Raw genomic sequence first — 52,716 nt, forward strand, 5'->3', positions numbered from 1 at the left:
CTTGTTTTGATCTTCTTCCACCCTTAAAAAAGAAGATAGAGCAATGGAAAGTCTATAACTTACATAATTTTCAACCTAACCAAATCTTTGTTGTTCAAGAAATTTCAAGGGCAGATTTGTTCTTTGAATATAGTTGTATTACTATGTATCTCTCTAACTATTGCATTAATCTTAAGTATTCAATTAGCAATATTTTTACTAATTATTTTAGCTAAATCTGGGTTAATGATGTGATTTCATGATTTGCAGTGGATACATGGCGCCCGAATATGCAATACGGGGTTATCTGACTGATAAAGCATATGTCTATAGTTTTGGTACTCTCGTATTGGAAATTGTTAGCGGGAGAAACAACACAACTTACTGGAAAAAGGAAGAAAGCTTTTATCTTCTTGATTGGGTAACATGAATCCACTACTTCCTAATTTAACTTCAAATTTTCTTAATATACCTTATATATGTGAAAGTACATTTGAATCGGTGAAGTTTAAACCAAAGACAGAATTTATATTGCTTTTGTTACATCCATTTTTTGTAGGCACGACTTCTAAAAGAGCAAGGGAATTTGATGGACCTAGTTGATCCAAGGTTGGAATCAGACTTTAACAAAGACGAGATGACTGTTGCAATCAATGTGGCTCTCCTTTGTTGCAATGTTACTTCGACAGCTAGGCCTACCATGTCTTTGATTGTGAGCATGCTCGAAGGAAAGGCTGTTGTTCAGGAGTTGGTCTCGGATCCAAATGCTGAGAGTATTGAGATCGATGCAATGAGGAAACATTTTCAATCTAGTTTTGGAAGGGGCATGGGCGAGAAACAGATAGAAACAGAGTCAATTGAAGGGCCATGAACTGCTTCGTCTGCGTCTGCTCACGATCTTTATCTCGTCAATCCTGATTCAAATTACTGGGGGAACAGAAGCGAGAGAACTTGAGCTGCACGGTTATCAGTTCGACTTAACCTTAGCACACTCAAAACATATCAGCTAATAAATCATCTGTATTTCCTCTATAACTATTTTCTTTTTTTTGTTTGATAATATAGTAGAAAGCATAATTGAAGAAGTTTCTACAGCATGGTAATTGTAAAATCAGTTCTTTTCAGTATTTTGTAGTATGATAAAATGATTTTCTTTTCGAATAATCGAATAGAGTAAGTTGGTTGAACACTATACTATTTTGGCTATGTGGTGGTTTGTGAAGAGAGGAGATAATGTACACCAAATTCGAAAAGGATGGGAATAGAGTAAGTTGATTAAGAGAAGGAACTTAAATTTAGTAAAATCGGAAATCATTTGTGGAGGATTTTTCTATATCAATATATTGTTAATATACAAGGTAAAGCAAGATTCAGAGGATATGCATGAAAAGAAAAATGATACCTGACGTAAATCATTGCCAAAAAGATAAACAAATTGCCAAGTTTTCTTAAATTTAGTTTTGGAAGTTCTGAAATTTACTTCAATTGCATTGATTTTGATTGTACTAGAATACAGGTATATATAAATACAAGAATTCCTACTACATAGGTAATTGGTACAAACTAAGTAATCAGCCTGTGATGCTTTACCTTATTAAGAACGCCCAACTTGCCTAATAGAGATTTAAAATGTTCATTCCCCAAAGCTTTAGTGAAAATGTCGGCAAGCTGTGACATGTTGACAACTTTTCATTCCATGATTTTATTTCCGACAAAGTAACAATCAATCTCAATACGTTCATGAAATACTGAATTTGCGGCAATGTGAAGAGCAGCGTGATTATCACAAAACAAAGTTGCAGCCCCCTTGTTGCCAAGTTATAGACCACGAAATAGATTTTGTAACCAAGCCAACTCGCAATAGGCTGCTGCCATGGATCTATACTCTGCTTCGGCAGAGGACAAAGAAATTGTCTTTTGACGTTTGTTGTTCCACGAAACAAGAGAGTCTCCAAGAAAAACTCAAGAATCAGTGGCGGGTCGCAGAGTGGTTGGCCATCCTATCCTATCCAAGTCACAATATGCATTCAACTTCAAATCATTTTCTGAAGAAAACATAATACCTCGTCCGGGTGTCCGTTTTAAGTATCTCAAAATCCATAATGCAGCCTCATATCATGGCTTCCGAGGTGCTTACATGAATCTACTCAACAAGTGGACCAAGTACATGATATTTGGCTAGGTAATAGTGAGATAAATTGGACGACCAATCAATCTCCTATATTTAACATGATCATTGAGAATTTCACCCTCATTAGGAGAAATTTTTCATTGTAACGAGAACACACGTGGTAAACCACGTGTCATTGTGTAAGTGGTGGAAAATTTTATTTTTTAAGCTATTACCTTTTTAACACACATATGATATATCCTACCATTTATACAGTAACACGTGGTGTACCACTTCGTATGCCGGTCACTCTGAAAAATCTCTCCCTCATCAGAAAGCAATTTGAGATTTTGCTCCATAGAGAAAGTGCAAGGTTGTGATCCTAAAAGACCCACATCATTGAGAATATCCAACAAGCATTTCCTTTGTGACATAAAAATCCCCCTTTTTTAACACGCCATTTCTATGCCCAAAAAGTATTTTAAATTACTAAGATCTTTGCTATAGAACTTGGTATTTAAAAAATGTTTTAGACTATTAATTGCAGTTGAATCATTTTCTATAATCAAAATGTCGTCAACATAAATAAGGGGTGAAGTAAATGACTTGCCTTTGTGTTTAGTGAAAAGCGAATAATTTGCTTTTGATTGAACATAACCGGCGAACCGAATGGCTTGCGAAAACTTGAAAAATCATTGTCGAGAGACTTGCTTCAAACCATAAAGTGATTTATTGAGGCAACATATCAGTTTCTCCCCCTATCGGCGAAGATTGAAAGGTGGGACCATGTATATTTCCTCCATGAGATCACCATGAAAGAAGGCATTATGAACATCCTATTGATGTAAAGACCATGAATAGGCGGTGGCAAGAGCAATAAGGCAGCGGAATGTGACCAGTTTGACAGTAGGGGAAAGATATCATGATAATCAATACCCTTTGAGTGTACCTCTTAGCGACCAAATGAGCTTTGTAACACTTAATACCATTGGATTAGTACTTGACTTTGTAGACCCATTTGCAACCAATGAGTGATACTCCATATGTTGTTAGCCTTGAGAGCTTGGATTTTGTCATCCATGACTTGATTCCATTTAGGATATGTGCAAGCTTCTGCTTATGTGGTTGGCTCCATATGGTAGAAATACTAGCAAGAAAGGTAGAATATAGGGGCAACAAGTGGATACCTGGTACTGGAACTGGAAGACGAGGGCGTAATGGGGCAATGTAAGAGAGGGACAAACATAGTCACTGAGCTTCGCAGGTGGAGTTATGAGGCGATTACATCCTCGTAAAGGGATATCAGAGAGCTAGTCATCAGGCTGCATGGTAGGGAGCTGATCATCAGGCTGCGTGTCAGGGAACTAATCATCAAGCTTCGTGATAGGGGCAAGGTGCTCATCAGGTGACTACATGTTAGAAAGCTGATCATCAGGAGCAATATCAACAGATGTCTCGACATTTTGTAGGGCATTGGTGGGGTCATGCAGTTTATGAGATAGTGAGCAAGGCTCAATGCATGGATTGAATATAGGTGTCTGATAGCTATTTGTAAGGGGATTTAATTCTTTTTGGCCATGATAGGGAAACAAATCCTCGTAAAAAACATCTCGACTCGTAAAAATATGTTTGGATTGAAGATCATATAATTTGTATATTTTTGTCCTAAAAGGTACCCAATGAAAATTCAGGAGGGTGCCATCAGATAAGCCCACGGTAGGCAATGGTGGTTTAAATGTTGCTTGGGCCAATGGAAGACCTGAAACGTGGTATGTTGCACCACTGTCTAATACCGACTCGTTAGAAACCCTACCTGCAGCGGTGACTGCGTGGGCTTTGCTTTCCAGGCCTACCTTATGGCTCATCAGCGATAAAAGTTACTGGAACTGCTTTTGAATAAGGTTGGGCATCATGTCAGCACACCCTGTGGATTAAATGTTGTTGACCAATGAAACCCCCCTCTGGAACTGTTACCTTTAGTTTTCTTTTTGTGATCGCCATCACAGGTTTCTCTGGATTTTCCATGAAGACAATGACTAGGCAGATAATCGTGAAGTATTTCCAGCAGGTGTCAAAGGTGTGATGGTCATGGTCACAGTACAAACAGTGGAAAGGTTTACGTTCTATCGATCGTTCCTTGCCATTATTGGATGAAGACTGCACCGCCATGGCTGCGGGTTCAATCAAGGCTTGCACAATGGTTATGCCTCATTGCTTCTCTTCCTGATAAAAGAGAGAATAGATCTTGCAAATGAACAGAAGGGTTGCATTGTTGAATATCTCACTTCTAACTCATCATTGCTAGCTCATCAAAACAGTTGTAAATGATTGGATGATGTAATAGTTAGTTGAAAAAGTTAGTTAGAGTTTGTTGCTCAAAGCTTATGAGCTAGGTCCTATAGGCTATATAGTCAACTATATATAGCTGTCGTAAACATGATCTTTTGTCATGATCTTATCAAACATGAAGCACGTGATTCTGTCTCAGGTTTCTTTTGGGTAAATGATATGGCAGGGTCTTGAAGCTTGATTCAATTGTGGGAGGCAAGTTATGGAAAAATATTGATGTGCTCATCTTTAACACTTGGCATTGGTAGAATCGTAGATGACCCTCTCAATCGTGAACATATCTTCAATTTGGAGAAACAGTAATGTGTTGGCAACCAGCAACATCTTCAGTTTGGATAAACAGCACTGGAGCTGTAGAATCAGCCGATCGAGGATCACCTTCAGTTTGGATAAATAACATTGTTTTGAGACCAACTGGTTATCTATCCAAGTTTTGGCCATCAAAGATTTCCGAATCTTTGTTGGAAGATGTCATCTCATTAGCCTTCTAGGTAAAGTGAGGTGTTACAAGGTTACGACATTCGGCACACTGAAAGTCAAATACTTATTGAACTTCGCAGAACTAGTAGCCTTGTCTTCAGACTCCAGAACCCAAAGGTCAATATGTGTTCCATCCTCGACTGCAGTCACAAGATTCAGAAGTCATTAGCGCGCCTAACACCACATTAACATTCATTCACTCCCCGGCCAAGCTCGGCCAACGAGTTGGCACGCCTTACATTCAACTAAAGGATGTAGTTAGCTTATTAGCTATTCGGCCTATACACCACGTAGGCTAAGTAGTTTTTAAGGTGAACACCATGGCATCAATCAAATTAATAGTCTCTTATTTTCTCTTTTTTTTTTTAATTTTAATTTTAGTGGCAGTGAGTGGCATGAACCAAGGGCAAGAAGATGTGTAGGGCAGAATGAGCCTTTGCTTAGGTCGACCTATCCAGGAGCTTTGCCACCAGCTCTGGGTGCGCTGAGGAATGTGTTAAGCACAATAAAAAAGCTCGTGACATTGCAAGATATAACAAGCCTCTCACTCATGCGTAAAGATGGACATCCTTCAATCTATGGACTGGGAGGCCAATAACTGCAAGCAAGGAATGGATGACAATGGTAGCAATAGCTGCAACAGGCCAACATATAAAAATAGGATATTACTAGAGAAACTAAATTTTTTAAATTAAATTTCAAACCAAATGATTTGTCAACAATAAGAAACAAGTACGTTAATAGACACTTAATTAATAATCCAATCATCTACAACCACATCATTTAGTTTGCAAATTTGGTTTTAAAAAATTTAGTTTTCCTAGCATTACTCTATCCATAAAGATAACATCTAGGGAAACCCAATCGGTGAAGTATAGCAAACAACTATTCACTAAGGAATGAGGATCCTCTTCGAATCCATTTTGTGAGGATCTCAAGAATCATTCAATCACGTCTGTTCATCGTACATCGTGTGGTAACAATTATTGTAAATTTTTTTATTTAAAATTAAATATAAATAATACCTGATGAAAACTGGTAATGTACAATGAACAGACATGATTTGAGGATTGCCGAGATTCTCACAAAAATTATCCGGAAAGGACCCCCATTCTTCACTAAGGAATAAACTAGAAATTATAATATTAAAATGCATAATGGTTACCAAGCAAGCAAATTTATTGGGACTTGGATTGTTTGCCTCCCCATCCCATACCCTCCATATGCCCTTATATTTCTATGGTCATGGTTAAACCACGTTAACATTTTATATTTGCATTGCTTTTTGTTTTATTATTTTTATAAAAAAAATTAATATAAAATATTGACGTGATTTAACCGTGACCACAAAATATAGGAGGGCATGAGAAATGTATAGAATGGGGGAGGACAGACAATCCAAGTCCAATTTATTGGCCTTGAAGTACCCATGCCTGCAGAAGACAGAACCCAAAGTAACTCGGGAACTCAAACGTGGCCAATTCATCCAAGCAAAACAATTAAAGCATCCAAGGAGCCGAAACGACATCCCATTACAACCATTAAACATCAAGGAGAATGGAAAACATATGAACTTTTTTTATGATGCTTTATGAATGATGAATTGAAATATAAACGGCTCATACCTTTGAAAAAAAAGAATTACAAAATGAAAACCACAAAAATTGTGTTAAAATGTGTGTCAAATATATGAGGATGTGTATATATATGCACACCCACATATACACACACACACTTAAACGTGTAGCACTGGGTATAGGTAGCAAAAGGCCACTTGTGATGAGTGCTTGATTCTAAAATGTAGTATTTCTCTCAAACATTTGACTATTACTTTAGTCATGGAATGCTGATCAAAATGCAATTAAATAGTATCACTTAGAATCATAACTCTTGGCTTATAGTATGAAAAAATAACAGAACATTTGTATATTGCTTGCAAGTAATTAGCTTCAGTTAGTCAACTCCAGCAACTTGATTAAGAAAGCATGTACATAGAGCTGCGCAATTACCATGTCCACATTTCCTGATCAGGAAATTTCCCATGCTTGGCTTAGTTGAAAATAGCAGATAAGTCAAGAGTGTATTTTAAATTACTGTTACTTAATTATTCTAAAGTTCATAATCAATATTAATTACTAGCAGCTTATTATATACTGTTGTCAAAATCGTGAGTTGGACTGTTGGTAAGGGTTTTTAATTAGGGAACTTTAACGAAAAGCACCCGGTACTGTTCATTTTAACGAAAAACCACATTTTTACACTAAAAAGTCAATTTTGGTACTATTCACTTTACCTTTTATTTTGTCCTTATCATTAAAACTCAAAGTTTTCAAGCTCTTTTCATTAGTTTTCCTTTTTAATTAAGCTGACTTTGGGCCCCAAATAATAAAGTGTCGACATAATACCTGTTACTTCAACAACAACGAAATATGAAAAAAAAAAAACCCTTGATTGTCAGTTGCTTGTTGTAAATATAATTTTTTATGTAATCTTTCGTTTTCTTCCTGCTTACGTCCATTGTCAGCTAAACATCAGCTCTTTGTTTTTGTTGTTAAAAAACGGCTTTCTAATATTATAGAATTCCCACTTGATCTAACAATTGGGATAATTATTCGAAAGAAAAAAATACAATTGAGATAATTATAACAAATCATCTCAACTATTTGCAGTTTTACTTTAAAAAAAAAAAAATCTCACATACGTCTCAATCATCCATAATGATCAGATGACTAAAATTTCACATCCGTCTCGAACAACCATTTATGTTAAAATTGACTAAAATGCAAAATTCTCATATATTAGAGTCTTTAAATTGGATCCTCACTACAGAATGTCACTTGGTTGTGTATGCGTATCTTTAGCTGAATCTGGCCGGCCACAGGTATCGGTCAAAAAAACAGGTTTTCAAAATCTGTTTTTTATGATATTGTTCTACTAGAATTTGTCTTTGATTAGTATTGTCCATAGACTATGTTCGAGAGAGCTCCCAAACTTGACCTCGGGAGGCGTTCAGTGTTTCGTGATACAATAATATAGTCCATACAAATTTTCTTGCTGATTATATTCCACAGTATGATCCAATACTTTTTGGTAATTTAGGTCATGATTATCAATTCAATAACTCCCACCTTATACCTTTAAAGCCAAAAGTAACATAAGGGGCAGATCCGTGTTATCACATTTTTACACAACTTTTTATTCTTATTTTTCGTGAGAATCATTCTGTAATGTATTTCAATAATCCGAACGTCTATCTTTTAGGTTTTTCTTCAAATATCATGTATACCAAGAATCACCTAAATATGAAATCATATGACTGTTGAATGTCTTCACAGTTTTATATTTGTCTAATTTTTTACAAGAATCATCCATGAATGATTTTCTAAAAAAATAGACGTTCAAATCGTTAAAAGTACATTACAAATTTGACCCCACAAAACCTGTGTAAAAAATTATGTAAAAAAAATAGTGCCACGGATTCGCTATATATATATATATATATATATCCATACATTTTTTTTACTTCTCACATACCTCTTATTAATTTCTGTCCTTTGATATATATATAAAAAAAATCTTCTTCAATTCATCCAATCCGATGGCCGAAAATTAAAAGTGTGTGAGAAGTAAAAAGAAGTGTGTAAATAGCACACATCATCTAAAAAACCATTAACGAACGGGCCTGTAATTCCAAATTTACAAGTTTTTACTCCCAAAAGAGACAGAGCTTATTAATTTTGAATTTTTTTAATTTTCTGATTGACTTGGGGTTGGGGTAAGTACGGAATATAGCGCTTGATCTGTTGAAATGTCCCACATCGACCGTATCAATGAAAAAAGAAGAGTTTAAATACCCTAATCTCACTTTAACTAATACCGAGGTCTTCTGTAATAAAACCACATATCTGACGGATTGTGCATATGGTAATTACCAAGTTGGGGACAATATCGGTGTTGTTGGAAGTGGGCCGTGTGGTTCGTCTCTTTGATAATTCTACATGGTATCAAAGCCAAGAAGCTGGCATGTACCGTACTGCCACGTGATTGGTGGGTCCCCTTGGCCCCGCGCGATGATGGTGGGTCCCTTGGTCCCGCGTGTAGAGTGAGTCCTCTTGACTCCACGTGGTTGTCGATGTGTGGATCTCCCACGTGTGACCTGGTAATTGGGTCCCACATGAGGGGGGTGTTGAAATGTCCCACATCGACCGTATCAATGACAAAAGAAGAGTTTAAATATCATAATCTCACTTCAACTAATACCGAAGCCTTTTGTGATAAAACCCCACATCTGACGGATTGTGCAGGTAGTAATTACTAAATTGAGGACAATATCGGTGTTGTTGGAAGTGGGTCGTGTGGCCCATCTCTCTAATAATTCTACATGATCACGGCTGAATAGTCAATTGGGTCCCACGTGAGGGGAGTGTTGAAATGTCCCACATCGACCGTATCAATGACAAAAGAAAAGTTTAAATATCATAATCTCACTCCAACTAATACCGAAGCTTTTTGTGATAAAACTTCATACCTGACAGATTATGCAGGTAGTAATTACTAAATTGAGAACATTATCGATGTTGTTGAAAGTGAGCCGTATGGTCCATCTCTCTAATAATTCTACATGATCACGGCTGAATAGTCAATTGATCGTATTCATATACCAACGAACCTTTGCTTTTGATTGAGTAGTTGTGAAGAAGTCAAGGTCGTGTAAGATTAATTTTCAAACTACAATTATTTAGCCTTCTATCATTCTGTGCCATTCATTTGTTTTAGCTAAATGTAGACATGCACTTAATTTCATGCCCGACTTTTAAAAATGAATATGACTTTTCTCTTTAATTTGTCGTGTCACCGGTTTAAAAGCTCCGATCTTCACAGTGTAGCTTAGATTATTAATAATAACATCGATTGTAATAAAAATATATATATATTCTCAAAACACAAAAAGGGTTATTAATAAAAATATATATATTCTCAAAACACAAAAAGGGTTATTTTTTTCATTTTCAGATTATGTTGGACACGGAATAGGATCCTCTGGATTTGTGGGGATCTGAAAGATCAATTAAATCGGTGTATTGAGCAAATAATACTAGTTACTTCAACAAAAAAAAAAAAACAGTTACAACTAATTATTTTTGATCGTCAGTTGCTAGTTACAAATATAGCTAATGTCCTGTGACCTCGTAATATTTTTATGAAAATTTTCATTTTCTTTGTCAACTAAAAAAATACTCTTTATTTTTGTTGTTAAAAAACAACTTTCCAATATTATAGAATTCCCACTTGATCTAACAAACGCATCAAAATGATACCTGAAATTGAAAATTGATCAATGTCGTCTATGAATATGGAGATTGTTGTCGGTGGCTAAGTTCAAAGAAGAAGGAGAAGATGAGGATTATTAGTTTGTTGTTTTTCTTCTTTTTACCTTTTAAATTTTTTGAAACACTTTATTTAATCCATATGTTATCATATTATTGGAGTGCAGAGTCTTATGTGTGTCACATAAACACATAATAGATTTTTTTAACAGAAATAAGACAGAAGACGACATTGATTTGCAACACCCATATTCAGGGACGATATTATTCAATTTTCAGCTTCAGATATCATCTTGATGTGATGGGTCAATTTCAGAAACCACTTATAACAAAAATGTAATATAATATAATAACGTAAGTTTAACAAGTCACTACCTGTGAAACCAGTCTTTTTAACATGTTACTAAGGAGCCTATCTATTGTCAAACGATAAGATAATTATATTAAATTTAACTAAATTACGGCAAGTGGAATTCAAACTTGGTGCATAATAAAACACAGTGATGTAACTAGCTTGGCTAAACTAAAATCTTCTATTTTAAATTAATTCTTTTACAAGTAATTTATGTAAATGTATCTTTAATTATATAAATAATTAAATAAAAATAAATAGAGTAAGTGGTTGGGAACAAGGTCTAAAATATCGATATTATCCCGATATTTCCATCGAAATTTTCATGTTTTTGGACTATCGATATTTTCGATATCATCAATATTTTAGACCTTGATAGGAACTCTATGTGGTACTAAGTCACTCATGTATCTTACCATGCAATGTATAAAGTGTAAAATATTGTACTAATTCATTATATATAAATGATTATGGTGTGTTTAAACTTCTTTCATTAATTACTACATATTTTTACACTCACAATGTTTGCCAGCTCGCTATATAATTAACTTAAATCAGTTAAATCCATCATGCAATGCATTTCTTTCCAATTTTTTGTGATAAACTAATAGATAATTGACTAAATAAACATCCTGCAAAGTTTTAATAAAAATTTCCAAGTTTTTCTTATAATTTCCGTGGTTTTTATTCAATTTTTATCGATATCGATAATATCCCGATATTTCCATCGAAATTTCCGTGTTTTTGGACTACCGATATTTCCGATTTCATCGATATTTTAGACCCTTCTTGGGAATAATATATATTTTTTCCTTTCTTGTTTGGTCTTTGGTTTTAAGGAAAATTAATGAAAATGACTTGAAAACTTTGAGTTTTAACAATAATGACAAACTAAAGGGTAAAGTGAATAGTATCATGATTGACTTTTTAGTATAAAAATATGATTTTTCGTTAAAATGAACAGTACCACAAGCTTTTCGTTAAAATTCCCTTAGTTTTAAGGGCAAGGTAACACAAGTCATTGACTTCCGTTTGTGTCCTTCGAGGTCCACTCCTTCCCTCCCCTCAAGGGAATAAAAACCTGTAATTCAGACTCATTCTCCTCACAAATCCTTCTTTCTTCGCTACTCTAAAAAAATTTCATACATACAATCCAACAAATTCCAAAACCTCTCAACATATTCCATCCAGCTAGCTGCACAAACTGATCCTTTTGTCTCTGGTTTTGTCTTCAAATGTGAAAGACTTTGCCTAGAAAAATGATGAATATGTTCTTCCCTCGACTTCTTCCTCATTCTCTTTTCTTTGTAGCTTGCTTTGTAACTTTTGCCTTTGGAGCTGCTCGATTGCCAAATGATGAAGGTACGAGTAATTCACCTCAATATCTCTATGTCAAATATCTTCCTTAGTTTCCTCTGTTTCATTCTATAAATGATAGTTTTAAGTTCGTTTGATAATTTTTTAATTTTCAATTCTTTTTGAGTTCTCAAATTTTGGTTTGGTTTTTCCGAGAAGTGAAAACAGTTACCAATGAACTAAAAATTAAAATGGTTATCAAATGAACCTTAGGTAAACAGATATTTGTGTGAACTTAGTAGAAATTTTCAATCATATAAGGTGCACTCTGTAGTTCTTGTCTATGCATCAATTTTTTTTTTTTACTATTTTGTTGAGCACGATGTTAATTTGTTGCCTTTTATTTTGCGTATATGCAGTGCAAATTTTGAAAGACATAGCAAAGACACTGGGGAAGACGGACTGGGATTTCAGTGGAGATGCAGATCCATGCAGCGGCCAACTTCCATGGGCTGATCCAAGCGCACCCAAAGGATTAGAGAATGCCATCAGCTGTAATTGCTCCTACGAAAACTCCACCGTCTGCTATATTACCAGCATGTAAACCTCTCTCACTCTCTCTCTCTCTCTCTCTCTCTCTCTCTCTCAAAAATAAACATGGCCGGCTCAGAACTCAGTGAGATTTTTCAATGTGATGGTATATCACGTGACACGATATAAATGGTGAGTAACTTGTATTAAAAAATTAACACAATTTGAAACATAAAACTTTTTTCACTTATATAACAACACGTAGTGTATCTTCCGAATATAATGAAAAATTTGTTTTCATCTCACAAGCTAATACCAAATAATCTTATCGGAATTTTGTGATTTAAATTGATGGGCATTTATTGGTCCACCCCCCGGGGCCCAATCTAGGGATATTTTGATATTGCCGCCTCATTTTTTATTTCTTTTAAGAATTTGATTAAACATTTTTTTATACAATTTTATTAGAGGCACGTTTGGTTTTATTAGTACATTTGATTTTATGGACATTTTGTTTTCTGGTACATTTGGAATTTAAACGTAACAAAAGTTGGTATGTTTGTTTTTAAGTGTACCATAACTTTTAAATACATTTTCTATATAACTAGTTATACGTAAAATTTTAATAAGATTAAAGAAGTTTTTTTATGAAAATATTAATGAATTTTTTTAATGAAAGAAGAGACTAATTAAATATAATAAAAAAAATAAAAAGTTATTTTTTTTATAATGATAATGAGGAATTACTGAAATTAATATTTTAATGAAGCCATGAATTTAAAATTCCTAGATTGTAGGAAATAGTTGTTAGATAGTTTAAGTGAATATATATATATATATATATATTAAATAAATAAATAAATAAATGTTGAGTTGGAAATTAATCAAAACATCTTAATCAAATTTTGTAAAAGAACATATGTTTAGTCTAAACAAGTTGAAAAAAATGGAGGGAATTCTTAATTCTTTGTCTTCAATTTATTTGACACATAATATGCACATGAGATTATTGCGTTAGTAAACACCAATTTAAGTACTTAATGTGATAAAGAGACATAAGTTGGAAAATAAACGTTTGGTTATATAGAATTGTGAATGATTAACTTATTTCTTAAGCGATAAAAAATTGCTCATTATATTTTTCTTTTCTGGATAAACAGTTTGTTCGTTGTGTTTTGAACGAGTTCCATCTCATGCAATATATAGAAATATTACGAGAAAAATAAAGAAAAATTTGAGAAAAGAATTAGCCAATTAGGTGCTTCATTAGTCGAATAACTTGACTAAGCAAAAACAATGTACAGATTAGGCGCCTTTTGTTGTGAAAGGTTGAGAATGATAAGATCAAAGTTTTTCAGTCTTTGTTATATCAATCATATTAGAGAAGAAAAAAAAAATATAAGAAAGGTCTACGTCCACGTACCATCCAGTCGACATTATATAATATCTACATGAAGACTTTGCATTTTAGGTCAATGAATCTGAATGAGCAGAAATTTCTGTAAGTACTCGGTATTCAAGCGAGTAATTTAAGTGTTATAAATGAGCGAAGAAATACAAAAAAAAAATATTATTATTTGTATTAAGATATGTGGTGTACTCTTTGAAAAAATCTATTCTCAATGAGCACTTTCTAATACTTTGTTAGGTTAGATGTTAAATTAGCTAGTGGCATGATTTGAACTCATGTCGTCATACAAAGCCTCAACACTTTTTCACCACTATGGTAAAGAGTTACGAGTCACTTGCATCCTACAGGGAAAATTAACTAGCATGTAGACTACTATGCGAAAAATAAGGGTTAATCTCAGTTTACTACCTTGAAGTTTCGTGATTTTCAACATTTGATACATGAAGTTTTTTTCATCACAGAGTCATATCTCAAGTATTAATTTTGGAACAGTATCATACATTCATTAAGTTGGCTGTTAAGTCACAGAGTCATATCTCAAGTATTAATTTTGAAACAATATCATACATTCGTTAAGTTGGTTGTTAAGTCAGCCGTTAACTGATGACGTGACATCCATATAGATAATAACTAAGCTCCACGTGTAAATATAGGCCATATAAATATTTAAAAAATTAAAAAACTAAACAAATAAAAATATGGCCTATGGATGCGGGCCTTCCCTTTCCTCCACCCGCACCAACTCTTTATCTTCTTCTCTTCGACAGCCACCAGAGCTGATCTGAAAATCAGCACAACCTCGAAATTTAAGCCCTAATTCAACCTAAATTTCAGATAGAAGGGCTGGATTAGTCCATTAATCTAAGCGTACGATCCAAAATCCAGTTCCCAATTGTGTTCCTTTCCTCAATAAACAGCCAGAGGGCTCAACGAAATGAAGAAATTACAAAGAGATGTATAGAAAACGCACCGTTTTGGAGGTAGGGGCCGTACTCGGTGGCAGAGAGGTGCATCTTGATATAGTCGAGGGTCTCGCACTGGCAAAAGTTGTTGTAATCAGCGGCGAGCGGTGACCCTGCACTATGGCCTCCAAGTACCCGCCGTGAATGTTGAAGATCATCGCTTCGAATCCGTACACTTTCGCTGAAATTTTGAAAATTTACGCGATCTGCCACTGCATGATCCGAAAAATTGAACGTCTCGCGGGAGAGAGAGAGGAAGGGGACGATCGGGGAACCAGAAACCCCCTTCTGCAGCGAAATCAATGGAAACCCTAGCGATTTGCAGACGGAAGCTGAAATCTGGAAATTAACCGCGTGGGCGCCAATGGAAACCCTATGGGCTATGGCTTTCTACTCTGGTTTGAAATCTCCGCGATGAATGCCTCGTTGTTGTTGTCGACGGAGAAGAAAGAGAGAGAACCCAGGCCGTGGTGGTGCAGATTTTCAGATCAGCTTTGGTGGCTGTCGAAGAGAAGAATAAACAAAACTTCATAATAATAAACTGAGATCGTTCCGAAAAATAAAGAAAAAGTTGAGAAAATAGCTTGACTAAGCAAAAGCAACGTACAGCTTAGGCGCCTTTTGTTGTGAAAGGTTGGGAAGGACAGGATCAAAGTTTTTCAGTCTTTGTTATACGAATCACCTTGTATAATATCTACGTGAAGACTTTTTTAGGTACTCGGTATTCAAGTGAATAATTGAAGTGTTATAAATGAGTGAAGAAATATAAAAAAAAATGTTAATTTTCCATTATATTATGATATGTGATGTGTTGCTTGAAAAAAAAAAGAGTAATGTTATTCATACTATATTTTTGTACCATATTTTCATACCATCTTAGGTGGTATTTGATGTGGACAACCATATCATTTGAATTAATCTGATTTTTAAATTTAGTTCATTATTTAATAAACTAATAATTAAGAAAAACTAATTAATTAAATAATAATTGTGGTATACGAGGAGTTTTTCTCCTTCATTTTCTTGGGTTTTGCAAATTTTTCAAATGATGTGGCTGTCCACATCAAATGCCACATAAGGTGATATAGAAATGTGGTATAAAAATATGGTATGAATAACATTACTTGAAAAAAAAATCTCTTCTTAATAAGCGCTTTCTCCTATAGAGAATAGATTTTGTTAGGTTAGGTGTTAAATTAGCCAGCGATCGGGTTTGAACCCACGTCGTTATGTAAGAACTTAACTTTTCACCATTGTAGTAAATAACCACTTGCCTCCTACAGAGAAAATTAACTAGGCATGTAGACTAAGTGAGAATAATAACTAGGGCTGGTTCGGTATGGGATACCGAACCGAAAATGACATACCAAATCCCGAACCGAAAATTTTCGGGACTGGAATAAGAGGACCGATACCAAACCGAAACTTCGGGATTCCCAAATTTCGGTATTCCCAAAAAAATTTCGGTATTTCGGGATTTCCCGAAACCGAACTTGCATTGAAATCCAAATCAACTAATTGAAATCGAAAACATTCGAACCTGCATGAAAACCCCAAAATGAAATCAGAGAAGTGACAGTGAATCAGTGAAGATTGATGGGAGATAGAGAGACAGAGTGAAGAGATAGTTCGTCCTCCTCCTGACCCGAGCCCCTAATTCGAAACCCTAATCCCCAATTCGAAACCCTAAGCCCCAATTCGAAACCCTAATTTGAAACCCCACATAGAGAATCAATGGAGAGAATCGGAGGTGGGGATGAAGCCGTGATGTGTAGTGGTGGCCGGAGGGGAGAGAGTTCATCGGAGTGAGACTGTGAGAGGGTGGTGGCTGCTAGGCTTCGAATTCGAGAAGGAGAGACAGAGAGAATCTGAGACTAAGTGAAGGGCCAAAGATGAGAAATGAGAGAGAGTAAGTATGGATGTGTCGGCTTGGGTTTGAATTGAGTTGAAGGAATGTTTTGGTGGCTTCGCCTTTCTGGGTTGCAAAGCAGATGGAGATAATGAGAGAGAGAGAGAGAGCGAGAGCAGCAGACAGCACCCATGTGCTTTGATAAAACTTCAAACGCCAGGCACACAATCATATCCTTATCCCCACACTTAAGTTATTTTAATAATATAAATAGGCCATATACATATATTCCAACATATATATAACAATAGGGTTTAAAGTTCGGTTCGGGATGGGAATACCGAACAATTTTAAGTGTGAGACCGAATCCCATACCGAAAAATTCGGGATCGGTTTGGTTTTGGTACCAAAATTTTCGGGATTTTCGGTATGGTTTCGGTATGATTTGGGATTTTCGGTATTTTTTTCCACCCCTAATAATAACTTACATTGAACGAGTTAAATATCATAAAATTTTACACTTAAAATTTAGTTCATTATTTAATAAACTAATAATTAAGAAAAACTAGTTAATTAAATGATAATTGTAGTATACGAGGAATTTTTCTTCTTCCTTTTCTTGGGTTTTGCAAAATTTTCAAATGATGTGGCTGTCCACATCAAATGCCACCTAAGGTGGTATAGAAATATGGTATAAAAACATGGTATGAATAACATTACTAGAAAAAAAATCTCTTCTTAATGAGCGCTTTCTCATACAGAGAATAGATTTTGTTAGGTTAGGTGTTAAATTACCCAGCGATCGGGTTTGAACCCACGTCGTTATGTAAGAGCTTAACTTTTCACCACTGTAGTAAATAACCACTTGCCTCCTACAGAGAAAATTAACTAAGTGAGAATAATAACTTACATTGAACGAGTTAAATATCATAAAATTTTACGTTTAATCATATTTTAATACGTGTAAATTTTTGTTAGCATGATATATAATATTATAACAAAAATATTAAAAATAATAAATTTGTTCGATGTAAACTGATCACAAGTGTGTGAGGAGAGATGTTTTTCTTTCAAAAAAAAAGATTAGCTGATAGTTTCGTCATGACAGGAGTCGAAAAAACTAGTAGAGATAGCGAGGAGAGATGTTGATTAGATGGTTGGAATTCGGTTTTGTGGACCCCATGTCTATTCGATATATGTATCAATCAATTTTTCTTTTTCTTTTTTTTTTCTGTTAAAAAGTATCAATCAATTTTTCATTACATATCCCCTAACCTAACCCCATGCCCATGAAACCTCCAAAATAAAGTAGGAATTATAAGGCTTAGTGTGGGCCTCATCGAGTTGCCTATTGGCAACTTGGCACGTCGTATTCACTCATTCAACCTTATGTCGAGCAAGGTAGCTAGGCCGATTGATTTCAATTGGATTTGAGAGTTGTTAGTTTAATAGCAAAGTCGAGCTCGTTTGTTTCTTTGTGATTTTCTCACGCCCCGACCGTAGTTTTGGAGAGATTTTTTAGTGTGCTAGGAGTACGATCCGGTATATCAAGTATTATAATACAAGTAGTTATATACTTGAAATTTTTTTCCAACTGCTTATATTATGACACTTAGTGAACCAGATTTGTTTCCCCCGCACACAAAATTTCTCCTACCTTTGGGGCGTAAAAATTTTAAAGCTCTTATTGTGTATGTAAAACAAGTAAATGTTGCTACCGTTTAGAGCTATGAAAAGTGACTACCACTCGTCTTTTTCTCTTCATGCACACTATTGATTTCTGGCCTTTGACGAATCAAGGGGCATGAATAAAACCAAATTATGCAATAATCATTTTCATAAAGCTATAAGTTATTCTTGGCATGCAAGTTGGATTGAAAATTTCGATTTTAACCAATTCTGTTCTTGTCGGTTTACGAACAAAAAATATGAAGCAAATTGGAACGCATCTTAAAATTAGGCCGCCTTTGCCATTGTTACACAGTTACTAATTTGTGATCCATCATTGGGTATAAAGTCAATATAATTCTGATATATCTAGACACTAGTGGGGTTTCCATTTTCCCAAATCCTTTACCCTCTAGATTTTTAATTTTTCTTCAACCGGCAACCAATTGGAAGTTTTTCTTGGTCTAATAAGACCTTGTTGTGCCTTGACATTCAAGAAATGCAGAAAGACTAATCCATTTCTTTTATTGAATGACCAATGAAACATCAATTACAACCTACCATGGACCGCAATTCAAGTTAAGCTTATCTGCAAAATCGAGTTCATGGGATGTGACAAATTTGCTCAATTATGATAGCAATGTGTTTTTGAGCTGGCCATGAGCCAGCATAGATGTTCTGTGGCATGCTGAGTTGTTAGGACTTGGTATTACAGCTGTGCTGTATTTAGGCTTGATTCTTGCATACTTGATCAACGTATAAAATTTCGCAGTCACCATGATTGTTGCGTACTTCTTATACACGAACAACTTTGTATCGGCCTAGTTATTAGTTACAAAGTCGATGAAAGAATGATTCACAATATGCTTGTAACAAATACACACTTACCGTTTGTGTAATTCTTCAAGTTCTATTCTTTGTAAAGAACATTGGACATTTTCCTTCGGTTTTAAAGAAAACCAGTTCCTTCTTCCTATTTAATTCCCTGATCAAAAGTAAGTATTTTCTGTGATAAATTAGTGTTTTACCTGTTTGGTCCTATTTGTGTGGCAGCTTTTCCTTTTAGTCACAGTATAGATGTGTAATAGATATCTGTTAATTTACAACTAATCTTTGAAACCCTGTTTTCCGATGAAACACAGAATTCTAAAATCCCAAGATTTGCAAGGAACACTCCCACCAGAGCTGGTACATCTCACCTATCTTCAAGAAATGTAAGCACATTTTTACCCCTCCAAGTTTACAATATTTAAAGTAAAAAGAAAATAACTATGTGTCGTGTAAATGGTTTATTCTAATTTCATATATAGCTTACCTTTATTTCTGTTGTCAATGAGACAATAACTGGTTTCCTTCTTTCTCCTTTAGCGACCTCACCCGCAACTACCTGAGTGGTACCATCCCTCCAGAATGGAGCTCTCTTCCACTAGTGAACATGTACTATCTTCTCTCACACTGCATACATTTTTGTGTTTGATGCTCATGTCATGTTCTTGTTACTTTATTTGGTCACTCCAATGTTCTTCAGCCATTTCTTTCTTAAACTATGAATCTAATACATTGGGTTTTGTTCATGATAATGAGCTTCCGTGGTCATGAGGTGTTTGAATCATAAATATTGAATCGAACACATGGGGTTCATTGCCTTCGTATTGATGAACATGTTAATGTTATTGAGTCTCTTGCTTGATAAAAGTGATCTTAAGATTATAGTTTTTGATGCAGATCCCTTCTTGGAAATCGTTTGACGGGTTCTATCCCCAAAGAGCTTGGAGACATCACCACCCTGAAGAGTTTGTGAGTGTTGATTGAGCATTTGTTTCTTGCTTACCTCATTTGATTATGTGGAGATCCTTAATGATGTTTTTTAATCAATGGAATTGAATTTGTTTGTATAGGGACATCAGTTTCAATAATTTTTCTGGACCTCTCCCTCAGGAGCTTGGATCTTGGGCCAACATAGAAAGAATGTAAGAGTCCTATTCAAATTTTACCGTGTTAAAAAGTACTTGGTTTATTTGGAATTTTCTTTCTTATAGACAAATTCTGGATGTTTTCACCAATAAATCATCTACTTCTTTATCATTGATATATTGTTATATCTGTTTCATACTTAGGCTGCTTTCCTCAAACAACTTTAGTGGGGAGTTGCCAGAAACATTTGCAATGCTTACCAAAATAAAGGACTTGTAAGCTTCTGTGGTTCTTTCTTCTTAAAGGTTTCCTGAGCACTTATACATTTTTTACTGCTTTCTGATACTAATTCGTAGTATTTTCCCTTTTCCAATCATTATGCAGTCGGGTTAGTGACAGTCACTTTTCCGAGCGGATACCTGATTTTATTGAGAACTGGATAAATCTTGAAAAACTGTGAGTGTTTTTCTTTTGTGTGTCATATTTCTGCTATATGATTCTGAATATTATCTCTAATTCATATGCTATGACTCGTTGAAACAGAGTGATTCAAGCTAGCGGTTTGACAGGGCCAATTCCTTCTGGCATTTCTCTTTTGACAAGCTTAACTGACTTGTTAGTATATCCCGTCTATATTTTTAAATACAAAACGATTAGCAAAATGTGTAGTTTATGTTCATGGCTCAATTTTAACATGCAGGAGAATCACTGACTTGAGTGGACCTGAATCACCAATTCCTTCACTTAATAAGATGAAAAACATGAGGACACTGTGAGTTAATGGTTCCATGACACACAATTTTTGTCTGTACCAGAAGTCTTCTGTAAACTCAAAGCTTTGGTGTCTGTTGCAGGATGTTGAGGAGTTGCAACCTTATTGGAAAGCTACCTCCATATCTTGCACAAATGAACAAATTGAAAACTTTGTAAGTTCAAATGTCTTAGTCCCTATTTTTTCCGTCTTCAAATAAAAAAAATTCTTCTAGATGTGATTCTACTAATTCAAGATTTATTGAAGTGACTTAGACGATGTTGGGTGGACTTTATGTTTCTGTATTTATTAAGAGAACTTCTCTTTCAGATGTCATTTCCCTTTCTGCAGAGAGCACATCTAAACTGCATTTGCTATTTGTTTGTGCAGAGACCTCAGCTTTAACAAGCTGACCGGAGAAATTCCAAGCAGCTTCGGTAGTCTAGCAGATGTGGTTTATATGTAAGCAATTGGAATGACCAATCTAGTCTTTCTTACATGGAATTCAAGCAGACATTCTTCAATGGTTTTGTTACACCCCAGCCTGGCAAGCTGGAAGTATTTCCAATCACAGTTACTATAATTATGAGTCACGGGTTATACTGCAATGAAAATGAAAACGGCTCTTCTGCTCAGAAATGAAATGTTTAGTTTATTCATTAGAGTCATTACTACTCGTGCAATTATCTGACATAAGGTGATCACCCTTAGATGTGTCTTTCACATGGAAGTACTGATCTAATGCACTCAGAGTTGGCAAACTCAAATTTTCAAACCTTTACAAAGAACAAACACTATTCTCTACTGAGTTTTTTCTGTATTCATTATTTTTAGATTCTTAACTGGAAACTTGCTGACTGGACCTGTACCTGCTTGGCCAAGAGTCAACGTGTAAGCTTCTCTTCCAAATGCTACTCTTTAGCTACTAAGGAAATTTATGCTGTTTTTTTTACTAAGATAGATATAAAACTATTATATCAATATTGAGTTTTGGTTTCAATATTTGTTGTATATTTCATTATGAAGATTACAAGAGAGTGAAGGCAACTCTTATAGAGAGCCAAAAGAAAGCTACAATAGATTGTAGGATAACTACACAAACACAATCCCTAAAATCTGCCCTAACAAATGGAAAAGCAAAAACCAAATTACAAGTAAAAAAGCTTTTACAAACAACTAAGAAAGGTTGATGTAAGGTGAATGACAAGGAAAGTGACTGGTGAATGACAAGCTATGGAAAGTGACTTTAGCCTATGACTTAGCTAAAGTGAGGATGACAACTCATACATACAACCCATCCATACAATCCATACAAACCGGTTTCAATACACCCCCTCAAGCTGGATCAAGGGGATTGATTGATCCAAGCTTGCACAACAAACGCTGAAACTGAGTAGAGTCTAGTGCTTTTATGAATAAATCAGCAAGTTGATCGTGGCTGCATGTGAACACGGTGTCTATCACCTTGGATTGAACTTGAGCACGAATATAATGGCAGTCAACTTCAATATGTTTGGTCCTTTCATGGAATACTGGATTGGAGGTAATGTGCATGGCAACTTGGTTATCACAATACAAGGATATATGTGCCATGCTTGTGAATCCGAGCTCGGAAAGAAGACCTTTCAACCATATGAGTTCACAGGCTGTTGCTGTCATAGCCCTATACTCAGCTTCGGCGCTAGATCGAGCATTAATAGTTTGTTTCTTGCTCTTCCAAGTGACAAGGTTCCCTCCAACAAATATGCAAAAACCTGTTGTGGATTTTCGATCAAGGGCATTTTCAGCCCAGTCAGCATCTGTGTGGGCCAAGATGTGATTTGATCCATTGTTCTTCATAATTATCCCCCTTCCTACTGAGCCCTTGAGATATTGAAGTATTCTCTTGACGATTTCCCAGTGAACTAGAGTAGGAGAGTGCATGAACTGACTGGCTAGGCTAACTGAATATGAGATATCAAGCCTAGTAATGGTGAGATAAATAAGTTTCCCAACCATTCACTGATAAACACTAGGGTCCGAGAGAGGTTCACTTTTTTCATGCCACTGAAGTTTTCTAGCTAGGGGTGTCCAAGCTGGTTTACATTCCATCATGTTAGCTTCATCTAGAAGATCAAGAACATACTTTCTTTGATTTAAGAACAATCCCTTTGAAGAGGTAGCCACCTCAATTCCAAGAAAGTATTTCAAGGGCCCCAAGTCTTTAATGGCAAATTTTTGGTGAAGTGATTGCTTAAGCGTCTTTATTTCACTTATATTGTCACCTGTAATAATTAGGTCATCAACATATATAAGCACAACCAATTTTCCAGCAATACCACTTCGAACAAACAAAGAAGAGTCAGCATGACTCCTTTTGAACCCTGCAGCTTCAAGGACTGAACTAAGCATCGAATACCAAGCTCGAGGGGACTGTTTGAGACCATATATGGCTTTGTGAAGTCTGCAGACCTTGTTGGGTTCATTTTCTCTTGGATGACCAGGAGGCAACTTCATGTACACTTCTTCTTCAAGATCCCCATGAAAAAAATGCATTCTTCACATCCATTTGGAATAAGGGCCATGCATTATTGACTGTCACAGACAACAATACCCTCACTATGTTCATTTTGGCAACAGGAGCAAAGGTCTCCTTATAGTCAATGCCATAGTTTTGAGTAAAGCCTTGAGCTACTAACTGTGCCTTGTGTCTTTCAATGCTTCCATTGGAGTTGAATTTGGTCTTATATATCCACCTACTTTCCACGACCTTCTTGCCATTTGGAAGATCCACCACACTCCATGTCTGCTTGTCATTCAGAGCTTGAAGCTCTTTAGTCATAGCATCTTGCCACTCAGGCATGCATGTGGCTTCATGAAAATTCCTTGGTTTGAAAGTGTGGGACAATTTGTTAAGGAAAGAAGTATGAGAAGATGAGAATCTATGATAAGAAATGGCTGCAGAGATAGGATGCCTTGCAGTGTAAGTAACATACTCTTGTAACCTCATTGGTGGATGTCTATCTCGTGTAGGATTTCTTCTTGGTGTACTTATAGCTTGCTGATTTGGTTGAGCTTCTGATGGTTCAGATGAGCTTGGCACTGCATCAATTACACTCTCAGTGAGTTAAGAATTATCAGTGCTGATATGAGTAGGAGTGACTTCATGAATTTCTGCTGGAATAGGTAGTGGAAATAGGTCCATAAGATCTTCCATATTAGCATTAGTCTTCAACCCTTTGTGGAAATAAGGTGAATATTCATCAAATCACACATCTCTAGAGACTGCCAGCTTTCCCGTGTTAGGGTTGTACACTTTGTAACCCTTTTGAGAAATGGCGTATCCCATAAACACACATTTGACAACTCGAGGGTCGAGTTTGTCATGATGGAGATCTTGAATGTGCACATAACAAGTACAACCAAAAGTCCTGAGGTAAGACAAGTTTATAGGCCTTCCTTTCATGACTTCAAAAGGAGATTTAGTATTCAACACCCGAGTTGGCAGTCTATTAATGATGTACGTGGCAGTGAGTAAGGCTTGAGACCAAAATTTCTTAGTAATATTCATTTGGATCATAAGTGATCGAGTCTTCTCTAATAAGTCTCAATTCTTTCTCTCTGCCACACCATTTTGTTGTGGTGTACCAACACAGCTAGTTTGATGCAAAATGCCATGATTGCTCAAGTAATTATTCGTGTTATTGGAAATGTACTCGGTACCATTATCTGATCTTAACATATATAACTTAGATGAAAATTGATTGGTGATTAGGTTGTGAAAGTCGTTAAAAGCATCAAACAAATCACTTTTAAGTTTTAAAAGATACAACCAGGTTACTCTATAATAGTCATCAATAAATGTAACATAATATCTATACCCATCAAAGGATTCTACACGAGAAGGACCCCAAATATCAGAGTGAACAAGCTCAAAAAGTTTACTAGTTCTAGAATTAGAGGAAACAAAAGGAAGTCTAGTGGCTTTTGACATTTGACAAGTTTCATACTCTAGTGTGTTTTTACAAAAAAAGGGAAACAACTTGGTCATCACATGTTCTGAGGGATGGGCAAGGCGTTGATGCCAGAGTTGGTGTTCCTGAACTTGACTTAAGTTGACACCGAGCTTTTTGACAAAATTGGACTCATTTGAAAGATAGTAGAGTCCATTCAAGAAGAACCCTTCACCAATCTTCTTCTAAGTAACTCGGTCCTGAAACACAACATTGTGAGGGGAAAATATGGCAAGACAGTCTAAGGTTTTTGTAATTTTTTCCTATTGACAAGAGCTGAAAAGGAAAAGAAGGTACATAGAGAACAGTGGAATCAGTATGCTCACTTAGCAATCTAATCTTTCCTTTCCCTAGAATAGGTTCCCATTTCCCATTTGCAACAGATACATGCATTGGATCAATAGTTCTTTGAAAATCGTGGAGACTAGAGGGTTTATTAGTTATATGATCAGTGGCACCAGAGTCAATAATCCAAAAATCATGTGTAACATTTGCATTAAGAGCAGTGGAAATGGCACTGATAATACCTGAAATATTTCCTTTCGATGTGTTCTCCGAGTCAGCCAAGAATCCAGCAAATTTCCCTAGCATTGCAGTAGGGTTTTCAAGTGTCATTTCATCAGGTTCAGTGCTTCCTTGCTTCTTTTGAAGAAAAGCAGCAAACTCGTTGATCAAGGACACATGATTGTTGAGAAATTGGCCATCCCATCAGTTATGGAACAAGCTGAATGAAATGCTTTTGTAGTGACTCCACCCTTCCCATCTTTGATCATCCTGCCTTCCCTATCAAACTTAGGCTTTAACTCCGGATGAAGAATCCAACATTTTTCTCTCAAATGTCCCTTCATGTTGCAATAATAACATTTCCAGTCTGCTTTCTTGCCAAGTACCCTATCACCAGTTGCTTTGTGATTTGTCGTGAAAACCCTAGCTTCAGAATTGGATTTGGGCTCAACGTTCATCACTCTTCGTCAAGTTTCCTCTCTCTGGACTGCATGACACACACTGGTAAATGAGGGCAGCTCTTGAGTCATTAACAAGTGACTACGCAGGTCTTCATACTTCGTTCCCAAGCTTGCTAAGAGTTGAAACACCTTGTCTTCATCAGCCATCTTCAGTAGCACAGCGGAATCAGTCGTGTGTGGACGATACATATTGAGTTCATTCCACATGGATTTCATACTTCCAAGGTGTTGAACAAATGAGTGATCACCTTGCTTTAAACTAGCCACACTCTTCTTCAGTTAAAAGATGCAAACTGAGTTGTTTTGGCTGCCATACATGTCTTTGACAGACTCCCATAGGAGAAGGGAAGACTCTGAGTAATTGAAAAGCTCAGACAGTTTTGGCTCCATAAAGTTAAGTAACCAGGACATGACCAGTTAATCAGTAGCATGCCATGCATCGTAAGTTGGTGAAGTGGATTATGCGGGCTCAGAGCTTCCATTGATAAACCCTAGCTTCGATCTTCCCCCTAGAGCAAGTGACACAGCTCTTGACCAAGGAAGGTAGTTGAACTCGTTCAGTAGCACCGAGCAGAGTCGTTGATTTGGATTGTTTTCAACCCCTTGGGTTAAGTTTAGGGAGGAGGATGAGGCACTATCGGCACTAGACACATTTTCTTCTGCCATCTCTTTCGATGATGAGCAAATGAAGAAGTAAAAAAAAAATGACCCTATGGTTCCTGCTCTGATACCATGTTGAGTTTTGGTTTCAATATTTGTTATATATTTCATTATGAAGATTAGAAGAGAGTGAAGGCAACTCTTGTAGAGAGCCAAAAGAAAGCTACAATAGATTGTAGGATAACTACACAAACACAATCCCTAAAATCTGCCCTAACAAGTGGAAAAGCAAAAACCAAATTACAAGTAAAGAAGCTTTTACAAGCAACTAAGAAATGTTGATGTAAGGTGAATGACAAGCTATGGAAAGTGACTGGTGAATGACAAGCTATAGAAAGTGACTTTAGCCTATGACTTAGCTAAAGTGAGGATAACAACTCATACATACAACCCATCCATACAATCCATACAAAGTGTTGTTTCCTTTTGTACTGACATACTACACCTGGAAAAGAATTTTTTAGTGCTTCTTTGATTCTGGTTTATGAAACCTCAATGAATATGAGGACTGGGGGGAAGATGATTAATAATGAAAATGAAAGGATGAAGAAAATCACACAGAGAATATAGGTCCCCACTCAAGTCGTGCAAAGAGAATATTACCGTTAGCAAAGCACAGCTGGATCCTTAGACATCACAAAGTGATCTTAGCCACACATCTAACTAATTTCTAGGATCCTTAGACTTCACACAAGGCATTATTTGCCGTACATCTTTGAACCTCACACTTGGCCATATTACAACTCTAAGTGAATATAGAATTAAGCTCATAACTTATGTCACTAATTCTAATCAGCTCGAGACCTACAATTCAACAGAATTTGCATCATAGCTCTTTTTGTGCAGTGATCTTTCGTATAACAACCTCGCCATAGAGGATGCAAGTTGTCAACCACGAGGTGGCACGTAAGAATGTCTTCATTAGCTTGAAGTTAATCTGTTTGTGTTATGTGGAGAAAAGCTTAACTTTTCATTTGTGTTAATTTCTGCAGTAACTTGTTTGCAAGCTCGTCAAAAGGAAATAGTTCGTAAGTTCAAATTAATCGTCTCAAAGCATGCACCTATAAATTTACTTCGGTATCCAATGGTGTATTCTTTACTATTTTTTTTTCCAACTTCGTCTCATTTATGATTGCTGACATTTTTTGTACCCTGAATTACTATATCCGGAGAATCGTTTCATGTTTCAAAACTTCAGAGTGTCCAAAATGTAAGCCGAGTTTCTACACAAATAATTACCTTTATTTTTTCGCTTCATTCTTTTTTAGTTTTCCTCCTCAATGCCTACTAATCTCCAATTTATTTTTTCATAGATTTGTACTACTCTCTCCATATAAATTGTGGTGGGAAACAATTTACGGTCCCTGGAGGAAAAGATACAGTATATGATGATGACACATTTTCAGCTGGACCTTCATCATTTTACCTGAGCAGAACAAATTGGGCATTAAGCAGCACCGGTTACTTCCCTGATGATGACCGCCCTTATGACACCTTTATATGGACTAATGAAACTAGACTCTCTATGGCCAATCCTCAACTGTACATGAACGCACGCCTTTCTCCCATCTCTCTAACTTATTTTGGGTTTTGTCTGGGAAATGGAAACTACACCGTAAACCTCCATTTTGCAGAGATAATGTTTAGAAATGGCAAAACATATAAAAGCTTGGGAAGGCGCATATTCGATATTTACATTCAGGTAAGTATCGCATCCACTTCCATGTATACCAGTGAATTATTCTAATTTTCAACAAGCATTGTTTATATTTTGGTCGATTTGAATGTTAACTTTCACATTTATGATCATGAAATGTTAAGCAACTAAATTAGTGTGTGTGTGTGTGTGTGTGTGTGTATTGCAGGGAAAACTAGTGAAGAAGGACTTCAATATCATGGATGAAGCTGGCGTGTTTGGTGATGTAGTCATAAAGAACTTTACTGCTCCTGTAACTAATAATACATTGGAGATTCGTTTCTATTGGGCCGGAAGAGGGACGACAGGCATCCCTTTTAGAGGAGTCTATGGTCCTCTTATTTCAGCTATTTCAGTAGACCCAAGTAAGTTTTCACTGATCTGAGCTTCGTCTAATTACTATGCGTCGACCATATGCATTTATATATCTACTAAATTAAGAGATCCGACTTCAGTTCTGCAAGGTTCTTCTTCTTCTTCAATATTTCCCTTCGCTTGTATTTTCAGAAAAATGCTTCTGTGTTTTTCTCCTGTTTTACATAGTTTGAGCCAAGACTTGAAGAAATACTCTCTTAAATTTTCTTATCACATAATATGCTGTTTTTTTCTAGGTGACGGGTATGCTCTTTCAAATACAACAAAATTCAACTTCGAGGATTTTTAACTATTTACATGAAATGTACCGTTTGGTACGTGGGACGGGACGGGATGGAACGGGACGAGCCGTTCCGTCCCACGTTTGGTGCGCCTAAAAACTGTGGAACGGGTTGTCCCATGGGACGAAATTTGGCTGATTTTTCGTTCCACCTCTTCCCCCTGGAACGACCCGTTCCACATCCGTGTAACACAAATTTATAACATTTTATGACACAATTTCTCCTTATCTTTTTTAATATTTACATCATCTGTTCCGTCCTGTTCTGTCCCGTCCCGTCCTGTTCCATCCCGTCCCGTCCCGTTCCATCCCGTCTACGTACCAAACGGTACCTTAAGGAAACATATAATATTTACAACCATCAAAAGAAAGTTTGTTCGAGGGATTACTTCATATACTATCTACTTAGTTAAGGATGCCGCAAAGACAGGGTTTCAATCTTCTGTTTCTGTGTGCATTGGATAGCTAGTTGAATAATCCACTCTCATATCAATTACATACATTTACTCTAATTTAAGCTATATTCTTTCTTCGGACAGACTTTGATTCGCCGCCAAAACCTGTAAGTGACACATCAACTGGTGGAAGTGGCGTGCCTGTAGGTGTCGTGGTTGGAATTGTGGTTGGAGGAGTCTTCATTATACTACTGATATTTGGTATTCTTTGGAAGAGAGACAACAAAAGACATTGGAGGATGGTATTAATTTGCAGTTTATTATGTTATACTGGTTTTTCCTTTTTGTTCCTCCATTACTTTCTCTCATCGAGCTTTTTTCGTAACTAAGTACGATATTTATGCTATTTGCATGGTTCTCATGCATATTGACATGCACCACAAAGACAGTAATTATTTAGATATGGAGCTTTCCGGCACTTTGATGTTTCTGTAATATATTTATCGTCCAAACACCATGATGCAAAGTGTCTGCCTATAGATCTAGTTACTTGTTAAATTCTATAATTAGGCACAAAATATTAAGAACTAAGAATGTTATCGTTCTGAAAGTTTTCTTAAGACACAATTTCTTATGAGTTTTAGTTGTTATACAGATTTGAAGGGTGTGGACCTGCAAACTGGTAAATTTACCTTCAAGCAACTCAAAGATGCCACTATTGGCATGTAACCCTTCAGCCGAAGACTTGGAGGCAAAGAAAGAATTCAAACCTTATTTTAATGTTTGTTTCATGTTTAAATTTGAGCCATTGAATCATAGTCCATGTGGCTAGCCTTACTTGTATCTAGCTTAAGTGATAGATTATAACAAGTGGCATCATCTCATAGGATGATAGCAATTAAGGAATGAGATTAAGTGTGTTATTGATGAGTGTATAAAGCCAAAAACCTTATATGTTTGTTGTGAGGGAATATTTTTCAATCAATCAGTGTAATCATCCTCCTAAAAATTCTCTCTGCCATTTTCGGCATTACACAGACCTCTGCAAGATTTCATAGAAGCTTACCAAACATTCCCATACACTAACAGCCACAAGCAACTTTAACAAAGCTATCAAGTCGTTGCATCCGACTATCCTTGCATTCTCTGCTTTGAACATTTTCACATAATCGCGAAACAACTCCTTTGGGTTCTTCTTGACGTTGAACAAATGGTCGGACTTCTTTTTTATCAAGCGATAGGATGAATATTCTTTGGTGAAAACCAAAAAAGTTCGTCAAAACTCCGGATGGATTGTGGTGGCAGGGTGTAGAACCAATTTTGCGTCTCGCCTTGTAGAGTGATGATGAATATCTTGCACATGAGATCGTCGTTGTTTCGATAGAGGATCATTGCGCTTCGGTAGTGCTTTAAGTGTCTCTCCGGGTCTTCATCCCCTTTGAAAGATGTGAAATGTGGCATGCTGAACTCGTGTGGAGGCTCTGCCTGCTCGATCTCATCCGTGAAGGGTGATCTGCTTATGTTGGTCATGTTCCGTCGTAGTACCTCGTAGGTGACCTTGTTGCGTTGGAAATTGCACAATCACTTAGTCAAGAGTCTCTCTACTTCTTCCTGAATTTGCCTTTGTTAGGGTAGTCGAACTCTCGGCTGCCCCTAGCTGTGACTTGCTGGTCTAAGCTGCTCTTCTATGTGTTTGGCTCGTCTATTCCGCGGATGAGGTGTGTGTGGTGTGTTCCTAGCAAGCGAGCGAGTTCTTCTCAGGCTGTCGGTTGAACTTGAGCCGGATTGAGTGACAAAGTCAATGAAAGAATGATTCACAGTGTGCTTGCATACTTCTTATACACGAACAACTTTGTATCGGCCTAGTTATTAGTTACAAAGTCAATGAAAGAATGATTCACAGTGTGCTTGTAACAAATACACATTTACCGTTTGTGTAATTCCTCATGTTTTATTCTTTCTAAAGAACATTGGACATTTTCCTTCGGTTTTAGAGTAAGAAAACCAGTTCCTTCTTCCTATTTAATTCCCTGACCAAAAGTAAGTATTTTCTGTGATAAATTAATGTTTTACCTGTTTGGTCTCATTTCTGTTGCAGCTTTTCCTTTTAGTCACAGTATAGATGCGTAATGGATATCTGTTAATTTCCATATATGTTATTATTTATTTTTACTTGTAATGAATATCTATTGTCACAACCCGTCCCGAAATATTTATTTTCGACGGTGTGAAATGACAGTTTTACCCTTGGACGTTGAGATGTGTGGTGTGTGTCATGCTTTTGGATGTGGACCAATATGTTGAGTTCCTAAGTTTTTGGACTCAATTAGAAGTTAGACTTTTGTTAGTTTGGTTAGGGACCAAGTGAGGACCACACACACACACAAAACACCCCGTGCATTCTCTCTCGTCTCGGCCTTCCTATCATTTCCGTACAAAACGTACAGACGAACACCAAACTCACACTTCACGCACGGATCGACGTTAACCAGGTAATATTCGAATTCCTTGTAAGATTTTGAGTTCACCCATACCCTTTTTAGATCGAGAAACCTTCGTTTTCTCGAGAAACCAGAACTGCCGAATTCATGCACTGTTCATGCACTCATAAATGTGAGGTTTTTAGGAATTTTTTAGGACATAGTGAGCTTTGGATCATCCTCACGAAGCTTGGAGAAGAAAAACCAAGTGAATTGGACGTCGGGAAGTGGAGATCGACGAGTTCAAAGTTTGGCCGGATTATCGAAGGATCTCCGGCGAATTCTCGAGGGATTTCAGGTCCCAAAATTGGTAAGGTTTTATTCCTTATGTTGTAAGCTTCATTTTGGTGAAGATTTCGTGGAATTTGGTGCAAAAATGGGAGAGATATGAGGTTTTATATATTTTCCAGTTTTCGGCAACGGCGACGGTCGCCGGAGGTCAAACGTAGGGGACGACGAGATATTCCATCAAAATTGATGGAATATTCCTAACGGCCGTTAGGCCTCAGTTAGGGTTTGGCCGAGCGTGGGGGCGCGTAGGGCCGTGCCTCCGCCGGCGTGTGACGACGCGTGGGACGTCAGAAAATTTTTCTAAAAATATGGGGATGTTCATGAGATTGTGTAGTTCACGTTGGTATATTCAAACATCCCATTTGAGCAATGTATGAGAAGTTATTAGCTAGTATTGGTTATGTGCTTTAAATAACGTTTATTTAGTTATTTCACATATAGGTGAGACCTATCTAGAGGACGAGCGCAGTCAAGGGCGACTCGGGGGCTACGACCCTTCGACATACCAGTTAGTGGGCTTTTGGTTTTCAATATATATTTATATACTTGATATTTTCCCAGAAAATGTGTTTAAATGAAAGTATGCTTTGAAATGCCATGCATATAGATTTATATTCGGCATATGAATTAGTATATGATGCATAATATGAATTGGTACTGTGGATGCTCAGGTAAGTACCAGGTGAGTTATGTTTTGTTATATGAGATATTGATAATGTGAGACGTGATTGAGAACTCATAAACCTGCACCCCGGGTGATTGTGATTTAGCCAGAGATATGGCACATGCCTGTATATAATGTCACATCCCGCACCATATGCTCACATTGGATCCAATTTAGGTGCACAGTCTTGTCGTACAGACCATTAGGTGAGTAGTGATTTATCGCACAGCTATCATGAGAGCGTAACATTGAGCATAATTATATTACACTCAGTCTTGTCGTACAAACCATTACAGTGGTTCCGACTCGTGTGCAGTGTAGTGCCGTATAGGTCACTGACGATGACTTCGGCTAGATTGATAAATAATAAATTTAGTCGTACAGACCTCTGCAGGGGGTTCCGACTAATATGTTATTTTCCATGAATTTATTTTCACCTGAGTTACTTATTCTGTTTTATATTTTGGCATGGCATACTTATGAATAGATATGTGAAGCATGATTTGAATATATATATATATACACACACACACACATATATATATTTATATTCTATTTCTGGGAAAATTATACATGTTTTACGGCGATGGGTTATAGTATTTGATAAATGAAATGGTTTTGAAGAACTTTGTTTTTGCCCACTCACGTTTTCTGTTTTGCGCCCCTCCAGGTTTTAGGTAAGCTTGCTCGTTGGTGGCTCACGAGGATTAGTGGAGGTTCTGACAGACCATATCAAATGTAGGACATCTTTGGGTGTCGTTTAATTAGTACTTGCTTTCTGGACTGAACTTAGGCTACTCTCACTCTGATTGTGTATTTACACATATACTAGCACTAGTCTTAACTAGTACTCTTACAAGTTGGTTTTCAATTATTCGTATTCTCTATTATCATTATTGCTTCTGCACTGTGCACATGACTACGTCACCCTCACGTGATGGCCAGCATACCCTGATTCGGGTCGGGGTGTGTCATCTACCCTTTTAATTACATTTTATTTTCAATAGTATCTAATGAGTAGATTTTATATTATATATTTTACCTTGATCTTAGTTTATTTTGGTTATTATTTTGGAAGAATTTTGATACTTTGAATTGCATTTGCAATATAGGAGTTTCAACTTCTTCTGGAGCAAAACGTGATCAAATGAATGAATTTTGGAGTGATTCCAGCTGGAGGATGTTCGTGATTTTCTTAGCTTGATCATGTCAAAATATAAGATTCTTCCACCAATCGGTTATTTTCTAGCGATAGAATAAAGGAGCACTGCGCGATGCTGGAAAAATGACGTTTTGGGCTTAATTGCAAGTTTTGGAGTCTAAGATAACTTAATTTGGGTTCGGCCCCTTCTGGAGATATGTTCAGAACGTTCCGATCTTTAAAACAAGCTGTCATGGGCCGGATTTGGAGGAGATTTGAGGCTAAAACGTGGCTGGACAATTCCCAGATTCTCCTAGCTTAATTAGGACTTTATTTTCTAGTATATTTATTATTATTTGGTTTCCTAGTTGGATCCAAAGACTTTTATTAGGGATTATTGCAGGTTTTAGGAGAGGATATAAGGTTTGACCGGCCTTAGTCCTTTACTTCTTCTTTCATGCGACTTCGGAGATAGGAAATTGGCTAGGGTTCTTGAAGATTTTTAGAGTTTATTTAAGGTTTTTTCAATCATTTTCTTCATAATAATATTTTGTTTGATTTTAATTATAAATATGCGTAACTAATTTGTTTTGCTGGGGCGAAGTCTTGAATCTTAGCATGAATATGTAATTTTTATTTAATTGATAATGATTGATCGTATGTATGCTTTGAATTATTGATCACCATTTTAAACTATCTAATTGTCTTGATGACTAGCCACCATTATGATGTTTAGACAAGTAATTGGATGCAATTCGGTTAGAATATCACCAGAGGATTGGGTATTGCTTCTTGTGGTTAATAATTGTAATTTCACCTAAGGCGAATATCACGCTCTTAGGGGTTGCATGTTTTTCGGAGAGTTTTCACAGAACTTAATGAGTTTTGCAAGTTTATATTTGATCTGAATATCACAGACGGATTGCATGTTAGATATACGTTCTTGCTTGAAAATCACGAGGAGAATATGTATCAGGAAAACCTAACCTTCAAAGTTGCATATGTAGATCATAAGTAATTTGTCAAAATACATAGGATTGTTATGATGATGGCGGAACCCTAGTGTTTTTATAAATTGGTATTTAAAAACTCTTTTCTATTATTTTTACAATTTTGGTTTATAGTTAAAATTCATTTAATATAAGTCAGGATATTTTATAGGGAACTTTAACGAAAAGTTCCCAGTACTGTTCACTTTAACGAAAAACGTGCCTTGATAATCACATGATGTATTTAATGTAATTATATAATTGATCATTACAGTTGTGGATAATTACAAAAAAGTATAATAAATATACGCTGAGATACACATAGTCCTAAATTAGTACTTAGTTCTGAAAACGCCAATAAGATATAGATCCAGAAAATTGGACTTCTCGTCCTCGTCATATCACATCAGCCTATCAAGCCACCGTTACCAACACCTCCACAATTTGCAGAGAAATTCGCAATGAATGCTTAAACAAACAGATCCATCAAGGATCTTACCATGTAAGGTCGACCAACCGCAAATATGCAGAAAGAAGACAAATCAATTACAAAATCCAGCGTTTCAGAAGGTAGATCTGGAAAATTTCTGACCAAACTTGCCTGATCCAAAGCCCTATAACCTAGGGAGAAAACAAAACCTCGCAAGAGGCAATGAAGAACAAGCCTAGCACAAGAAGGCTAGGGAGCAAAAGCTCTCCACATAAATACGGGAGACAGGCCCTATAGTCGTAGGACTCCTTGTCAAGATTAGGCTTGGGTGAGTGGTTTTCATAAGGGATTGAAGCACAGTTGGTCATGAACTTATCATAAACTGTTATACGGAAGATATTAGAAAATTGCTACATGAGCATCACAAAAGCATGTGAGAGGCGAGAGTGATTTTTAAACCCTTACTTGGTTTAAGTCATTTTCAAATCTTTTTCACATGTCTTTACAATGCTTATATGGTGTTTTTGTAATCTCTCATATCTAGCATTTTATAATTCATTTTTTACTAATTTGGTCTCAAGTTCACAGGGCTAGAATTCTTCCCCCCAAACATAGCTCAAAGGACTCACACCCTCCAAATAAAGTAGACAACAATACTACAATTGACATAAGTTTTTGTGTGGTAGTGAATTATTGTCACATGCGCTCATGCAGATACTAATATGAAGATAAATTATGGGAAGTGAATTATATATACTTCTTTTCGTTGCGCTCTCTTTTCAATTTTTTTTTATATTTGAATTGAATTTAGAACAATTCAGAAAACAAAGTAGCCCAAAATGATCTATGTGAAAATTATTTCTATAAACTCTACACACACACACACACACACACAAAACAATTAATGATTGTTCCATACCAACTTATACAGTCAACCAACTGATAAACTGGAAAATATGATTATAATGATAGCATCCAATTCCTATCAATGACTTTAGGGTAAATTACATAGTAGCTCTTCAGGTTTGATGTCTACTACAACCTCATACAATATCTTTGAAACATTTCACTTTCATATCTCACGTACTATTTTATTTCAAAATAATACATCCGTTACATTTTCCATCCATTGATCCGTTAAGTGCTGACGTGGCTGCCAAATGTGTGCCACGTGGCAAAAAAAATAATTTTTTTTTAAAAAAAACCTTAATCTTCTAAATAAAAAAAATCAAAAAGAGAAAATTCAGATCCCATCATCCCACCCCCTCCCCCATACCTGAACCTTGAACAAAAAAAAAAAAAAAAAAAAACCCAGAAAACCCAGTTCCCACTAACACACCTTCCCCCCAAATCCCATCAACACCCCCATGTGAAACCTCGATCCCATATCCCCCCCCCCCCCCAAAAAAAAATCATCTTCCATCAGTCATCCGCACCCATCCTCCACCTCCTCCCCTGCACCCATCTCCACCTCATCCGCACACCCATATTCCCATCTTCTCCTGCCCCGCCCCCCCAACCCGAGCCCAACCTGCAACCCAGAAAGAAGAGGAAAAAAAAACCCAGCGCACCCACCCTCGCACTCATCCTCTTCCCTCCTCTACACACCCTACTCCTTAAATCCACACTCATTGGGGAAGACGGGATCTGGGTTGCAGGGAAATGGCAATAGGTTTTTTTTTTCGTTTCTTTTCTGGGTTGGAGGTAGTGGGTGCAGAGGAAGAGGTGGAGGATGGGGTGCACGGTGGGTTTGGGGAAGACAAGAGGGGAAAGAAAGGGGTGGGTTGCAAGGAAAGGGGGTCGGGGAAGATGAAGATGGTTTTTTTTTTTCCACTCCTTTTCTTAATCTTCTGGGTTGCAGGTTGGGTGGGTGGGGGTTGAAGGTTCATCTTTTGTTTTTTGTTTTTTTTTTTTATTTAGAAGATTCAGGTAAAAAAAAAAAAAAAAAAATTTGCCACGTGGCACAAATGTGGTAGACACGTCAGCACTTAATGGATCAATGGATAGAAAATGTAATGGATGTATTATTTTGAAATAAAATAGTATGTGAGGTATAAAAGTGAAATGTTTTAAAGATGTTGTATGAGGTTGTAATAGACCTCAAACCTAAGGGGTTACTATGTAATTTACCCATAACTTTATACTTGGAGAACTAAATATTAATTTTATATACAAATAATTTTAGTATTGTTTTTTTGTAGGACCATATATATTTTTAATTATAAATGAATTTTTTGCGATAATGATTTATGAATGATGAATTGAAATATAGGTGGTTCAGATCTTTGAAAAAAAATTATGAAACGAAAACTACAAAAAATTGTGTCAAAATATGTACACACAAATTTAAGGATGTGTAGCACTAGGTATACGTGGCATTAGGTATATTTTTTATTTTCATATTAATAAATTTCCTTCATACCTCGAAATTTTCTATAAAAAAAAAAACAAAAAGAAAAAAAACGGCAGAAGGCCACTTGTGATGAGTACTTTAGTCATGGAATGCTGATCGAAGTGCTATTAAATTGTCACTTAGAATCATAACTCTTGGCTTATAGTATGAAAAAAAAAATACAGAACATTTGTATATTGCTTGCAAGCAATTAGGTTCTGTTAGTCAACTCCAGCAACTTGATTAGAAAGCATGTATATAAAGCTGCGCAATTACCATGTCCACATATCCTGATCAGGAAATTTCCCCTGCTTGGCTTAGTTGAAAATAGCAGATAAGTCAAGAGCGTATTTTAAATTACTGTTGGTTAATTATTTTAAATTTCACTAGCATATGGGTATACACAAAGTGTGTGAGAAAATTTTTTATTTTTGTTTTTGAAATAGAAGAGGGAGTGATAGAGAACGTGGGAGTGAGAATTTTTTTTATTATTTTTTTATTTTTTATAATTAGATATATGTTAGGATTACATGTAGGTGAGACTTTGAAAAAAAAAACAGCAAAATTTGGTTGTATGAAATTACATTTCTGCCCCATATTTCTTATTCATGTTCTATTTTAATTAGAGGGTTAAACTGGTAATTTTATAGGATTTTGATTGAAAATGAATGTTTTATTAATTAATAGAGATAATCAATATTAATTACCAGTGGGTGTACTTTAAATTATGCTTGATTAATTATTGTAAATTTCATAATCATAGAAAACTAATAGCTTATTATATATTGTTGTCAAAATCGTGAGTTCGGCTGTTGGAAAGGATTTTTAATGGGTAAATTACATTTTACCTCCTCAGATTTGGATGCAATTGCAACCTCATACAACATTTTAAAAACATTTTAATTTCATACATTTAGTTATCATTTCATTTCAATGTCATACAACCGTTAAAAATTCTGTTAAGTTAGCTGTTAAGTGATGATGTGGTAACAGTGGGTCTCCCATGTTTGCTTATGTGGTTAACAACTTCTGCCACATGGACAAACAATTAATATTTTATTTAAAAAATTACAAAAAAAACCCTTAAAAAATGGCTAAAAAAAAGGGATAACTTGATATAGATCCAATTTTGTGAGCCATTAGTAGGATTAGTCCACTTCATTGAAATAGGTTCAATAATTGAGATTCTACGTATGCTTATTTGTGGTTTGTACCATATTTACCCCTTAGGCTTACAAATTGTAGTAAATACACAAAATTTCTTAATTATGGGATTATTTGTGGTTTAACTAATCCCTTAATTGTAGGATTAGTTATAGCCATGTAATCACCTCAACCCCCAGTCCGTTTCATCCCTCCTTTTTTACTTCTTCCAAACAATTCCCTCTATCAATCTTCCTCTTTGTTGTCTCTTCTTTTCATGGGTGATATTTTTGTGTTCTTCCCTCCAAATTCGTTCCTTTAATGGAGGTATATTACATCATATTTATATTTCTATGTTCCTCCATGTAGGTTCCCAACATTTTTCTTCCAATACAATAGGTAGTTTATTTTTGTTTTGCAGGTAGATTATATCTGCTTTATAGGTATAAAGCATTTTTCTTCCTATACAATAGGTAGGTAGTTACTAGATTATATCGGTTTTGTTTTCTTCATAAATAGTAGGTAGTTACTATATAATATTTTAGTTTGAGTATTTAAATATTCAAAATTTAAAAACTGAATAAATGATATAAAAAAAATTAAAGAATTTAAATATTTTTATCTGAAGGGGCAAAATATATATCAAAATATGTAATTGGATAACTAGACTCAGTCCCAAAAACTACCTATGTTTTTGGACCTAGATCCAAAAGCCCAAAAAAAAAAAAAACAACCTTCCACAGCCCCTCTCCACCCCACGCTGAAAATGCAAAGCCCCAACCCTAGATCTTCCATCCCCTCCAATACGTCGTCAACATCTTCGTCCACCACTGCAAGCCCGCCGGCAACACCAACATTGCCTCCAACCCCACCCACGTCGACTGACGCTGCAAATCGGACGACAACATCATATTCTTCCTCGCGCGACAATATGTTGGGGGTCGCGGTGGTTGAGGCAGAGAGCACAAAGTGGTGAACTCCCAAACTCCGGCTGACGAATTTGGTGGCGGTAGTTCAGGCAGAGAGCGCAAGTGGACTGACAATTTGAGACATGGATCAAATTTAGGGGTTGGGTTGGATTCGACAAAATTTGGGGGTTGGATTTGTCCAAATCCTAAATTTTCCCAAACCCAGGTCCAAGTTGCAGGGGTCGAAGCCGACGTCAATGGCAACGACGGATGAGGAAATGGGGTTTGCAGGGGGAGAGGGAGAATGTGATTGGGGATGGGGATGGGGATGGGGAAGGGGAAGACATGGGTTTTAGGGTTTTTTTTTTATTAAATAATTATTTTAGTATTTAATATTCTGATTAAATTATTATTTTTTAAATGCATAGAAATTTTTTTGCCACGTGGCATAAATTTGGTAACCACGTCAGCACAAATATAGATCCTATATTTGCCATGTTATCACTTAACATATTTTCTAACGAATGTATGAAATTGAAAAAAAATGATAAGTAAATGTATGAAATTGAAATGTTTTAAAGATGTTGTATGAGGTTGCAATCGACCCCAAACCTGACGAGGTAAAATGTAATTACCCTTTTTTTAATTAAGTTGACATGAGCTGCAAATAATATGCGTTGACACTATTTTGCCAAAAATCGGTGTATTGAGAAAATAATACCAATTACTTCAAAAAAATAAAAAAACAGTTACGACTAATTATTTTTTATCGTCAGTTGCTAGTTACAAATATAACTAGATCTTGTGCCCTTGTAATATTTTTAAGAAAATTTTCATTTATTATTTGACAAAAAAAAATAATTGTGATAATTATAATCCATCCATCTCAACTATTTGCGGTTTTACTTTAAAAATATTATTTCACATACGTCTCGGTCATCCATTTATGATTACATGACTAAAATTTCACATATGTCTCAATCAACTATTTATGTCACAGCCCGTCCCAGAAGATTATTCTCGATGACTTGAAATGACAATTTTACCCTTGGACGTTAAAGTATGTTGTGTGGTTTAAGTTGGATTTTGGACCCATTCATTAATTTCCTAAGTCTTTGGACCTAATTGGAAGTAAGGAAATTGTTTGTTTTGATGGGTGACCCAAAAATCTGGACCACACATCCTTTCTCTCTCTCACTCTCCCGTGCTCTCTTCTCTCTCTCGGACTCACTCTCTCTTCCCTTTCCTCCGTACGGACAACCTTGAACCAAGCCAAATCTTCATAGATCAAGGAAGAAAATGGTACCATTGTGTTCGTGAGGACCATACGAGTTCAAAGGTACCCATTTCAGGTAAGAACTCGTTCGATATCACGTTAAAAACTCAAACTCCGAGTTGATCACTATTCATGAACTTTTGCATGGTTATGTTTTAGGACAATCCAAGCTCATAGCGAGCTCTAGGAGGTTCTCACGAAGCTCGGAGTGCTTCGTTGGCTCGGTTTTGACGTCGGGATCACAAGGTTCGAAGGTGGCCGGTTTTGGTAGAATTTTCCCGACGAGTTTTCGAGGGATTTGAAGCTCCCAAGAGGTATAACCTTCTTCCTTTCGTGATTTATGGCATTCTGGTGAAAATTGTGTGAAAAATGGTGCAAAAATGAGCGAGAAAAAGGCAGTTGCAGGTCTGCCCAGAATCCGGCGCCGGTGACACTGTTCCAGCGTCTGGAAGTTGAAGATGATGCGCGTGGGGCCGTGCCCTCCCCGGCGCGTGAGGGCTCATGAGCCACAGAAAATTTATTTTAAAAATATCACGATGTTCGTGAGGTTGTGTAGGTCGCGTTGGTATATTCAAATACCAAAATTGAGCTTTGTATGAGAAATTATTAGCTAGTTTTGTGTATGTGCTTTAAAATAACGTTTTTATAGTTAATTCGCATATAGGTGAGACTTATCCCGAGGACGAGCGTATCCACGGGCGACTCGAGGGTTACGACCCGTTGACATACCAGTGAGTGGGCTTTTGGTTTTCAGTATATATTTATATACTTGATATTTTCCCAGAAAAATATGTTTAAATGATAATATGCCATAAATGCCATGCATATACAATTATGTTTCGTGTATGAATTGGTGTGTGATACCTTATATATATAAATGTGGTGCTATGGAGGCACAGGTAAGTTCAGGTAAGTTATGTTTGGTTATGTGAATCATCGATGATGTGATATGTGATTGAATAATGTTGAGCTCATTAAACTACACCTAGGGTGATTGTGATTTAGCCAGTGATATGAAGTACATGCCTGTTTATTTACGTCACCTCCCGCATTATATGCTCATATTGGATCCAACTTAAGTGCATAGTCTTGTCGTACAGACCTTATTTATGGTTCCGACTGTAGGTGACTAGCGAATTATTGCCCGGCTATTATAAGAGAGTAAAATTGAGCATAATCATATTACACCCAATCTTGTTGTACAGACCCCTTTTTAGTGGTTCCGACTTATGTGCAGTATATTGCCGTATAGGTCATTGTAGTGACTCCGGCTAGATTGACTTTTGAGTTATGAATTCAGCCGTACAGACTACCACAGGGGTTCCGACTAACATATCATATTTCTATGAAATCATTCTTACCTGGATTGTTTACTTTGTTATATTTTGGAATGGCATACATATGCTTATGATTATGTGAAGTATGATTTGAATTGATATATTTTTCATATTCATTTATGTATATGCTTATATTCTGATTCTGGGAAAAATTATACATGTTTTACAGCGAGGGGTTAGACATGTTGATAAATGAAATGGTTTTGTAAAACATTTGTTTTTGCCCACTCATGTTTTCTGTTTTGCGCCCCTCCAGGTTTTAAGTAAGCTTGCTGTTGGTGGCTTGAGGACGTCGGCAGTTCTGACCTATCTAAATAATAGTAGGACATTCCTGGTACTGTATAACTAGTACTTGTCCTACTGGACTGCACCTAGACTTTATGCTCTGATTAGGAGTGTTTACTTCTGTAACTAACTCCTATCACTCCCTGTTTAGTAGTGCATTCTAGTAATGTGATTCTTAATTATTAGTATATTTTCTTATCATTATTGCTTCCGCACTGTGCACATGGCTACGTCACTCTCACGTAATGGCCAGCATGCCTTGATCTCGGTCGGGGTGTGTCAGTTTGGTATCAGAGCATAGGTTTAGCAGTCATGTATAATTCTTGAATGTTCTAATCCTTGTGATGTCTTATGTCAGAATTATGTCGCCTCGTAGAGAGCCCCGTCAATCAGCTGAACCTAGTTTCCCCAATATTGCTCAATTAGGGGAAGCTATAGTTTCTGCCATTCAGACTGCATTCCGTACTCCCAGAGGATACCTCTCAAGACAGTTTATAATCTGAAGTTGACTCACTTCATTGGAAATGAAGGACATGAGGGGGCGGAAAAATGGTTGAATCATATGGAGAATACCTTTCAGGTGATGCAGAGTCAAGGGAATCTTCCTCCTGATAGGTGGGTCGAGACGACTACCTGGTTTTTGGGGGAACAACCTGCAACCTAGTGGAGACAGGAGTCTTACCAGTTGACCCCAGCAGAGATTGTGGACTAGGGAGTGTTTAAGGAGCTGTTTCGGAAAAGGTTCATTCCTTATGCGTATATCGATCGTAAGAAACATGAGTTTACTCATCAGAAGCAAGGAAAGACGTCCGCTGATGAGTATTATAGGATGTTTGCTGATCTGTCGAGATATGATCCGGAGGTTGCTGCTAATTCGGTAGAGATGCTTCGCCGTTTCAGTTTGGGTACTAAGAAGAAATGGCATTCCATAGCGACATCGACTCACTGTGCTACATACCAGGAGTTTTATGAGATTTTACTGAGAATTGAGGACTCGGAAAGCATGCCTAGTGAAAGTGAGGATGAGGAAGGAAAGAATGGGGGCCAGAAACGAGATGATAAGGGGAAAAGGCAAGCATTTCAGGGACCCCGCAAGACCCAGAACTTTAAGAGGAGTGGTGGCAGTTCCAGCTCTTCTAGCGGAGGATTGCGTACTAATATGCAAAGAATAGATGGTAGATTTACTGGAGGCCCTAGGTTCTAGAGACAGAGAGATTTTGGTGGTTCAGGTGGATCTGGTGCTCTTTTATGCCGCAAGTGTAATAGTCAACGTTTTGGGGAGTGTAGGAGAGGCAGCAGTGGATGTTTTACTTGTGGATAGATGGGTCATAGGGCTGCCCAATGCCCTCAGAGTCAGCAGAGACCCTAGTAGCCTTCTTTCCCACCACCTGCACCGTCCCAGCAAGCTTCAAGATCTGGTGGTTATGCTCAAACTAGACGAGGAGGTGCCTACCACTATTAAGGTGACGCCGCTCCTTACACCTCAGGACAACATCAGTATTCTCAGGACCCTCAGTATCAGAGTGGGTACCCTCAGTATCAGGGAGGATTTATGTCTTATTAGCCTCATTCAATCGGAGGATATCAGTGGTAGCAAGGGGGACAGCCCCAGCAGGGAGAGATTGCTGCTAGTAGTGCAGGATCTTCGAGGCAGTCGGGTCAGCAGAGGCAATGATGTGGTATTCATGCCAACAGAGGTAGTGGTGGACGACAGCAGAATCAGGGGCGTATCCACAACATGTCACTGCAAGATGCCCAGAATAATCTAGATTTAATCATGGGTACGTTAAATATTCTTGGTCATTTTGCTAGAGTATTGATTGATTGTGGTGCTACACATTCTGTTATTTCTCATACATTTGCTCAAGTGACGCAACCTCATCCTACACCTTTAGGATATAATTTAGAATTTTCTATGCCTAGAGGGGATAGATGTTTTGTGGATTGGGTATATCCGGGATGTCCAGTGATAGTAGAGGATGTTGTTATGCCGGCTAATCTTATGTCGTTGGATATTATGGATTTTGATGTGATTTTGGGCATTGATTGGTTGCACTATAATCGTGCCAAGATAGATTGTTATGGGAAGACAGTCACATTTCATCGTATCGGATTACCTGAAGTTACATTTGTAAGAGAGCCTAGTAGGGTGAGACATGGTATTATTTCAACTATGAAAGCAAAGAGAATGTTGTCGAAAGGTTGTCAGGGATATTTGGCTCATGTGGTGTTGAATGATGATGCTCCTAGTAGTGTGGAAGATGTTCGTGTGGTCAGATATTTTTCGTATGTATTCCCTAAGGATTTGCCTGGATTGCCGCCAGATAGAGAGGTGGAGTTTGTTATTGATCTACTTCCAGGTACGAATCCTATATCCTTAACTCTTTATAAAATGGCTCATGCTGAATTGAGGGAATTGAAAGTACAGTTGCAAGAGTTAGTGGATAAAGTTTTTATTCACCCGAGTACTTCACATTGGGGAGCTCCAGTTTTATTCGTGAGGAAGAAAGATGGAACTTTGAGGCTGTGCATTGATTACAGGCAATTGAATCGGGTAACCATTAAAAACCGTTATCCATTGCCTCGTATAGATGATTTATTTGATCAACTCAGAGGTGCCTGTGTATTTTCTAAGATTGACTTGAGGTCGGGATACTATCAGTTGAAGATTAAAAATGAAGATGTCCCTAAAACCGCATTCAGGACTCGATATGGTCATTATGAGTTTCTTGTGATGTCATTCGGGTTAACTAATGCACCAGCAGCTTTTATGGATTTGATGAATCGAGTATTCCAGCCATATTTGAACAGGTTTATTATTGTCTTCATTGACGATATTCTGGTATATTCTAAGTCTAAGGCTGAGCATGCTAGACATCTAAAGTTGGTGTTGAGCAGTTTGAGGGAACACCAACTATATGCTAAGTTTAGCAAATGTGAATTTTGGTTGAATCAAGTATCATTTTTGGGACATGTCGTTTCTTCTCAAGACATTCAAGTGGATTCTCAGAAAGTGGCAGCTGTGGAGAATTGGGAACAACCTCGAACCGTCACCGAGATACGGAGTATTCTTGGCCTAGCAGGCTATTATAAACGGTTCGTTAAGGATTTTTCAGTGATTGCTTTGCCATTGACGGGGTTAACTCGAAAGGATGTTAAGTTTGAGTGGGATAATAAGTGTGAGCAAAGTTTTCAGCAGTTGAAATATTATCTCACTCATGCACCTGTTCTAACACTTCCAGATGATAACGGTAATTATGAGGTCTATAGTTATGCTTCTCTTAATGGTTTGGGTTGTGTATTGATGCAACATGATAGGGTAATTGCTTATGTTTCGAGACAGTTGAAACCTCATGAGAAGAATTACCCTACACATGATTTGGAGTTAGCAGCTATCATCTTTGCCTTGAAGATTTGGAGACATTATCTTTATGGTGAGAAATGCAAGATCTTCACAAATCATAAGAGTCTTCAGTATTTGTTTACTCAGAGAGATCTTAATCTTCGACAGCGGAGGTGGATTGAGTTACTTAGTGACTATGATTGCACGATTGAGTATCATCCTGGTCATGTAAATGCTGTGGTGAATGCACTTAGTTGGAAAACTCCAGTCAGACTTAATGCCATTTATGATTGCCACGTTCCTCTTCTAGCAGATTTGAGATCCACTGGAGTGGAGTTAGGAGTGGAAGATCGAGAAGAAGCCTTGCTTACTAATTTTCAGGTTAGGCCAATTTTAATTGACCGTGTGCTTGAAGCTCAGATGTATGATGAGGAGACCCAGGAAATAATTCAAGCAAGAAATCAAAGAAAAAATAAAGATTTCGGGATTCGAGAATATGATGGTATGCTTATGCAGGAAAGCAGAATGTATGTGCCAAATAATGCAGAGTTAAAGAAAGAAATTTTGGATGAAGCACACATTTCAGCATATGCGATGCATCCAGAAGGCACTAAGATGTATCATGCCATTAGACCATTTTATTATTGGCCAGGTATGAAAAGAGAAATTGCCGAATATGTGAGTAGGTATGCCATTTGCCAATAGGTTAAAGTTGAAAGGAAGAAGCCGTTTAGGTTGATGCAACCACTTCCCGTTCCACAGTGGAAATGAGAAAATATTACTATGAATTTTGTGTACAAGCTTCCTCGTACACAGAATGGATATGACGGCATTTGGGTGGTAGTTGATCGGCTTACGAAGTCAGCACATTTTATTCCAGTGAGGGAGAAGTATTCGTTAAGCCGATTAGCTAAGTTATTTACATCGCAGATTGTGAAGTATCATGGTGTGCCAGTTAATATTATCTCAAATCGGGATCTCAGATTTACTTCCAAGTTCTGGATAGCATTCCAGGAAGCTCTTGGTACGAGATTGCTTTATAGTACAGCATATCACTTTTAGACAGATGGACAATCTGATAGAACTATTCAGACATTAGAGGATATGTTGAGATCTTCAATGCTGCAGTTTTGAGATAGTTGGCATGATTGTTTGGATTTGATGGAGTTCGCCTACAACAACAGTTATCATTCGAGTATTAGTATGGCACCATTTGAGGCACTTTATGGGAAATCTTGTCGTACGCCTCTATGTTGGTCAGAGGTTGGCGAAATAGTTTTAGTGGGCCAGAGATTGTGGATGTGACTACTCAAAATGTTCAGGTAATTAAGTCTAACCTGAAAGCGGCCCAAGATCGACAAAAGAGAGTAGCAGACAAGCACGCCACTGATCGGAAGTATAATGAAGGTCATTGGGTACTTCTAAAGCTATCATCTTGGAAGGGTGTTGTACGATTTGGAAAGAAAGGAAACTTGAGTCCTAGGTACATTGGACCATATATGATCACCGAACGAGTTGGTGAGGTTGCTTACAGGCTTGAGTTGCCTCCAGAGTTATCCAAAGTGCACGATGTGTTTCATGTTTCGATGCTCCGACATTATGTTTCAGATCCTTCACATGTGATTCCTCCTCAACCTTTGGAAATTAATCCGGATTTGACTTATGATAAGGAACCAATGACTCTATTGGATTGGAAGGATAAGGAACTAAGGAATAAGACTGTGCGCTTGGTGAAAGTATTATGGAGAAATCATTCAGTGGAAGAAGCTACTTGGGAGACCGAGGATCAAATGAGAGAGATGTATCCATGCTTGTTCTATGATTATTAGTGGATGTATTGGTTGTATGTAATTTCGAGGACGAAATTTTATAAGGTGGGGAGATTGTCACAGCCTGTCCCGGAAGATTATTCTCGATGACGTGAAGTGACAATTTTACCCTTGGACGTTAAAGTATGTTGTGTGATTTAAATTGGATTTTGGACCCATTCATTAATTTCCTAAGTCTTTGGACCCAATTGGAAGTAAGGAAATTGTTTGTTTTGATTGGTGACCCAAAAATCTGGACCACACATCTTTTCTCTCTCTCACTCTCCCGTACTTTCTCTTTTCTCTCTCGGACTCACACTCTTTTCCCTCTCCTCCGTACAGACAACCTTGAACCAAGCCAAATCTTCACAGATCGAGGAAGAAAATGGTACCATTGTGTTCGTGAGGACCATACGAGTTCAAAGGTACCCATTTCAGGTAAGTACTCGTTCGATATCACGTTAAAAACTCAAGCTTCGAGTTGAGCACTATTCATGAACTTTTGAATGGTTATGTTTTAGGACAATCCAAGCTCACAGCGAGCTCTAGGAGGTTCTCACGAAGCTCAGAGTGCTTCGTTGGCTCGGTTTTGACGTCGGGATCACGAGGTTCGAAGGTGGCCAGTTTTGGTAGAATTTTCCCGACTAGTTTTCGAGGGATTTGAAGCTCCCAAGAGGTATAACCTTCTTCCTCTCGTGATTTATGGCATTCTGGTGAAAATTGTGTGAAAAATGGTGCAAAAACGAGCGAGAAAAAGGCAGTTGCAGGGTATGCCCAAAATCCGGCGTCGGCGACACTGTTCTGGCGTTTGGAGGTTGAAGATGATGCGCGTGGGGCCGTGCCCTCCCCGGCGCGTGAGGGCTCGTGAGCCACAGAAAATTTATTTTAAAAATATCACGATGTTCGTGAGGTTGTGTAGGTCGCGTTGGTATATTCAAATACCAAAATTGAGCTTTGTATGAGAAGTTATTAGCTAGTTTTGTGTATGTGCTTTAAAATAACGTTTTTATCGTTAATTCACATATAGGTGAGACTTATCCTGAGGACGAGCGTATCCACGGTCGACTCAGGGGTTACGACCCGTCGACATACCAGTGAGTGGGCTTTTAGTTTTCAGTATATAATTATATACTTGATATTTTCCCAGAAAAATATGTTTAAATGATAATATGCCATAAATGCCATGCATATACAATTATGTTTCGTGTATGAATTGGTGTGTGATACCTTATATATATAAATGTGGTGTTGTGGAGGCACAGGTAAGTTCAGATAAGTTATGTTTGGTTATGTGAATCATCGATGATGTGATATGTGATTGAATAATGTTGAGCTCATTAAACTGCACCTAGGGTGATTGTGATTTAGCCAGTGATATGAAGTACTTACCTATTTATTTACGTCACCTCCCGCACTATATGCTCATATTGGATCCAACTTAAGTGCACAGTCTTGTCGTACAAACCTTATTTATGGTTCCGACTCGTAGGTGACTAGCGATTTATCTCCCGGCTATTATGAGAGTAAAATTGAGCATAATTATATTACATCCAATCTTGTCGTACAAACCCCTTTTTAGTGGTTCCGACTTATGTGCAATATATTGTCGTATAGGTCATTGTACTGACTCTGACTAGATTGACTTTTGAGCTATGAAGTCAGCCGTACAGACTACCACATGGGTTCCGGCTAACATATCATATTTCTATGAAATCATTCTTACCTGGATTGTTTACTTTGTTATATTTTGGAATGGCATACATATGCTTATGATTATGTGAAGTATGATTTGAATTGATATATTTTCATATTCATTTATGTATATGCTTATATTCTGATTCTGGAAAAAATTATACATGTTTTACAACGAGGGGTTATATATGTTAATAAATGAAATGGTTTTGTAAAACATTTGTTTTTGCCCACTCACGTTTTCTGTTTTGCGCCCCTCCAGGTTTTAAGTAAGCTTGATGTTGGTGGCTTGATGACGTCGGCAATTCTGACCTATCTAAATAATAGTAGGACATTCCTGGTACTGTATAACTAGTATTTGTCCTACTGGACTACACCTAAACTTTATGCTCTGATTAGGAGTGTTTACTGTTGTAACTAACTCCTATCACTCCCTGTTTAATAGTGCACTCTAGTAATGTGATTCTTAATTATTCGTATATTTTCTTATCATTATTGTTTCCGCACTGTGCACATGGCTACGTCACTCTCACGTGACGGCCAGCATGCTTTTATCTCGGTCGGGGTGTGTCAATTTATTTTTAAATTGACTAAAATGCAAAATTCTCATATATTAAAAAAAATTGCGGTAATTATAAAGGAATTTTAATGAAAAACCCGCAGTACTATTTATTTTAACGAAAAATTACATTTTTACATTAAAAAGTCAATCCTTATACTATTCACTTTACTTTTTATTTTGTCCTTATCGTTAAAACTCAAAAATTTTAAACTATTTTTATTAGTTTTCCTTAATTATAAAGGATCCATCCATCTGAACTATTTGCAGTTTTACTTAAAAAAATTTAGTTCACATACGTCTCCGTCATCCATTTATGATTACATGACTAAAATTTCACATTCGTCTCAATCAACCATGTATGTTAAAATTGACTAAATGCAAAATTCTCATATATTAAAAAAAATTAATTGCAATAATTATAAAAAAGTTTTAATGAAAAGTTTGCGGTACTGTTTACTTTAAAGAAAAATCACATTTTTACACTAAAAAATCAATATTGATTCTATTCGTTTTAACCTTTATTTTGTCTTTATGATTAAAACTCAAAGTTTTCAAACCATTATCATTAGTTTTCTTTAATTACAAGGTATCTATCCATCTAAACTATTTGCAGTTTTACTTAAAAAAAATATTTCACATACGTCTTAGTCATCCATTTATGATTACATGACTAAAATTCACATACGTCTCATCAACCATTTAGGTTAAAATTGACTAAAATGCAAAATTCTCATATATTAAAGTCTTTAAATTGGATCCTTATGAAAGAATTTCACTTGGGTGTGTATGCATATCTTTAGCTGAATCTGACCGGCCTTCGGTATCGGTAAAAAAAAAGGTTTTCAAAATCATTTTTATGATATTTTTCTACTAGAATTTGTCTTTGATTAGTATTTTGCATGGACTATGTTCGAGAGAGAGCGACCAAACTTGATATCGGCAGGCGTTCACTGTTTAGTAATACATAGTCCATACAAATTTTGGTGCTGATTATCTAAATTACATATTAATAAAATTTTCATTGTCAACCAAAAGTTTATGAAATTACCATTCTAACCCTTTAATTAAAACTAAACATATATAAGGAATGTAGGCAGTAATATAATTTTACACAACCAAATTTTTTTTTTTTTCAAAGCCGCACTTATATGTGATTCTAATATATCTCTAATTTAAAAATTAAAAAGTAAAGCTCTCTCCTCTCTCTCCCTATCCCACGCTCTCTCTCCCTCTTTTCCTCTCTCCTTCCATTTTAAATACAAAAAATACAAAATTTTCACACACATTTTGTATGTGGTCATATGCTAGTATTCCACATTATGATCCAATACTTTTTGGTAATTTAGGTCAACTACATATTAATAAAATCCTCATTGTCAACCAAAAGTTTATGAAATTACTATTCTAACCCTTTAATTAAAACTGAACATATATAAGAACTGTGGGCAGTAATATAATTTCACACAATCAAAATTTTGTTTTTTTTTTCATAGCCTCACCTATATGTGATTCTAACATAACTCTAATTAAAAAATATAAAAAGTAAAGCTCTCTCCTCTCTCTCCCCATCCCACGCTTTCTCTCTCTTTTCCTCTCTCCTTCCATTTTAAATACAAAAAATACAAAATTTTCACACACATTTTGTGTGTGGGCATATACTAGTATTCCGCAGTATGATCCAATACTTTTTGGTAATTTAGGTTATGATAATCAATTCAATAACTCCCAACTTATACCTATATAGCCAAAAGTAATATAAGGGGCAGATTTATGTCACCATATTTTTACACAACTTTTGATACTTGTTTTTGTGAGGCTCATTCCGTAATGTATTTCAAGGATCCAAACGTCTATATTTTAGGTTTCCCTCAAATATTATGTTTACCAAAAATCACTTAAATATGAAATCATATGACCGTTGAATGTCTTAACGGTTTTATATTTGGTTCATTTTTTGCAAGAATGATATATGAAAAAATTTCTCAAAAATAGATGGTTCATTTTTTGGTTTTAAGGGCAAGTAAGGTAACACAAGTCATTGACTTCCGTTCGTGTCCTTCGAGGTCCACTCATTCCCTCCCCTCAAGCGAATAAAAAGCTGTATTTCAGACTCATTCTCCTTACAAGTCTGTCGTCTTTCTTCGCCACTCTCACAAATTTTCATACATACAATCCAACAAATTCCAAAACCTCTCAACATATTCCATCCAGCTAGCTGCACAAACTGATTCTTTTGTCTCTGGTTTTCTCTTCAAATGTGAAAGACTTTGCCTAGAAAAATGATGATTATGTTCTTCCCTCGACTTCTTCCTCATTCTCTTTTCTTTGTAGCTTGCTTTGTAACTTTTGCCTTTGGAGCTACTCGATTGCCAAATGATGAAGGTACGAGTATAAATCTTTCTTAGTTTCCTTTTCTTCATTCTTTAAATGATAGTTTTAAGTTCGTTTGATAATTTTTTTTGAGTTTTCAAATTTGGTTTGGGTTGATTTTGGTTTTCAGTTTACATTTTTCCGAGAAGTGAAAACGGTTACCATAAATTAAAAAATCAAAATAAAAATGTTTATCAAATGGACCTTAGGCAAAGAGATATTTGTGTGAACTTAGTAGAAATTTTCAATCATATGATGCTGAG

The 52,716-nt window shown here is 36.6% G+C and overlaps 3 protein-coding genes and 1 long non-coding RNA gene across 6 annotated transcripts in view; 3 read left to right on the top strand and 1 right to left on the bottom strand.

The window, feature by feature from the left end:
- The first annotated feature begins 249 nt into the window (after nt 1-249).
- Nucleotides 250-873, top strand: LOC114819807 (probable LRR receptor-like serine/threonine-protein kinase At1g07650). The gene is made up of 2 exons (XM_070808243.1): nt 250-400; nt 539-873. The coding sequence occupies exons 1-2, from the start codon at nt 257-259 to the stop codon at nt 848-850; spliced, it is 456 nt and encodes a 151-aa protein (XP_070664344.1). The 5' UTR covers nt 250-256; the 3' UTR covers nt 851-873.
- A 10,735-nt stretch (nt 874-11,608) lies between these two features.
- Nucleotides 11,609-30,351, top strand: LOC139189357 (probable leucine-rich repeat receptor-like serine/threonine-protein kinase At3g14840). Of its 3 annotated transcripts, XR_011573229.1 has the most exons (21): nt 11,609-11,959; nt 12,313-12,493; nt 19,457-19,528; nt 19,683-19,751; nt 20,040-20,111; nt 20,213-20,284; nt 20,432-20,503; nt 20,613-20,684; nt 20,772-20,843; nt 20,929-21,000; nt 21,083-21,154; nt 21,370-21,441; nt 21,814-21,870; nt 27,443-27,502; nt 27,589-27,624; nt 27,769-27,806; nt 27,910-28,138; nt 28,231-28,298; nt 28,462-28,657; nt 29,487-29,644; nt 29,998-30,351. XR_011573229.1 is itself a non-coding variant. In XM_070808241.1 (20 exons), the coding sequence occupies exons 1-20, from the start codon at nt 11,857-11,859 to the stop codon at nt 30,001-30,003; spliced, it is 1,941 nt and encodes a 646-aa protein (XP_070664342.1). In that variant the 5' UTR covers nt 11,609-11,856; the 3' UTR covers nt 30,004-30,351. The 3 variants fall into 3 exon arrangements, 2 of the variants coding, with proteins under 2 accessions (XP_070664342.1, XP_070664343.1); XM_070808241.1 differs by having other exon boundaries at nt 27,910-28,298; XM_070808242.1 differs by lacking the exons at nt 29,487-29,644; nt 29,998-30,351 and adding an exon at nt 28,904-29,181 and having other exon boundaries at nt 27,910-28,298.
- On the bottom strand, nt 14,313-15,545 carry LOC114819664 (uncharacterized). Its single transcript, XR_003766993.2, has 3 exons — nt 15,405-15,545; nt 14,806-15,298; nt 14,313-14,658 (listed from the first exon to the last, which is right to left on the bottom strand). It is a non-coding gene; the product is annotated as an uncharacterized lncRNA (long non-coding RNA).
- Nucleotides 30,352-52,120: 21,769 nt separating the features above from the next.
- LOC103452293 (probable leucine-rich repeat receptor-like serine/threonine-protein kinase At3g14840) overlaps nt 52,121-52,716 on the top strand; it is an 11,803-nt gene continuing 11,207 nt past the window's right edge. Inside the window, exon 1 of the mRNA XM_029089104.2 lies at nt 52,121-52,465. Within this exon, the coding sequence (XP_028944937.1) occupies nt 52,363-52,465 (103 nt within the window). The 5' untranslated portion in view covers nt 52,121-52,362. The remainder of the gene's footprint in view (nt 52,466-52,716) is intronic.

The sequence above is a fragment of the Malus domestica genome, chromosome 11 (assembly GCF_042453785.1).
Source record: "Malus domestica chromosome 11, GDT2T_hap1".
Lineage (NCBI taxonomy): Eukaryota > Viridiplantae > Streptophyta > Magnoliopsida > Rosales > Rosaceae > Malus > Malus domestica.

Bases quoted from the DNA above. Each gene is read 5' to 3' on its own strand.
- LOC139189357 (XM_070808241.1), top strand. From the start codon at position 11,857: ATGATGAATATGTTCTTCCCTCGACTTCTTCCTCATTCTCTTTTCTTT. The intron at 12,494-19,456 runs GTAAACCTCTCT...GATGAAACACAG, and splicing joins GTCTGCTATATTACCAGCAT to AATTCTAAAATCCCAAGATT. The intron at 20,285-20,431 runs GTAAGAGTCCTA...TTTCATACTTAG, and splicing joins TGGGCCAACATAGAAAGAAT to GCTGCTTTCCTCAAACAACT.
- LOC114819807 (XM_070808243.1), top strand. From the start codon at position 257: ATGGCGCCCGAATATGCAATACGGGGTTATCTGACTGATAAAGCATAT. The intron at 401-538 runs GTAACATGAATC...CATTTTTTGTAG, and splicing joins GCTTTTATCTTCTTGATTGG to GCACGACTTCTAAAAGAGCA.